The 60,948-nt window shown below is 44.8% G+C and overlaps 3 protein-coding genes across 4 annotated transcripts in view; all 3 read left to right on the top strand.

Moving 5' to 3' along the window:
- The first annotated feature begins 13,533 nt into the window (after positions 1-13,533).
- On the top strand, positions 13,534-21,266 carry LOC311354784 (lysosomal proton-coupled steroid conjugate and bile acid symporter SLC46A3-like). The gene is made up of 6 exons (XM_084474637.1): positions 13,534-13,557; positions 13,706-13,926; positions 16,587-17,481; positions 18,344-18,427; positions 18,826-18,982; positions 20,271-21,266. The coding sequence occupies exons 2-6, from the start codon at positions 13,720-13,722 to the stop codon at positions 20,371-20,373; spliced, it is 1,446 nt and encodes a 481-aa protein (XP_084330763.1). The 5' UTR covers positions 13,534-13,557; positions 13,706-13,719; the 3' UTR covers positions 20,374-21,266.
- A 5,996-nt stretch (positions 21,267-27,262) lies between these two features.
- LOC311354785 (lysosomal proton-coupled steroid conjugate and bile acid symporter SLC46A3-like) lies at positions 27,263-40,777 on the top strand. The gene is made up of 6 exons (XM_084474638.1): positions 27,263-27,364; positions 27,519-27,736; positions 29,293-30,187; positions 36,566-36,649; positions 37,156-37,312; positions 38,380-40,777. Exons 2-6 carry the CDS (start codon positions 27,533-27,535, stop codon positions 38,480-38,482), a joined length of 1,443 nt encoding a protein of 480 aa, XP_084330764.1. The 5' UTR covers positions 27,263-27,364; positions 27,519-27,532; the 3' UTR covers positions 38,483-40,777.
- An 18,243-nt stretch (positions 40,778-59,020) lies between these two features.
- The window catches only part of LOC311354787 (lysosomal proton-coupled steroid conjugate and bile acid symporter SLC46A3-like), a 5,895-nt gene continuing 3,967 nt past the window's right edge, over positions 59,021-60,948 (top strand). For both annotated transcript variants that reach the window (XM_084474639.1, XM_084474640.1), the window contains exons 1-3: positions 59,021-59,111; positions 59,269-59,474; positions 60,238-60,948. The exon at positions 60,238-60,948 is cut by the window's right edge and continues 184 nt beyond it. In XM_084474639.1, the coding sequence (XP_084330765.1) occupies positions 59,283-59,474; positions 60,238-60,948 (903 nt within the window). In that variant the 5' untranslated portion in view covers positions 59,021-59,111; positions 59,269-59,282. The remainder of the gene's footprint in view (positions 59,112-59,268; positions 59,475-60,237) is intronic.

Below are 60,948 nucleotides of genomic sequence, written 5' to 3'. Positions count from 1 at the left end.
CTGTGGTATATCTTGATAGCGATTGGTGGTCGTGGAACATGGAACGTGGAGTCATTTGGCCAAAGATTTTATTATTGTGAAGATAGCAAACTTGTTTCTCGCTCATTATACAGTCGGTTATTATCAGGGGTGCACATAACTTTTTTAGTGAGTTACTCATTTGAGTACCAGGAGATGATGTTCGGTACACACTCCACACGTAGCGTTGTTTTGATAATGATAAAGGCGATTAATTAATTAATTAATGATAAGGGGGGGGGGGGAAGAGTGTTTGGTTGCGGTGTTGACAGTGAGCCGGTGAGTTACACAAAAGCGCTGTAGTGGCACAAGTGACGTTACGCATCGCTGATTATGGGCATGTATGCGTACCAGTTATGTGCACTAGGGCTGGGCGATATGGGGACATGGAGATATGTCCAGTACTGTCATGAACCTTTCGTTTCTCACATTGCGCTGTTTCTGTTATGAAACACACATGCGAGACGAGATGGCGCAGCCAAACGTGATACTGCTACATGATCGGCCATTGGCGTGTCGCGCCATACGTTGCTCTCCACAGGTATCAGAGGACACGTGCCTTTGTTCATGCAACCAACCTTGCTTCGCAACCTCTGGTTCAAAGCGGAGCTAGATTCTTTGCTCCGTTAACTTCCAACAAGGAAAAAAATTATCGAAACCTTCTATCGAACGCATTTTCTGTTGATAGTGATTACGTGTCTATCGCAATACATATCATTATCGTTTTAGCGCCCAGCCCTAATGTGCGCCCCTGGTTATTATACAGTATATGGTTGGTTGATTGGTTGGTCGGTCGGTCAGTCGTCGTTTCTCCCCCCCCCCCCCCCCTAAAAAAAAAAACTCTTCGGATCTACACGATTCACGTAAATGACCTATTTTGAGTTGAAAAGGGCGAATTTCGCTGAAAGGTGACTAGTTTGCAGGTATGAAAGTAGTAACTTCGGGCACATCTGTCAAAATAAAAGTTTTTTTCTCCCGACGTGTCTTGTATAAGCACGCGTGGAGATAGGCTTAGTAAGGCATCCGATAAATGTATTACCTGGAGCGTTCTGACCCCTTGGACTATGTGTTGTGACTTTAGGAATGGGTGGGCGTGGCCTCCGTAATGCACTCTGATTAGCTAAGCATGGTGCTGAGCTCCCGCCTTTTGGATACCCATGTGTGCTCGGTGCTGGTCCCTTGTGGCTATGTGTAGGTATTACAACTTGGTTTCCGGCTTGATCCTGACCTCTCGTGGCTATGTGTAGGCATTACGCTTGTTTTCGTGACCTGGGTTGCTGGGCTTCTCGAGACACCTGGTCTGCTAATGTCACAAGAATTGATACGTGTATGAATGGCTCTACACATGAACGAGTTCTTCCCTAGTCCCCAAGGACATGTCTGGCCTGATGCATGCTAGAATATGCTACAATGCTAAAATACACTACACTACGCTTCGATTTCACCCAAGGCTGAATTAAAAGTACATGTTTTTCTAAACGTTTCTCATCAACGAGGTTGTAATATAACTAAGATCTTACAGCTTTATTCTCTGTGGAGGCTGTTTCAATAAGCTAGCAGGGGGGGGAAAGGGAAGGAGAGGAAGAAGCAGTGACTTTAGAAGATTCTGAACACACGTTTTGTACACAAATCGCCAACCGGCGCATGCGTAGTTATGATAAAGTTATGTTCAGTTTCAGAGCTGCCAACTCTCACGGTTTCACTGTGTGACACACGCTTTTGCCTGTTTACACACGCACACATGCCACACATCCAAATTCTCACGGCCAAACCCCCCCCCCCCCCCCCGTCAACAATCCTGATCGACCGCAATCCAACACTCCCCCCCCCCCCCCCCCCATCTGTACAACACCGCCATGCCATTGAAGAATTATTACATGAAATGCAGGGGCCTACAATGGCTGGCTTTATACTTCCTTTAATGACAATGTTTGTGTGTGTGTGTGTGTGTGTGTGTGTGCGTGCAGAATGCTGGCAGCTGTGTCTACCAATGGCGGCTGGTGGTTTTTAAAGGTCCCATGGCATGAAAATTTCACTTTATGAGGTTTTCTAACATTAAGTTGAGTTCCCCTAGCCGCCCTATGGTCCCCCAGTAGCTAAAAAAATTGCGTTAGGTGTAAACCGAGAAGTAGGTATCTTGCTCCGCCTTTGAAAAAAGGATCGCTGAAACGCTTTGATTTGGGAGCTGGCCCCATATGATGTCATATGGGGCCATGTTACCTCCCCTTTCTCTGCTTGGCCCGCCCAGAGAATTTGGCCCGCCAATGAGACAATGAGCTAGGACCGTGCAAGCGCCACATGTGTGTGTGTGTGTGTGTGAATACACACACTGTAACGCAAGTGTTCTTTGTTATTTGGATAACCGTTCTGCTGTTGGTGTTATGGCGCATAACACGCAACACAATAACGCAAGCTTGCATAAAGCTCCCATTTGGTGAAAAGACTAGACTGCGTCGGGTTGGTTGAGAAGGAATTGGGAACCGCGACATGGAGGAAAAAAGGATTGTTGCCCAGGATTGTCTGTCGGAGCCCCGCTGCCCGCTGAACGCTGGCCGGTGTGGGACAGACTGCTGCCGCAGTAGCGGGCAGCGGGGCTTGCAACAATCCTTTTCTCCTCCATGTCGCGGTTCCCAATTCCTTCTCAACCAACCCAATGCAGACAACCCCGGGCAATAATCGCGGGCAACAATCCCCTTCTCCTCCATTTCGCGGTTCAGTCTGTACTTAATATTGACATGGAAGTGGAAGAACCAGAGGCGTCTGAGAACCCGACGCAGTTGTTTGTTTTTCATAATATCATCCGGAGGCGCAAACAGCTTTTGGTTTTTCAATTTTTTATTCTCAACAATGTTAACATTGTTGAGAATAAAAAATGTAGATTGGAGGATCTTCCTCCCTCTCCTCACTGGAGAAGCCGCCACTGATTTGTGTGTGAGAGTCAAATAGCAATTTCTCCCAGCAGGGAGGGGACAGCCTGCTGGCTACTTCCTTCTCCTCGCTTTGAGCCAGGATCACTTGGCCAACTACAAGAACTCATCCCAACACTGATGAATTGTGATGTTAAAAATACTAGTCGATGTCAGTAATTAGTATTGAGTAGGAGCAGAATACGGTAAAACTGCTACCATTAAGCAGACATGCTACGGTAAAATTGCTACCATTAAAAAGACATGCTACAGAGCATATATGCTAACAAACCCTGCAGAAGCACGCCGAGGGCTTAAGGATCATTCAGTGCTTGGTCATTACCTCATTGTCTTTGGCCTTTACATTTCGACTACCCTTATTGTGTTTTTCGATTGTCACATATTGTTGTGAACCTGGGCCCTGGAGCCACCAGGCCCGGAACTGGAGGCCATCGCCACTCAGGGAGACATCTCCTCGGCTTTCCACTGAGACGTGCGGAAGGGCAGACGACTCAACACGTCAGCAGCATGAGGCCACACCTGGTGGACACATCCATTCCATGGGGATCCATTGGGTTTATTTTAGAAAAGGATGACCCTACTAAATAAGCCTACCTAATGAACACACCAGTTTCATGGGGATTCATTGGGTTTGCTTACAAAGAATATCTCTTTTATAAAGCCTGATGCATTGAATGATGTGATTCTTCCTTATACCCAGGTGTCACACAGACACAAAATGGGGCAATTGCGCATGACGAATCGCCACATCCTTGAGAGACATGAATACATTGCATGTAAGATATACAATCAAATGCAATTGTTCTGTAGGCCTTCTTGTCTAGAAAATGATGACCTGAAAATATCTCAGGGATGAAATGTTTTTTTACCTGGTTGCCCACTGTATACGCTTTGCCAACATTATAATCTGTTAAATAAATAAATTGCTCATCGGCTTAAAGTTGTATGTTTATGTGTTTAGTTATACAAATATGAGCTGAATAACCCTACAAGGAGGCCTCACTGGCGGGATCCATGACACTATATTTAGTTAGACTTTTTGTTGTTTACATATTTCAAGTTTCCTGTAACTGCTGCCCACACACCTGCATTCTCCATAACAGATCTTACCAACCGGTCAAACCAGTCAACCGGTTTGAGAGAACAATGGGAACGGGGGAATTTCCAGTCCAGGAGAATAATTTTCTTTGCAGCAACCATGCCAAGCATTAGTGCTTGTTGTATCTCAGGCGAGTACCTGAGAGCATTCTTTGAGCACCCAAAGAGTGCCAGCTCTGGGTCAGGGGTAATGTCCAACTTATAGACCAGACTAAGCCACTGAAATACATCACACCAGAACTTATGCAGTTGAGGACATAACCAAAAAATATGTGATAACGAACCCTCTGCACCTCCACATCAGTCACACAGTGAAGAAAGTGATGGATAGATTCTATGCAACTTAAGCTTAGAATAATGCAATCGATGAACGACTTTGTATTGAATCAATTTGTATCTAACATTGATAGAGCAGGTATGAATTCTAGTCAAAGCTTCATTCCAGGTATCGTCAGACACCTCAAGCTCCAGCTCGTTAGACCAGGCTTCCTTGAGACGGTGAGTGGATGCGGCGGTGGAGAACAAGGACACAAAGCGAGATATTGGATGCCTGGAGTCAGGAGGAAGCAGCATGAGATCATAGAATGGGCAACTTGTTGGCATGGTTTCAAAGTTTGGAAATACACCTTTAACATAGTGCCTGATTTGAAGATATCCAAAGTGATGAGAATTTGGTAAATTTAACTTTGTTGTCAGCTGACCAAATGAAGCAAAATGTTTGTCTACATATAGGTCTCCAAGGGCAACAAGTCCCCTCTCTCTCCAGTCTACAAACACCCTATCTGCCTGGGGTGGTAAAAATGAATTATTATGGCATTTAGGAGTGTGTACAGAAGTATTCGGCAGCTTGCAAACGCTTCTTATCTGATTCAAGATCCTAAGGGAGTTTCTCAAAATAAAGTTGTTACCAATAAGTTTACAAGGAGACTCTGTCTTGGAAAAAAGTAAGGTGCAAAGGGAAGAGCATTGTACCGCTGTGGCGTCAATGTTTAACCACAGGGGAGAGCTGTTAGGAGCCTCACCGGGCTGACCCTGCCGCCAGTACATCAAGGCCCTAGCATTAGCTGCCCAATAGTAATTCCTGAATACGGGGAGACCAAACCCCCCCTCCTCTGTAGGCTTTTGCAGGTGTGCTTTAGATATGCGATGCGCCTTGTACCCCCAAACAAAAGGAAAGACAATTGAGTCGTTTCTTAAAAAATGCTGAGGTGAGAAAGATTGGCAGATTCTGAACACTTACCCTATTCTTGACAACAAATTCCCCAACAAATCAAATTTCGATCACGGCCATTTTATGAAGTAAATGTTGCTTTACTTCCTGGTCCAACATCCCCCCCTGCGTCCTTAGTCTGGAGGAGCCCAATAAAAGTCCCCTAGGTGGAATGTGGCTTTGCTACAAACATATCAACAGGCTGGCATGCAAGGAAACATGAACATCTATGTGTATATCTGCATATAATGTTGTATTATTATAGCTAATGTTGAATACAGGACATGCATTCAAATAAACAAACACATGTACCAGATACACCAGGGGATTGGATAGGAAGGAAAGAGTCAACTCATTCTTGGTTGAGATTATTTATACGGCCAGGATTCAATGTTCATAAGTGATTAAGATACAACTTTATGCCTCATCCATGAGGGAAATTAGTCAACAGAGAATTTTAGCTGGATTAGCTGCAGGTGATTATTATAAATGGCACTTACTTAATATGATGTGTGCTTCCTCTTGCAGCGAGGTTGTAACACACCCTGCTGGGATTCTTGAAAGGGAATCGACATGCAACAAAGTATTGTTTTTGAGTTAATGAAGAACTTCATTCTTGAGTTGTTTTATTTTTCTCATTCATTTGATTTCAGAGGAAGTAGTAGTAACAAGGTTTCTTACTATCAAGGCCTGCCTATTCCGGGTGGGGGAATCAGGTATCACATGCTGGAACCGAGGGATCATGGGGGTTTAAGACGCACTGGCTATATCTTACCTGCATTTTGAATTAAGTTATGTCAGTCCAAAAATGGTAATAGTTCTGTATGGTACAATTTGACGCCACTATTGAAAGGTCAGGGCGACTATAATTGAATTAGGTTATAGATAGGTTAAAGAACTACAAACATGGCCACTCTGCCATTTCCGCTAAAGCCAAGAGAGACCAAAGGTTTACCTGGGTTAATTAGAACCTGTAGGCGTGGCTTATTTACCATTTTGCCCACTTCCAGTATATATACTGTTTGTTTACATATGTTGGGCGGATGCTCCATGGACCACCTCCAGAATGCAAGCTCATTTACCTTGTGTCTCTGTTAGAATAAAGACCATGTGTTGAACATTTGCCACTCTCCGAGTCATACCTAGCCCGGGACGACCATACCACAAAGGATGGTGTGTCTTGACCGTGCCAACATGGTCCAAAGCACTGTGGAAGCCACAGCCCTTCAACAACCATGTTCTGCCCAAGTAAAGGCCCTCACTGCAGCATGCCACCATGCTAAATGAAAGACTGCTAACATCTACACAGACTATGCCTATGCACATGGCGTGGTCCATATTTTTGGATCAATTTGGAAACAGAGGGTTTAAACAGGCAGATGGCTCACCTGTACAACACCGCCATGCCATCGAAGAATTATTACATGCAATGCAGGGGCCTACCGAGCTCAGACCTCAAATAACCCAACCCAAAATAACCCAAACAATGCGGCTGATGCAGCTGCTAAAACAGCTGCCCTTCCACCTACCATCCAAGGCACCCTGATTGTAGCAGAAGAAAACCGACCCCCACCCCCAGCAACCACTGCAGACCTCGCTCTCATGCAAGCCTGCAAGTTCGGTTCAGCCCGAGACACCTCTTTGTGGCCCCAGTAACCTTGTTCAACACCCTCATTCTGGATGCATAGTCCAGACTATTGTGCAAAGGGGGACATCCTTAAGCGATTTTGAACTATAAAAAGTCGCCGGAGCTGTCTTCATTCCTCACTGGCTAAATTGGCAATGGCTGGGGCAGAATGGTTCTCTGCTTAGTAAGAGCAACCAACCTTTGGAAGCGACCATCAACCGTCCCTTCGAACCATTTCCTTGCCACACCTTAAAAATAACATAGCTGACAGTTATATCACCAGATCTACCAGGCTTTCACAGAGCTGCCAGCTCTCACGGTTTCGCTTTTGCCTGTTTACACACGCACACACGCCACACATCCAAATTCTCACAGCAAATTCCCCCCCCCGGGGGGGACAGGGGGTTTCTGTTTCTACAAAGTATTTCGGTAAACTCCGCAGGTCAGCAGTTCAACAATTTCGCAACTCGATATTTTTCACATAAACTGAGTTGGCAAAATAAACAAATACGAATTGAATCCTATGGTTCCAACTTCCCATGCGTTAGCGGTTGTTTCTACTTGTTTTGGATTGATTGGTTATTGATTGATTGATTTTGATTGTTTTGATTGTTTCTTTGGCACTGAATCCCATCTAGGTGGGCTTCTGTTTTAAGGGGGGGATGTGACGACCCAAGTGGGTCTTTGACCCCGCCCCTGCTGTTTGTATGCCTGTGTTGCTCTCCCTAGTAATTAGGAGATTGTGGGCAGGTGTGGGTTGGACCGGGACCGCAGTATATAGAGCCTGCCCAGACAACAGACCAGTGAGCAGGGCCGGTGCTAGCCATTTGGGTGCCCTAAGCACAAATGCATTGTGGTGCCCCCCCGAAAATCATCAATCAAACATCAATTCAGTAATTGTCAGTACGTTTCTCTTTATTTCCAAAATAACTTCTCAACAGTTTTGCAAAATGTAATGTGCAAATATAGAGAAATTAAAATCTTGATAAAAGACTACACTAATTTTGCATTAACAATAGCAGCAAACATTAACATAAGTCCTGAACTAGTAGTTGATGGTTGTTGGTCAGGGCTGGGTGCTGTTGCAGAGTCTGCAGAGATTGGTGGTTGATGATGTGTGCTTGAACTGCTGGTGGATAGTTGATCATCTAAATCTTCCTCCTGGTCTTGAGGAACTCCTTGCACATATCTAAGCATTGACCCTGCATTCAGAAATACAAGAAAAAATACTCAGGGATTGTACACTAAAATACAGTTTTGCACCTTGATTCAAAAACAATATTACATATTAATTACAGGTTTATGTAAGCCAATGTGTAAATCACTGATGCTTGACCACATTTTAAACTATTTTACCTTTAAGACAATGATTGATGGCTCACAATATTTAAAAAAAATCTACATCATTTGAAAACTATGAATGTGAAGGGAGGGGATCTACATACCTAAGATTTCTTTATTTTCTTCTGAAGATGTTGCCCTGCAGATGCAAGGTTTCTCAGAATTCATGTTACCAGGAGCCATTCTCCATTCATCAACTCATTACTTTAAAGTATCATCTGTAGCATTACTTTTTCCACTACAGTAGGCCTACACAATTGCATACTCGTTGGTTCACAGTACACATGCATAACGTCATAACGTAGGCTACATAACAAACGCCAAATAAACGTCCTGAAATGCAGTAGACCTATATAAGTAAACTTGGCTAATACTTGGCTGACGACTTCTGATGGCTAGAAGAATATAGGAGCTAACGTTAGTTTGTTGACGTTAACGGTAACGTTAACATTACCTGGCATGAGCATAGACATTCATACAAGTACTAAATTACAGAATTAGCCATTTTTTATTTAAAACATTGTCTTACCTGCCATCGACGTGCGTGCATCATCTCGCTGTCTCTTCTTTTTTCTCTTATCCGCCCCCGACTCTTGATGGCTTTTCGAGGCCATGTCCAAACACAGGTGTCTGCCAAACTTGAGGCTGATCTAATCGAACATACCACTGGGATGTGGGGGAGGGGGGCACCAAGGGGAGAGAGAGAGGGCCGCACAGGAGACGCATCTTTTTCTCGAGCAAATGTTACTTTTGTATTGCTATTAACACGTTTTACACATGTTCATTTTAAATATATCGCGTTATTATGATTATTATTATTATGATGATTTTTTACGAGACAGATTTTTTTGGTGCCCCCCCAGACACTTGGTGCCCTACGCGCAGTGCGTGTTCTGCGTGTGCGGAGCGCCGGTGCTGCCAGTGAGGTATACTACGAACCTCGCTGAACATACCCAGGCTTTCTTGGGAAAACCTGGATCGACAGAGACACAACTCGCGATCAGAGTTAAATGGTACAACGCTAATTTAGGATTTGATTAGTCGAGCCAGGTTTTCCGCTTTAGGTTCAACGCGCGTTCACGTGAAAGGGGCGTTTATCGCCTCATTTTACTCACCTTTACAAAATGGATAGAGCAAGAGCAGTCTATTTCACTCAAAAGGAACAGATTGTCATAATTAACACCTAGGAGTTCAAAAATCGGATAACAGCTGGTAACACAATACTGGCTAGGGAGGCGTGCTGGCAAAAAATAGTGTAAATTAGATCGTGTAAATTCGTATAAGTGAAAGGATTCTGCATTTAGTCTATAAAATAACTATGCCAAATGATGAATTGTTTGCCATTAATCCCAATAGAGTGCTGATTTCAAAATGCACGAGCAACGTCAAACCTGCCTTGTTCTATAATTTAGGGAATTCACTTTAAATACACCCTATATAAGAAATGTATCGCATACGTTTTCAACCACTGTGAGGTAGTGGCGGTGGCGTAGTGGATTATTATAAGACCCGAACGCCAGCGACCGGCATTCAAATCTCGCCGGTCCATCATCATGCCCTTTACCCCCATAGCCTAGGCCTACTTGTGGTGCCAGCACGGTCGTGAGAACATGGATTCAAGTTCGAAATAAGTACAAAAATATAATTCCATAACCTTCAGTAAATTAGTATTCCATATGACTTGTGACTTTTTAAGCTTCACACAAATGCGCATCACTTGGGAGATGAACTCCGCACGCAGAAATTCAAGACTGACGCGCTACCTCCACTCAACCACTCTCTCACGGAGACACACTGCGGTCGCGGACAGGATTGTTGAACGGGGGGGGGGGGGGTTGGTTACGCGCGTTCAAGATTGTTGACCGGGGGGGGGGGGGGGGGGGGCTCGAGCGGCTCTAGCACGGTAATGACAAGCATTAGGCTACGTTTTTTAATGAATCATAAATTCAAAATATAATTTAATTTAACTTATTTTACACATTTGAGAAAAAAACATGCCCAAAATAGCATTTATTTGGCTATGATATAAATATTTTAGAGCTCCCCCAAAATTTCACAAACCGTGTTTCCAGGGGAGCTCAAATCACCACTAGGGGAGCTACAGCTCCCCCTGCTCCCCCTTAATTCGCACACTGCATACCTCGCTAACCCACTAATCGAGGTTCGTAGTACAGGGCACTGGCTTCTCCTTCCTCCAGGCATTTGATTTCCTTTGTTCCTTTGTTTGTAACACATGGACTGATCTTCACATTTTAACCACATTTTAACCTTTTTGGTTACTTTCATTTATAGTGACTTGCACCACACTTCTTATATTTATTTCAAAATAAATGATTTATTGTTGTTGAAACAGCGTTGTCTGTCTCCCCAGTTTATGTTGCATGCAGAGCCAGCATGTCACATATGGGATCCTATGAATCCTATGGCATCCTAAGTTTTAAAGCTGTTTATTACCCTCATGGTGAAAATTAAACATGCAAAATTGTTTAAAATGAAAAAGCTGGTTTATTGTCCATTTGTGTAATTGTTAATAGGATTTCCTTTGTAAGAAAAACTCAAAATGGATGTTTTCACACATGAATGATTCAATATAATATTGACTTAGAATTCTTAGTGTGTAGGCCTACAACTCGATTTCTGAATCTTTCATTGTTATGAAAGACAAGTTATTTGGACCAAAAAAACGTAGTTGTCTCAACTTTGAAATTAGCTGGTACAACTATAAGAATTAAGTTGGCACAACTGTGTGATATTTTCTTCAAAACGTAGAAGTTTGAGTTGACATGAAAACCCAAAAATCCTGTGCAGACAGTTGCCTTGAAATTTCAAGTTGAATTCCCTTTTTTTTTTTTACAGTGAAAGTCAGGTTTTTTTCCATGAGCTGGGCTCATGTTGCAATGTTGCATGATTGTTCCTGTTTTCTTCGGAAGCAGTTGGTAAACTTGAAACAGCAGATCAGCAGTATTTTCTTTTTTATATATAATATTTTTAATTTTTGTGTTTCACATCCTTTTTTGCAGGGATTGAGTAAAACCATCCATATACATCCTCTCATAAATAGTAAATCATGCGCATAAATACAAAATATATAATATATATAGGAATAAAAAAGGAACACACTGCAATCTCAGTAGAATTCATGGGTGAAAAATGCAGGAACCCCTTTAATATAAAAATTCACACACACACACACACACACACACATATATATATATATATATACACATAAAAACATGGTAAAAGCATGCAAGAAGTAAACACACAGGGTAAAAATAAGTGCTGGTAGATAAGTGCAAAATAGATCAAATGAATAAATAGATAAATAAATAGGTATATAAATAAAGATAAATAAGGCATAGTAAAAACATTCACACATTCATACCATCCTTTCACATAAAAGAATCCTCCAACGGAATAAATGGGGTAGTAGAAGAGGAGGTGGAAGGCCTCAATAAAATCACGGTGCAAAGGAATCACACAGTAAAGATAAAAACATGCAACATATTAAAACACACAATCGGCCCGACGCCATGCAGGGAACCCCCAAGGAGGAGTGCAGGACCTCCCAGCGCCCACAGCAGCGGCCCAGTACGGCCCCTACTCCCTGATGTTCAGGCCCAAGGGGGTAAGTGTCTCAAGTTTTGCTATCCATCTATGCTCTGCCGCCTTCCTCTGTCTGTCCGACCAGCACGCCTTCATCTCCAGCCCAGTGATGAATAGTGAAGTAATGGGGTGTGTTTAGAAGTGTTGGACGATTTTGGGTGTGTCGGTGGGTTTGAAGAAAAACTTTTGTGTAAAAGACTATGTGTGGTGTGTTTGTGTCTGGGAAAAAACAGTTGTGTCTAGAAAATCTATGTGTTGTGCATGTTGTGTATATTTAACCTTAATAGTAGGGTGATGTGTATTGAATATGTGTATGAATTGCAGAAAGTGATCTATGTGGCCAGACCCCAAATATGTCGTCCAGGAACCGACAGTACACCTGGGGCAGCAATGGGCAAGACTGCAAAGCAGAATGTTCGAACCCAGCCATGTAGATGTTCGCATAGCTGGGCGCGAACTTCTTGCCCATCGCTGTCCCGTGGGTCTGTCTGGAGGTAATGCTTGTTGTTGAAAACAAATTCCTGCGCAGGTTGATGGTAAGTAGTTCCAACACGTGACCGTCGGGCCTGTCGGGGCCTGGGTACCGGAGGAGTGCAGAGCGGACAGCCTGCAGGCCAGAATCGATGTCGATGTTGGTGTAATGAATCTATATCAATTGTAAATAAAAACGCTTGTGTGGAAACCGGTGTCTTGTTTAGTGTTTGGATGAAGTGGTAGGAATCTTTGATGTAGCTTGGGTGTTTCCGGTAGATGGGGTTGAGGTAGTACTCTATAAACTCAGCTGCTGCAGAGGACTCACTACCACAGTCAGAGATGATGGGTGGCACTAAGAAAGGGACCGTCCAGGACTCGGGCGCCTTGTGGATCTTTGGAAGAAGATAAAAAAGGCGTTTGCGTGGAGTGCCTGGACCGTCGAAATATATTTTCTGTCTATGTGTGATGTATTTCCGTTTATGGAGATCAGTGGATATGTTGAGAATTTGCTGTTGTGTGGCCAAATGGAGCGAATCCTGTATGGGTCTGTAATGTAATGTATTCCCTAATTGTCTGTGTGCTTCTAAGAGGTATTGTTGTGTATCTAATGCCCCTTTTCCACCGACAGTACCAGCTCAACTCGCCTCGACTTGCCACCGCCCCCCCCCCCCCCCCCGCGCCAACAACAAGCGGATCTTTCCCGGGAATCAGGACATCATCTCAATCAGATTTCCCGGGAATCCCGTCCCACCCGCCCACGTTGAATAGGTACTTTTTTTAGATGGAAAGGCGACGTGTCTTGAACTAAACCAAGTCGTGCCGCACTAAGTCGTGGCGAGTTTAGCCGGTGGAAAAGTGGCAATTAGATGACTATTTTGGACCCTTTGTCAGCGGGTTTAATAACTATGTGTTTGTAATTACGCAGGTGTCTAAGTGCCATTAAGGTTATCAATGTATGGCCCACGGGCACACAACAATATATATAATATTTAACTACATAAAATATACAAAATATATATTTCACTCATAATATCATCAGTATTTATCTGATAGAGAAAAAAATGTATGGATATCCCTTTCACTTTCCCTTTCATATTTCGCATGAACAGAGCTCTGCGCGTTAGTAAATGGTCCAATCAGGTCACGCAAGGGGTGGAGCCAAACCTGCTTGGAAACATTTAGTAAATAAATAAACACGAAGCACCGTGCATTTTCTGTACGAGTCTTCATGTAACTGTGTCTGAGGAAAAACTCCTTGGGTAAGCCAAAAACTCGAATATATTCGAATATATATAAACTCAAATACAACTTGCTATGCTAACGATATAACGTTATAAGAATACATGTAAAATGTTATAAGCATACGCAAATAATAATTATGCACGTTACACTTTTTATCCCCTCTAGGTACTTCAACAAGAATGAAGGGCTTTCACCTTATCGAGCCGATTATAGCCCTCTATTTCTTTGCTGGCTTTCTGGTCTCCCCTTTGATAGACCAGTACGTGTATAGGCGAATCTGGGAGGATGTGACCAAAACCCCATATCCACATGACGACGACAACAACAACACATCTGGATGTAGTCCTACGCACAATGATACCAGTGACAATTCAACCGACCAGGAGGTAAGTTACATATAGGCGACTCAAACTAAATTGACGCCAGCCAGGCATTCGTAGAAAATCGTCTAAATGTGATCCTTTAAAGACTCATGCCCCCAAAGTTATATGTTTGACCTTGCATACTATTAAACACAGGCAAATGCATTCTTTGTTTATTTAATATGTTTGGGTTTTCCATATTTCCTGATATTCTTGGATTGTCTACAGACTCATTACTCAATTACATGCACATATTAGGCGATACAATAACATATTGTGATAGGGGGCAAGTACCTGGGGGGCCTCCCAAGTACCTGGGGGGGGGAGGGGGGGGGGGGGAATTAAGGTTGATAATTATTACATTACAATTTTCTAAATATATAAATTATATTATGTTATTTTGCATCGGAGGCAGAGCACCTTTTGTCAGCGCAGCACCCCCCGGAAATCCCGTCCACATATTAGGCCAGGGATTCCCAAAGTGTGGTACGCACACCCCCAGGGGTACGCGTTTTCATTTATTTGACCTGTATCGGAGCCTATTCTCTTTAATGTTGTGGATGGTTTGTAACTCCATTGCAATTTAATTCAAGGGTTAGGGTTGGGATAAGGGATTAGGGTTGTGCCGATGCGTGATGGCTGACCGACATCACGATGGAGAGCCACCATCGTGATGCCCCCTTCCCCGGCGCCTCACTTTTCAATTTTCGTTTCCAAATATTTAGGCCTATTTAAAAACGAAAATATCTGTTTTAGTGCGTGTGTGTTAAATTAAATGGTTTTATATCTTAAACAAATTCCGTTGCAAATAGGAGGCGCGCAGCATCAATATCCTAACTAAAAAAAGTAAGTCGGCCAACACCAGTGACGGACTGGACGGTCTGGCATTTGGGCAGATGCCAGAAGGGCCGCGGCTTCTCGTGGGCCGTTTGGCCTCTCGTGGGCCGTTTGGGCCGGCCAATCACGGAGCGGCATGCTTGTTGGTATCGCACGGCCCCGCATTATCTATCTCACCCCCTTCCCCCCCACCCCCGCCCCGCGGAGCCCGTATTCCACCGGGGACGTAAGCGCCGCGGAACGGCTGCGCCGCGGTCACCGCTGCTGATCGCTGCCACTCTAATCAATGAAACCATCCCCACCGGGCGCGCCGCGGCGCGTCTCAGCAGCGTCCCAGGAGCGGCGCACCGCGCCGCAGCGCTATCTTTACGCCTTCATCCCACCGGGGACGTAAGCGCCGCGGAACGGCTGCGCCGCGGAACGGCTGCGTCCTGTGCCCTGCGTCATTCCCCACCGGGCGCGTAACGGCAGCGCGCGCTGCCTTGCGAGCCAGCCGTATTCATGCGAGATCACGAGATCACGCGATAATCCTGAACGTTTTAACTGTGTGGATAAAGGAAATCCTTTCTCACATTGTCTTTATAAAAAGGATGATTGATTTCGTAAATGATTTTATGTTGCTCCACTTCGATAATAAGTCTCTCGTCGTCCATGTTGCCGACCCTCTGAGACCCTTTGATTGATTGACTGCTGACCTGGTGCCACCGGTCATGACATAATGTTGATGTGAAGTTGTATAGGCTACATGAGCGGAGTATTGTGTTTTATTTAGAAAATTGACCGGGTGCTCTATGGCTTTTATTATTTCACTTCCTGCCCGGCTCGATCTGCTCTATGGAAATTGACGCGGTTCAGCAGCGGCTCGCGTCAAAATAGAAGAATCATTTCTATTAACTTCTGCGAGGCGCATAAAGTGGTCATGTAGATCGGTCGTCTGCCCGTCTATTACGCGTATCACACATGAGCAGATCTTGCACACAACGTCAGTCGTGTCCCTTGGCTATCCTATTTGTTGGATATTTGTTGATGTTGTTATTGTCATGCGTGTTCTGGTTATTTGCGCATGATTAAACATGAGTCTTTATATGGCGATAAAACAAAGCTTTGTTGCGTTTTTTTTTCCTTCTTTCTGAAGTGGGGATTGGGGGTGAGCCAACCCGGTTGGGACGTAAGAGGGGGTGCGCAGGGAAAAAAAGTTTGGGAACCGCTGTATTACGCGATACAATAACATATTGTGATACTTTTTACTGTATACTTGTATCTTAACAGACCACGTCGCTGTAGGAAATCATTGGTCAATGTCCAACTTTTATATTGATATCCCCCTTGCCGGCTTATTGCAGTTAATGCGTTGCTTCTTGTTTATTGTGTGTGTCCAGAAAGTTTACAATATTTTCAAAAGAATAATATATCAAAAATGTAATATAATAATATAATATGTAAGTATAACTAACTTATTTCGAGCAAGCATTAAAGAAGCTACTCTTTGTGCTTTAATATTTGACTGGATATTCTGGTGATGTTGTTAGTGTGGAACACTAAACTGTTCACAGTAAAGAGGCAATTATCACCTTTTTAAGAATTAAAGAAGAAGGTTCTGCATGTTTTGTGCCTGGGACACACCTGTTCCGCCTATCAAAGGACTGGTTCCTTTTTCTTGGGGCCACAATTTTTGTTAATATAATTTTCCCTCAAACCTTCTACTTTCGCCATTACAAGTAAAAAATCATCAACCCGCGACAGTTATTGCATATGTCAATAACTGTATGTGACAGCAACCAAAAAAACCAAAAACAAACACAACAAAAAAAAACAAAAGTTTTCTTCTTCTTCTGTTTGGTCTCCAGGAGGTGCAGAGGCAGACTTCTCTCTTCTCCCTCTACGCGGAGCTCTTCACCGTCATACCGTCTCTGGTGGTCACCCTCATCCTGGTGGCCTACAGCGACCAGAGAGGACGCAAGGTCACCATCATCATGCCTCTGATCGGTGATCTCATCTTCAACCTGTCCTTCCTGGCCGTGTCCTACTTTGAGCTCAACATCTACCTGCTGGTGGGGGCCAGCCTCATCTCCTCGCTGTTCGGCAGCACAGGAACCCTATTGGGCGGCTGCTTCGCGTACGTTGCGGACATATGCGACGACGGCAAACGGAAAACAATGCGCATGGCCGGCATAGACCTGGTGATTGGTCTGGTGTCTGCCGTGGCCGCGATCTCCACGGGCTACTTCCTGCGAGCAGCGGGCTTCAACTGGCCCGTCTTCACGGGGGTCCTGTGCCAGGTTTTCACGCTGCTTTACGCCGTCTTCTTCCTGGAGGAAACGGTGAAACGAACGCCGGCCGTTTACGCCCATCCCTCCGACGGTGGCGAAGACCCCCCTCGCCGCTCGGCGATGAAGCAGATGGTCTTGGGGATCTATCACATGTTTGCGGGCCTCAGCCGCAGGAACACCGCTCGCCTGGTGCTGCTCATCCTGACCTTAGCCACCTTCACCATCGCCTACGGCGGGGGGATGTCCTCCATCATCCTCTATGAGCTCAACGAGCCGCTCTGCTGGGACGAGATCCTCATCGGCTACGGCTTCGCCTTGTCAACCACGATGTTCCTGGGGAGCTTCCTGGGCGTGACGGCGTTCACGCGCTTAGGCGTTCCCCAGCCGGTGATCGTGTTGATCGGCCTGCTCTCCGTCATAGTTGGCTTGACCACGTTGTCTTTTGTCAAGACCACTCTGGCCGTGTTTCTCGGTGAGATGAGTACACACATGCCTCATCCATCAAGACTAGCACACACACACACACACACACACACACACACACACACACACACACACACACACACACACACACACACACACACACTAGGGCTGTCGTGATATCACATTTCATTATCAAATATCCAGTGGGAAGTGTGTGACACTCTCTTTGTCCCTAAACTGATCGGACTTGGCCACTAGCACACACGCAGTAAAAATGTAGAAAGTTATATGAACGGTATATGGCATAAGATGAATTCATCTGTGTGTTTATTTCTAACATAGTCTTGTGATAAAGCATCCCAGTCTATACATTTTGCCTTGCATCAATTATGGCCTTTAAAGTCATTTACATTTACATTTAGGGCATTTAGCAAACGCTTTTATCCAAAGCGACGTAAAATAAGTACATTTGTCATTAGAAGTGAAAAATATATCGCTGTTGGTACAGTAAAGATGTTAATAGAACCAAGTGCAAGTAGGCCTACTAACAATCGCTAGGCTAACCCGTTCCCTGTATACAGCAGTGATAGCTAGCGAATGCAGATGCTACACAATTAAGTACTATGAATAAATACAACGTTCATTAAGTGTGTACATTAAGTGCCAGGACGTACAACATACAATAGTGGGCGGCCTGGATGGCTATGTATGCAGAGTCTAGGTGAACTCTGAACAGGTGGGTTTTGAGTGTTTTGCGGAAGCTGGTGAGCGACTCTGCGATCTACTTCTATTTTTTTAAAAATTAGATTTGATCAGCCATTGTTACAGATTGAGATTCCACACATATTTCCTGCACTGTGTTGCTCTGTCTTCCAAATCTACTTTAATGTCTTGTCATTGGCTCTCTGTAGTGAGGATACCTCTGTTCCTATCCATCATGCCTTCCCCTGTCCTGCGTTCCATGATGTCAAATATTGTCTCCACGTCCGAGCAAGGTGAGGTGATTGAGAAACGGCGCCGGTTAAATGAAACCTGTCCACCGCTAGAACCACTTGACTCTTGACTCGCCATGTTTCTGAATCCATCGGTTTGCACAAATACTTTAATGACTAGAATCAGCTGAAAGGAGATGTTTGTTTAGTTTCATTACTTAGATGGTCTTCCAAGAGACATTGAAACCACATCTTAAAATACACATAGGCCTACGTAAAAACATGTTCAGAACCCAAAATATACAAACAACGTAACGTCAAACATGTTCAGACATCCAATCTAAAATCCCATTAACGTTATGTCTACATCAATATAAGCAGAACTGTAGGGCATTTGTTATCCTAGAAAAAATAAAAAGGAGCATCTCTGATGACCTAACAAAGCGTCTGTCGTTGCACAGGATCTCTGTTTGGATGCGTAGCCTTCATGGAGAGTCTGAGTGGCAGCATAGCCTCGACCGTCTTCAGTAGCATCTACGCCGTCACGGTCGGGTGGTGGCCAGGCTTCAGCTTCCTGCTGGGTGCAGTCCTCTGTCTCATCCCCGGTGTCCTACTAGGGTAAGTCATGAAGCTAACACCAGGCACCATCGCTCATCTTATTATCGTGGGATTTCTAGGGCCCAAGGAGATCCAATGCCAAAATTCTGCATCTTTTAGGGTCGATCTTGGGTTTAAAACCACTGGATAAAGGAAGTTAAAAACGTATACTTTGTCGTCTCATGTGTTCACACAAATCACGTTGTTGGACACACACGTTTAGATAGGTACAACATATCTCTTAAAGGTTTAGCCTCTAATTTTAACTATTACCAATAGCGATAGCGAGTAACGATAGTAAAGAAACAGGATTTCTTGTAGGACACCTCATTTTAACCTAAATGTATGTTTAGGGCTGTGGGTATTCAGGCAAGATTGAATTTATATGCATTCTTGGGCATGCATTTCAGTTGAAGTCCTTAAGGTGCCAGAATCCTTTGCCTGCAGTTTTTCATGCGCGACCTCCTGCATTCTCCACACACAAGAGCAATCAGCTCTCACTCCTGCACAACCAGCCAAGTGCTTTACAAAAATCAGACCTTGCGATATCGTTTTACAACGTATATATCCTTACAAATGTTTTCCTTGTGCCGCTTTCATGTGCGCAGAATTGTAGTGTGAGCAATGTTATCATATTAATAAACAGTATACCATTATCTTTACAAAAACATTGTGAAAGCATCTAGTTGGCATGGCTAGTCCAGGAAGTGCTGAGCCATAGCGTGTGAGTGCGTGTGTGTGTGTGTGGCTGTAAGTACTTGCAGTGTTTGTGTTGCTGTGTGAGACATAAATGGGCTCTTTATTAATATTTGGAATGCTGTGTCGTTGTAAGTATTGGTCATTCCAAATAAATGAATTAAATGTGTCAAACGAGAATGATGATTCAGCTCAATGATTAGGTAGGCCTAAGCTGTGTGCAAACTGATGCATTGTTAGATTCCAAAGAACCTCTTTGTGTATGACATTACGTACCTGTTCTCTGATAATTGTGGCAGGCTGTGGATTTGTTTTAACACCTTACTTTCAGTGTACAACTAGTCTTACACATAAGGAGATATTTTCAGTGGGAATCAACAGCTTGTACTGATTAGAAAACATAATATTAAGTTATCTGTTTGGACTAGTTATACTAATTATTAGTTAGTAATTAGTAATAGTAGGTATTAGCTAGAAGCGGTTGCCTATTTTAATTGATAAGGTAATTATGTGTACTTTTTCAGCCATGAACTGCAGAGACTTCAAAGTTTAACGATCACGCCTCATGTTCACTCACTTTGCTGTGTCCTCTCTGACTGTTCTTGGACTCCAGAGTGTCGGTGCTGCTGAAGGACCCGGCTCAGGAGGGCGAGGGGATGGAAGGCTTGGTCTCAGAGGAGGTGGAGCCAGGTGTGGACGGCGCTATACGCTCTTGAGCTGTGCTACGACCCTCGGTAGCACACACACACTGCTGCTTTAAGTCTTCAGGATGTCAGGGTTCTCTGTGCAGGAAAATGGATGATTACAGTAGAGCTTTGACGCAGCCCACACAAAACGTAGCTGGAAAACATTCTTTGGTTTTGTTTTTTCATATTGTGACTTTTGGATATATTAGTTTCAGATCCTTGTTTTGAAAGATGCTGTTTCCGAAGGACCCTCATATGTTAAAGTGCTACAGCTATAAAGCTGCTTGGATGATTGACATTCACCTTCACATATAATAGGTAAGAAAGTTGGTGTATGTTGACGTGTGTATATATATATATATATATATATATATATATATATATATATATATATATATGTGTATGTGTATGTGTGTGTGTGTGTGTGTGTGTGTATGTATGTATGTGTGTGTGTGTGTGTGTGTGTGTGTGTGTGTATACTACTGGTATGCCAGAAAACAGTACAGCAGTATGTAGTAGGCAGGTTTGGATGCAGCCCACATGTCTTGGAGTGTAGGAGGTGTCTGGTGGACTGTACCAACGACTAAACTGGAGTTGATCTGTCATCGTACATCTGAGTGGACACTACCACATGTGATGTTACCAAGGGTTTCGTAATGAGGTAGAACAAATGAATTAATCAATGTTTTAATGAATGACTTAATTACAAAAGTAGTACACTTGATATTGTAAACCAAAACATTAGATTTCCCCTGGGTGTTTTTGTATTCCCATAGTAACATATAAAGGGAAATGAAGACCGATCTCAGGACAGAAGTGGGGTAAAACCCCAGGTTGAAAACTAAAAAAGCAAACCAACATGAGCGTTGTTGTGCACATTTATGTTGGAAAATCGCCTTCTTCTATCACTTCTTGTTACATATGTATGCATTTTATGTAAATCTGTTTTTATGAATCTATCAATGATTATAACATTTTTAATAAAAATGTATGAACTATTATGTTGCAATAACAACTGGAAACCTTTTGATTGAACTATAATTAGACGTTCTTCTGTGCCTGAAAGTTGTTAATTGGTCCGATTTTAAATGTGATCTTTGCACTTGTGTTTACTTTGTTAGACATCGCCTTTTAAGTAAGATCAACATTTAAAGCCACAAGTTTGTCCGGCTGCAGTAATCAACGTGTATTTGCAGTATGTCACTACAATATTTACCGCCAGGTGTCAGTGTTGGTTAAGGCTTTACATTTTCACAACGGCTTTTCTCTTGCGACGTGCCCAAAGTTGCAGCAATACTCCTCCTTGATGACCCAAGGACCATTTCAGCGGGGTCCTAAACACCGGTGATTAACTTGGATTGTAGCACTCTTTGTAGTATAAAAGTTTCAACAACTTGCAAAGAAGATACCCCCCCCCCCCAAAAAAAAAAGTACTGTTTACAGTTATCATAACAATGCGGAAACGACAAATGGACTACAGTGATGATAGTTGCAGGTGTTGTCAACAGGAGGATGCTTTCAATTCTCCTGACTATGAAAAATTCAAAGTCCTTGATAAAGAAACTATTATGTTAGACCATTAAACCAGTCAATACTATGCATGCATCAAGGACCAGTTAAGCAAAGTGTTTGAACTGAAGTGTGCTCCAATCAATCTGTAGTTCCATGGTCTTCTTAGTGTAGGCCTATTCCCACATTTCACCTAAGAATCCACTAGGGTAAACATTTGCATTTGGTGGAGGCAGTGAACATTTAGTAGGCCTACCTCCCAATAACTTGTGTTAACCGCATGTGTTAAGTTGTTTGTCAGGCATTTTGCATTGCTCAATTAATACCCATACCAATGAATGGAATAATAATAACAAGGGACTTAGTTGGCTTGTTTTCATCTTACTAAATGAGTATAGGCTACTTTTCTTAGGGTATTTAGAATATACTCAAGGGTTATTGTTTGTTTTTATTGTTTCACAGTATAAGGAAGTCTAAGGGATTTTCCGAACCAGATCTCAAACACATCCTCCCTGTAATAAAATAATAATTATTATTATTACATTGTTGTGACTGTGGGAAAAAAAGAATGGCAATAAGGGTATTTTAGAAGTGCCCCATTACTTAAATTCAAGTACAAATGATGGTCTGTCACTCATAGTTTCCTTTACATCAGCATATCTACCATGGGTTGGGAACCAAGATGGGTCCGGACCCATTGGTGGACGGTGGCAGCCTGACAATGCCCTGGAGTGTGATGTTCCCACAGACACAATGAAATAGTATTTTGTGTCCATAGACAAAATGAATGGAAGAACCCGCAATTTAAAGGAATGGGTTGCCATTATGGCCGGCTGTTCCATTGCAGTCCGTTTGCTGCTTTTCTTCACTTAACGTTGGCACACTATATGCACTATTCGATTCAGAGTAACCGCGTTGTGTATTGCTACATTACACATTAATTCTCTATAATAAAAGTGTCATGCTTTGTCATTGCACATAATATGTAATAATATGATTAACGTTTACCATTTAGTTTGTAAACTTTTATGTGTGAATTTTAGGTATAAATTAAATAATGGTAAAGGTAGGCTATATCTTCATGAAAGATGCTAAATAAATAACAGCCCACCTGTAGCCTCCTAGATCACTTTTAATGAAAGCGTGTGGTCGATGATTTTATAGTTACTATATAATATGCTGTGTAGTATTTCAAAGGCAAGTTATTTTTCCTTATGTATCACTGTTTACCCATAAAGTTCAAAGCTTGTTTCTCCACATGCCCTTTGCTGAAAGTTCAGAAATCCACAGTATGAAACTAATCACCCTGATTCAATAGTTTTGGAACTAGTTATTTTAGGTATTGAACATTATACTCATTATACCAAGTTATGTTATTTGACAGCCCATTATGTTGATGTGTTATATTAACAATACATATGTTTATAGTGAGAGCTTATGTCCATAAGCAGGTAGTCATGAACTCAATATGTGATTTGGAGTGAGCCCATCCCTACCACCCGCAGGGGGCGTAACGAGTCGCCACCATTGCTTCATTATTTATTTTAGTAGCACCTCCGTCGAGGTTCCAAGCGAGCGGAGCCGGTACTTTTGTATGACGTAAACAGGCTGCTGGCAACTGATTGGCCAGAGGCTGCAAACGGGAATAATAACTCGAAGTTAAGTTTTGTCCGGCGTGGCTGGAGGGACACGGACAGCGCCGGCGCTCCCCATACGCAGAGTACGCAGAGCGCGTAGGGCCCCAAGTACCAGGTTGATAATTATTACATTACAATTTTCAAAATATATAAATTAATTACGAGGTCCACCGTTGTTATCAGGGCCGGCGCTAGCCATTTGGGTGCCCTAAGCACAAATATTGTGGTGCCCCCCCGAAAATCATCAATCAAACATCAATTCAGTAATTGTCAGTACGTTTCTCTTTATTTCCAAAATAACTTCTCAACAGTTTTGCAAAATGTAATGTGCAAATAAAGAGAAATTAAAATCTTGATAAAAGACTACACTAATTTTGCATTAACAATAGCAGCAAACATTAACATAAGTCCTGAACTAGTAGTTGATGGTTGTTGGTCAGGGCTGGGTGCTGTTGCAGAGTCTGCAGAGATTGGTGGTTGATGATGTGTGCTTGAACTGCTGGTGGATAGTTGATCATCTAAATCTTCCTCCTGGTCTTGAGGAACTCCTTGCACATATCTAAGCATTGACCCTGCATTCAGAAATACAAGAAAAAATACTCAGGGATTGTACACTAAAATTCAGTTTTGCACCTTGATTCAAAAACAATATTACATATTAATTACAGGTTTATGTAAGCCAATGTGTAAATCACTGATGCTTGACAACATTTTAAACTATTTTACCTTTAAGACAATGATTGATGGCTCACAATATTTAAAAAAAATCTACATAATTTGAAAACTATGAATGTGAAGGGAGGGGATCTACATAACTAAGATTTCTTTATTTTCTTCTGCAGATGTTGCCCTGCAGATGCAAGGTTTCTCAGAATTCATGTTACCAGGAGCCATTCTCCATTCATCAACTCATTACTTTAAAGTATCATCTGTAGCATTACTTTTTCCACTACAGTACACAATTGCATACTCGTTGGTTCACAGTACACATGCATAACGTCATAACGTAGGCTACATAACAAACGCCAAATAAACGTCCTGAAATGCAGTAGACCTATATAAGTAAACTTGGCTAATACTTGGCTGACGACTTCTGATGGCTAGAAGAATATAGGAGCTAACGTTAGTTTGTTGACGTTAACGGTAACGTTAACATTACCTGGCATGAGCAAGACATTCATACAAGTACTAAATTACAGAATTAGCCATTTTTATTTAAAACATTGTCTTACCTGCCATCGACGTGCGTGCATCATCTCGCTGTCTCTTCTTTTTTCTCTTATCCGCCCCCGACTCTTGATGGCTTTTCGAGGCCATGTCCAAACACAGGTGTCTGCCAAACTTGAGGCTGATCTAATCGAACATACCACTGGGATGTGGGGGAGGGGGGCACCTAGGGGAGAGAGAGAGGGCCGCACAGGAGACGGATCTTTTTCTCGAGCAAATGTTACTTTTGTATTGCTATTAACACGTTTTACACATGTTCATTTTAAATATATCGCGTTATTATGATTATTATTATTATGATGATTTTTTACGAGACAGATTTTTTTGGTGCCCCCTCAGACACTTGGTGCCCTACGCGCAGTGCGTGTTCTGCGTGTGCGGAGCGCCGGTGCTGGTTGTTATTTAGCATCGGAGGCGGAGCACCTTTTATCTGCGCAGCACCCCCCCCCCCCCCCCCCCGGGAATTCCCGGGAATCAGGAAATAGAACAGATTTCCCGGAAATCCCGTCCACATATTAGGCGATACAATAACATATTGTGATACTTTTTACTGTATACTTGTATCTTAACAGCGCTACCACGTCGCTGTATGAAATCTATACATTATTGGTCAATGTCCAACTTTTATATCTATATCCCTCTTGCCGGCTTATTGCAGTTAATGAACCAGCGGACCTTTCCCGGAAATAGTCTCGATCAGATTTCCCGGTTAGATTAGATTCCTTAGCCCCCGCCCGAAGTTTAACTGATCCAGACAGCCAATGTTGTAGTAGGCTATGCGTGATGCAGTCAGGGCAGTTGCAAGGAATTCTGGGCCCCCTGAAAGAATATCGGTGTGGGCCCCTCTCCCCCATTCATTGCCACCTTAAATGTTCTTGTTTTTCAGTGTTCTTGACGGTGCCTGGTGTAATACACCCAATTTGTTTCCTTTTTACATTTAACGACTTAACAAGTCAATTAAAAAGTGCCCTCTGAGTGTTCTTCAACAATCGCGCCCGCAAAAGTGCTCGTCCGCGATCGAACGCCCCACCCACCCCCGTCAACAATAGCGCCCACAATAGCACTCCGCGATCCAACCCGACTGTTATGATTCAGACGGCTCGCATCGAGGAAGCAAGCGTCACGGGTTGGTTTCGAGTGAGTGGTTGAAGTAATATAAAGACCACTTGTCACGTCAATAAAGATGACGGACAGGTGGTTTATCCAATCGGATTTTTGATAAGGCCCAGCCTTCTAAAGCACCTTTTCAATGGAGCGATCCCAGATGGATGAGTGGAGCTAGGCGGAACGAAATTCATCTGGCGAGAGTCAGGTTAACACATTGACGCACCTAGCCCTATATTTCCCGATGGCGATGTTTTTTTTCCTACTATGGCCACGCCAATACCCGCCCTGCTCTGTCTGTGATTGGCCGGGTTGCATGTATGCAACTCAACTGGACGCTACGGTACCCTCGCTGTGAGCATTCGAGAGCATCACAAAAGAGCCCTAACCCTAACCATGACACTTACGGTAAGGGTCATGGGTTAGGGTTAGGGGTTATGGGTAAGGGCCTTACCCATAACCCCTAACCCTAACTTAACCCCCAAACCTAACCCTAACCCCTAAACCTAACCTATTCCCAATCTGAAGCCACCTCAAATAACACCAAGTCTCCTCCGCTGTCCGTCCGGTCCGCGGGCACACCTTCACAGCGCACTTTGCAGTTTATACTCCGTCACTCCGTCCTTATTTCGGCCACGTTAATTCCCCGCACCGTCACTCCCGAGCGCAGACGGCCGAGTGTAACCACCGACCCGAAGCCTCGACCGAGCAAGACGATATTCAAAATCACGAGACATGATCCTACGGGGCATAAAGTTAGGGATTGGACTATTTGTTCCATCAAGCCCGTAGTGATCCTTGGTGACTCGAACCTGAGTCGGATCCCTCCCCACACACACATAGACGTCCAAATTGACAGTTATTCTGGTGCCAAATTCCAACATATCACACAGGTTTTAGATAAAAATCTGCCCAATCCACACACCATTGTGGTGTTCTCTCTGGGCATCAACCATGGACAACCTGTTCGACACGGCAACGGGCTCTCTCCAAGCACTGCACCGCAAAACCGTAGAAAAATACCCGCAGGCCACAATCTATGTCCCCATCATGAATTTCTCACATAATTTAGCTGCACCACAAAAGACCCTATTACGACTTAATGCATTCATCACCACCATAAAAATCCCGCCCGGCGGTCCTGATTGGCTCTACCCTTTTCTGGTAGTCCCCAAATACCTCCCAACGGGAGCGATCCCAGATGGATGAGTGGACCCAGGCGGAACGAAATTCATCTGGCGAGAGTCAGGTTATCAATGTATGGCCCACGGGCACACAACAATATATATAATATTTAACTACATAATATATATAAAATATATATTTCACTCATAATATCATCAGTATTTATATGATAGAGAAAAAAAATGTATGGATATCCCTTTCACTTTCCCTTTCATATTTCGCATGAACAGAGCTGCTGTGGTCACGCAAGGGGTGGAGCCAAACCTGCTTGGAAACATTTAGTAAATGAATAGACACGAAGCACCGTGCATTTTCTGTACGAGTCTTCATGTAACTGTGTCTGAGGAAAAACTCCCTGGGTAAGCCAAAAACTCGAACATTGCTTTCAAAAATACGAATGAATAACAAATACAACTTGCTATGCTAACGATATAACGTTATAAGAATACATGTAAAATGTTATAAGCATACGCAAATAATAATTATCCACGTTACACTTTTTATCCCCTCTAGGTACTTCAACAAGAATGAAGGGCTTTCACCTTATCGAGCCGATTATAGCCCTCTATTTCTTTGCTGGCTTTCTGGTCTCCCCTTTGATAGACCAGTACGTGTATAGGCGAATCTGGGAGGATGTGACTAAAACCCCATATCCACATGACGACGACAACAACACATCTGGATGTAGTCCTACGCACAATGATACCAGTGACAATTCAACCGACCAGGAGGTAAGTTACATAGGCGACTCAAACTAAATTGACGCCAGCCAGGCATTCGTAGAAAATCGTCTAAATGTGATCCTTTAAAGACTCATGCCCCCAAAGTTATATTTTTGACCTTGCATACTATTAAATACGCAGGCAAATGTATGCTTTGTTTATTTAATATGTTTGGGTTTTCCATATTTCCTGATATTCTTGGATTGTCTACAGACTAATTTCTCAATTACATGCACATATTAGGCGATACAATAACATATTGTGATACTTTTTACTGTATACTGAATTACGAACAGGTCCACCTTTTATCAGCGCAGCTGATAAAAAAATACCACCATGATGGAAAGATTAGTTCAACGGGAGCATTTGTGCCAGGCATACACATGGCAAATTTTGTTTATCATCATTTCTATTAACCTTTGCGTGGCGCACACGCAACAGTTGTCATGTAGATTGGTCGTCGGCCCGTCTTTTGCGTGGATCACACATGAGCACCAGATTGTAAATTGACATGAGACATTGTAAACGTTCACAATCCTGCTCTATGCTCTGTGATATTTTGTTCATCATAATTTCTATTAACTTCTGCGAGGCGCATAAAGTGGTCAGATCGGGTCTGCTGGTGGCAAGATCGGTCGTCTGCCCGTCTATTACGCATATCACACATGAGCAGATCTTGCACACAACGTCAGTCGTGTCCCTTGGCTATCCTATTTGTTGGATATTTGTTGATTTTGTTATTGTCATGCGTGTTCTGGTTATTTGCGCATGATTAAACATGAGTCTTTATATGGCGATAAAACAAAGCTTTGTTGCGTTTTTTTCCTTCTTTCTGAAGTGGGGATTGGGGGTGAGCCAACCCGGTTGGGACGTAAGAGGGGGTGCGCAGGAAAAAAAGTTTGGGAACCGCTGTATTACGCGATACAATAACATATTGTGATACTTTTTACTGTATACTTGTATCTTAACAGTGGTACCACATCGCTGTAGGAAATCTATACCTTATTGGTCAATGTCCAAATTTTATATTGATATCCCCCTTGCCGGCTTATTGCAGTTAATGAGTTGCTTCTTGTTTATTGTGTGTGTCCAGAAAGTTTACAATATTTTCAAAAGAATAATCAAAAATTATCAAAAATGTAATAATAATATAATATGTAAGTATAACTAACTTATTTCGAGCAAGCATTAAAGAAGCTACTCTTTGTGCTTTAATATTTGACTGGATATTCTGGTGATGTTGTTAGTGTGGAACACTAAACTGTTCACAGTAAAGAGCCAATTATCACCTTTTTAAGAATTAAAGAAGAAGGTTCTGCATGTTTTGTGCCTGGGACACACCTGTTCCGCCTATCAAAGGACTGGTTCCTTTTTCTTGGGGCCACAATTTTTGTTCATATAATTTTCCCTCAAACCTTCTACTTTCGCCATTACAAGTAAAAAATCATCAACCTGCGACAGTTATTGCATATGTCAATAACTGTATGTGACAGCAACCAAAAAAACAAAAAACAAACACAACAAACAAAACCAAAAGTTTTCTTCTTCTTCTGTTTGGTCTCCAGGAGGTGCAGAGGCAGTCTTCTCTCTTCTCCCTCTACACGGAGCTCTTCACCGTCATACCGTCTCTGGTGGTCACCCTCATCCTGGTGGCCTACAGCGACCAGAGAGGACGCAAGGTCACCATCATCATGCCTCTGATCGGTGATCTCATCTTCAACCTGTCCTTCCTGGCTGTGTCCTACTTTGAGCTCAACATCTACCTGCTGGTGGGGGCCACCCTCCTCTCCTCGCTGTTCGGCAGCACAGGAACCCTATTGGGCGGCTGCTTCGCGTACATTGCGGACATATGCGACGACGGCAAACAGAAAACAATGCGCATGGCCGGCATAGACCTGGTGATTGGTCTGGTGTCTGCCGTGGCCGCGATCTCCACGGGCTACTTCCTGCGAGCGGCGGGCTTCAACTGGCCCGTCTTCACGGGGGTCCTGTGCCAGGGGTTCACGCTGCTTTACGCTGTCTTCTTCCTGGAGGAATCGGTGAAACGAACACCGGCCGTTTACGCCCATCCCTCCGATGGTGGCGAAGACCCCCCTCGCCGCTCGGCGATGAAGCAGATGGTCTTGGGGATCTATCACATGTTTGCGGGCCTCAGCCGCAGGAACACCGCTCGCCTGGTGCTGCTCATCCTGACCTTAGCCACCTTCACCATCGCCTATGGCGGGGGGATGTCCTCCATCATCCTCTATGAGCTCAACGAGCCGCTGTGCTGGGACGAGATCCTCATCGGCTACGGCTTCGCCTTGTCAACCACGATGTTCCTGGGGAGCTTCCTGGGCGTGATGGCGTTGACGCGCTGCGGCGTTCCCCAGCCGGTGATCGTGTTGGTCGGCATGCTCTCCGTCATAGCTGGCTTGACCACGTTGTCTTTTGTCAAGACCACTCTGGCCGTGTTTCTCGGTGAGATGAGTACACACATGCCTCATCCATCAAGGCTAACACACACACATTAGGGCTGTCGTGATATCACATTTCATTATCAAATATCCAGTGGGAAGTGTGTGACACTCTCTTTGTCCCTAAACTGATCGGACTTGGCCACTAGCACACACGCAGTAATCTTATGTAGAAAGTTATATGAAAGGTATATGGCATAAGATGAATTCATCTGTGTGTTTATTTCTAACATAGTCTTGTGATAAAGCATCCTAGTCTATACATTTTGCCTTGCATCAATTATGGCCTTTAAAGTCATTTACATTTACATTTAGGGCATTTAGCAAACGCTTTTATCCAAAGCGACGTAAAATAAGTACATTTGTCATTAGAAGTGAAAAATATATTGCTGTTGGTACTGTAACGCTCACCCCACGGTGGTGCAGCGTTGAATAAACAGGCGATGTCTGGCTTGCAATCCTGCTCTTTATTAGCAAATAAAACGGTTATCCCCGGTCACTGTTGGCCGTGACCACGCCGTCCATCCAGCCGAACACGACTTGACTTACACAACCACGTCCTTCCGGACCCCTCACGTTGTCCTCCTCCCCACCCCCTCTCGCGAGACGATCCCCCATTAACCTCTACCAATAACATTAGTGCATAACCCAAAACATGTGAACATTTGCATAGCTTCTGAACGCATAATAACAACCACATTAACCCAGCTCGTTACACAGCTCCCCCCAACAAAGTCCCTCGTCCCGAGGGACTACACAAAGTCTCTGAAACGGGCCGGCCGACGTCCCTGTCTCCGGGGCCGCGTGGGGGACACAGGCGCTTCTGCCTGGTGGGTGGGGCAACGCCCCTGTGCAGTGGAAGGTGTCTGTGATGGGAAGGGGAAAGGAGGGATGTGAACAGGGGGGTTAGTCACTGTCTCTGGGGAAGTATGTGCAGGGGAAATGGGGCTTCGATAGGGCTTGTGTGCCCCTGTGTAGCCGCGTGCAGAGGTTGCACCGTCACCCCTCCTGGCGGGCGCCCGGGACTCCGGGCTTGGGGAAGGGAGGTAGTCCCCTCTGTACGGGGCCAACCTGTCTCTGTGGAGCGCAACCTTCTTTCTCTTTCCTGGCAGCTGGACCCGGTACACTACTTCACCCAGCCGCTCCACCACCTGACAAGGCCCCTCCCAATGACAGTCCAACTTGGGGCACCGTCCCTTCTTCCTGCGGGGGCGGTACACCCACACCAGCTCTCCAGCTTGGAAGTGTCTTCCCTTCGACTTCATGTCGTAGTTCCTTTTTTGTTTCATGCCCGCTTTCTCCAGCTGGTCTCGGGCAAAGTTATGGGTGGACTCCATCCGATCCTGGAGTCTCCTGGCGTACTCTCTCCCCGGAGGAAGAGCAGGGGTGTCAGGGGGCTTGCCAAAGGCCACCTCCACTGGCGTCCGTAGCTCCCGCCCCAACATGAGGAGGGCAGGCGTGCATGAGGTGGACTCCTGAACAGCAGACCTGTAGGCCATGAGGACGAAGGGCAGGTGCGTGTCCCAGTCCCGTTAATGTTCCGCGGTGAGGATTGCCAGCTGCCAGATGCATGCCTGTGCGCTCACACATGGCAGCAAAGACCCGCGACTCAAAATTCCTCCCTTGGTCACTGTGGATGGTTTCTGCCTCCCCGAACCTGCTGAACATGCCCTCTACCAGAGCGTCAACCACCGTCTCTGCTTCCTGATCTGGTATTGCATATGCCTCAGGCCATTTTGTGAAATAATCCATGGCGACCAAAACGTATCTGTTGCCTGTGTCCGTGCGGGGAAATGGGCCCATGACGTCCACAGCTACTCTTTCCATGGGAGCCCCCACCGCCTGTTGTTGTAGTTGTGCGCGGGACTGTGGGGGGCTGGGGGGCCCTTGTAGGCCGCGCAGAGGTCGCAGCGGCGGCAAAAGTCCTCTACGTCCCTTCGGACCTGCCCCCAGTAAAACCCCTGACGAAGCCGGCGGAGTGTTTTTGCTACTCCAAAGTGCCCCGCTCCTGCGGTCCTATGGGATGCTCTCAGCCCAGCGTCTCTCAGTGAACTGGGAACTACCACCTGCCACCTTTCTTCTCCCGTAGCAGGTTCCTTCCAGGCTCTCTGCTGTACTCCATCCCTTACTCTCAGCACCTCAAACCTAGTCCACATGCCTTTCGTTGCAGTGGAGCTCCCAGTCAACTCCTCCTAGGGTGGTCTCTGACCTGCCTCAACCCACTGTAGCACCGGTTGTATGTCCATGTCCCGCTCCTGTTGTGTCTGCCACTCGGCCGCGTCAACCATCTGCGTTCCGCGGCAGACTGGTCCGGCCCCCTCGTGCATGGGGCATGTCTCCTCCTCGATACGGAGCTCTCTCTCACATGCTTCTCTCCGCTCACGGTACTGGCACCCTCCCAGTGCGCAGGGGCGGCGGGACAAGGCATCGGCGTTGGCGTGGCTGGCTCCGGCCCTGTGTACCACTGTGAAGTCATAGGACTGCAGCGTTTCAATCCAGCGTGCAACTTGGCCCTCTGGTTCCTTGAAGGACATCAGCCACTGCAGTGCCGAATGATCTGTCCTGACAGTGAAGGGCCGGCCACACAGGTAGTACTTGAAGTGCTTTATCGCCGCCACCATGGTGAGGAGCTCTCGGCGCGTGACGCAGTAGCGGCGCTCAGCCTTGTTGAAGGATTTGCTGAAATACGCCACCACTCTCTCCCCCTCTGGCCCCGCCTGAGCCAGCACTGCACCCATGCCCACGTCGCTGGCATCCGTGTCCAGTAAACTGCAACCCGGGGTCCGGGGGGGTGAGGATGGGGGCCTCCGTCAGTGCCTTCTGGAAGGAGTTAAAGGCTTGTTGGCACTGTGGCGTCCAGGTGAATTCCCTGCCCTTCTGCAGCAGGTGGTGCAGGGGGGCGGCTGTGCAGGAGAAACCTCGCACAAACTTCCTGTAATATGAGGTCAGGCCGAGGAAGCTCTTCAGCTGTCGTTGGTCAGTGGGTGTGGGCCAGTCTCTCACTGCATGCACTTTCTCCTCCAGTGTGCTGATGCCTTCTCCCCCCAGTCTGTGACCCAAAAACTCCACCTCCTTCCTCATGAAGTGGCACTTATTCGGGTGTAATTTCAGGCCCGCCACCGCCACTCTCTGCAGCACCAGCCTCAGCGATTCCAGGGCTGTTTGGAACGAGCTCCCATGGGCCAGGATGTCATCCAAATACACCAGACATCTCTGACGGGGGATGCCAGCCAGCACCCTGTCCATGAGTCTTTCAAAGGTGGCTGGGGCATTGCACAGGACGAAACTGAGGACCCGGAACTGCCACAACCCCCTGTCCGTACAGAAGGCAGTCTTTTGTCTTGCTTCAGGGCTGAGGGGCACCTGCCAGTATCCGTTTCGCAGGTCGAGTGAAGAGAACCAGGAGGAGCCAGACACCAAGTCCAGTGACTCATCGATCCTGGGTAATGGATACGAGTCCTTCCTTGTCACACTGTTCAGCGGTCTGTAGTCCACGCAGAATCTCATCTTGGTGCTCCTCTTTTTCGACACCATCACCACTCCCGAGGCCCAGGGGCTGTCTGACGGTTCAATAATGCCATCTCTTTGCATCTCTTCAACTGCTCTGTCTGCAGCCTCACGGTGAGCCATGGGGAGGCGCCGGGGACGCGTCTTGATGGGCCATGCACCCCCAGTGTCTATTTCGTGTTGGACCAGGTGTGTCAGGCCCACTTCATTGTCTGTTAGTGCAAAAATGTCCGTAAAGTCAGATAACACCTTCCACAGCTCCTCCTGCTGCCATTGCTCCAATTGGTTGCAGTTCTGTCTCCATGTCTCTCTCACCGCCGACAACCTGTCCGTCTCCCCCACCGTAGTTGGCTGGGCTGGGGAAGATGAATGGGCGTGTGCAGAGGGGGGCTGACCGTTGCTGGGGGCATGGGGCACCAGTGGCAGGAAGCTGCGAACAGGGGGGGTGATTCTCTCTACTGGGGTTTTTGTGTCATGGCAGTGTGTTTCCATGGCTGTCCTGACCAGGGGGTGTGGCTTTGGGGACTGGGTGGGCGGTATCAGTTTAACAGTGGGGCCCCTGGGAAAGGTCAATGTGTTCTTCCCTAGGTCCAGCAGACAATGCGCAGCCCTCAAAAAGTCCAGCCCCAGTATGCAGGGGTCCTGCACCTGCGCCACCCATACTCTAAAATCCACTGACAGACCTCCCACATTCAACGTCACCCTCCCCTTACCAAGCATAGGGGCCAGCTCACCAGTCACAGTCCTCAGCTGCACCATAGTCTGCTCCAACTGTATCCCCACTGGAACTATATCTGGCCTCATCAGTGTTGCTCTGGAGCCCGTGTCCACAAGGGCCGTTCGTGGGGCCCCGTGTATGGTGACGGGAACATGGCAGAAATTCCCAGAGTCCAACCCACCACCATCGTGGATTCTGTATTGTCTGTTTCAGGGGGGAGTGGAGCCCCTCTCCCCCGTCTGTGCTGTTGGGCTCCTCCATCCTTCGCGGCAACCGCATGGGACATCATGCCCGGGGTCCGTACCGTCCCATCTATATGGGCCCCGGGCCGTTTCCCTGGTCTTTGGAATGCTTGGAGCACTGTCTTAGGAGATGGCCAGGCTGTCCGCATCCCCAGCAGACCAGGGGGCGTTGGCGAGGCTGTGTGGCACTTTGCGGCGAATGCATGGACACAGCCCGTATCAGTTCGGTAATTTCAGCCACCCATGCAGGCTTTACTTGGGCTGTATCAGTGCATGCAGCGGTTCTCACCGTAGGACCACTCTCTTCAGGGCTGTCTTCCATGGTCCCGCCCCCCACAATCTCCCTCTCTAGAGCCAGTTCCAGAGCCTCTTGTATGGAGCGGGGATGAGCGAGCTGGGTCTGAATGCGCAGCCCGCTGGGGGTTATGGCTTGGATGAACTGGTCCCTGGCGAGCTCCGTCTGTATCGCCGGGGGCATGTGGGCATAAGCCCTCCTGGCTAGGGTTTCAATGTCATTAGCTAACACACGGAGGGGGTCTCCAGGCCGCCTGCGTCTGTTGGAAAGTTCAGAGCGTAGGAGACCGGGCTGTTCACAATGTCCAAAACGTCTCTGTAGAGCCCCAACAAGAGCCTCATAATTATTTCGTTCTTCTGGGCTGAGCAGTAACAGGCATGCCAGTGCATCGTCTGTAAGGCATAACGCTAGCTGTAGCGCTTTATCATCCACCGACCAGCCTGCAGCTTGTGACAACAGTTCGTATCGGGCATGAAACGCCTGCCAGTCTGCCTTACCAGAGTACTTTGGTGTTTTACATGGGGCCCGGCAAGTATAGGCACCGCCCCTTTGCCACACAGGCTGCGCATACTTTCTGCTGTCATGCTTTGGAGGAGCCGACGTGCCAACGTCGAAGCTTCCGTCATGTCCTATGCTCTGTCGGAGGTCGGTGGAGCTCATTCCCGCGTCGTTAGCCATGCGCCTCGCCATCTCCTTCAAGCTCAAACTCCGCCGCCAGACTGGCGGACATAACTGTAGCTCCCCGCCTCCTCCTTAACTTTCGGCCGTGCTCCGCTCCCGTGCGCCATGTCCGTTGGCAGTACAAACAGCAGCACGCCGTGGTAGGTCCGCTAGCCGGCTAGACTAATGGCGAACACCGGAGAAAAACCAGTCCGTCGCTTTTACTTCTGACACCAGTGTAACGCTCACCCCACGGTGGTGCAGCATTGAATAAACAGGCGATGTCTGGCTTGCAATCCTGCTCTTTATTAGCAAATAAAACGGTTATCCCCGGTCACTGTTGGCCGTGACCACGCCGTCCATCCAGCTGAACACGACTTGACTTACACAACCACGTCCTTCCGGACCCCTCACGTTGTCCTCCTCCCCACCCCCTCTCGCGAGACGATCCCCCATTAACCTCTACCAATAACATTAGTGCATAACCCAACACATGTTAACATTTGCATAGCTGCTGAACGCATAATAACAGAACCACATTAACCCAGCTTGTTACAGTACAGTAAAGATGTTTATAGAACCAAGTGCAAGTAGCCTACTAACAATCTCTAGGCTAACCCGTTCCCTGTGTACAGCAGTGATAGCTAGCTAATGCAGATGCTACACAATTAAGTACTATGAATAAATACCGTTCATTAAGTGTGTACATTAAGTGCTAGGACGTACAACATACAATAGTGGGCGGCCTGGATGGCTATGCAGAGTCTAGGTGAACTCTGAACAGGTGGGTTTTGAGTCTTTTGCGGAAGCTGGTGAGCGACTCTGCGATCCCGTCCTTCTATTTTTTTTAATTAGAGTTGATCAGCCATTGTTACAGATTGAGATTCCACACATATTTCCTGCACTGTGTTGCTCTGTCTTCCACATCTACTTTAATGTCTTGTCATTGGCTCTCTGTAGTGAGGATACCTCTGTTCCTATCCATCATGCCTTCCCCTGTCCTGCGTTCCATGATGTCAAATATTGTCTCCACGTCCGAGCAAGGTGAGGTGATTGAGAAACGGCGCCGGTTGGCATACTTCGGGCCATGGCTCCAAACTGCAATCAGTAGCCTCTTCACTTTTGTTTGAAAGGATTAGGAATCAAGCAATTAAATGAAACTCATCCACCGCTAGAACCACTTGACCCTTGACTCGCCATGTTTCTGAATCCATCGGTTTACAGCTGGGGTTTGGATAGGTTTCATTATCTTTGCACAAATACTTTAATGACTAGAATCAGCTGAAACAAGCAGTTTGTTTAGTTTCATTATTTAGATGGTCTTCCAAGAGACATTGAAACCACATCTTAAAATACACATAGGCCTACGTAAAAACATGTTCAGAACCCAAAATATACAAACAACGTCAAACATGTTCAGACATCCAATCTAAAATCCCATTAACGTTATGTCTACATCAATATAAGCAGAACTGTAGGACATTTGTTATCCTAGAAAAAATAAAAAGGAGCATCTCTGATTACCTAACAAAGCGTCTGTCGTTGCACAGGATCTCTGTTTGGATGCGTAGCCTTCATGGAGAGTCTGAGTGGCAGCATAGCCTCAGCCGTCTTCAGTAGCGTCTACGCCGTCACGGTCGGGTGGTGGCCAGGCTTCAGCTTCCTGCTGGGTGCAGGCCTCTGTCTCATCCCCGGTGTCCTACTAGGGTAAGTCATGAAGCTAACACCAGGCACCATCGCTCATCTTATTATCGTGGGATTTCTAGGGCCCAAGGAGATCCGATGCCAAAATTCTGCATCTTTTAGGGTCCGATCTTGGGTTTAAAACCACTGGATAAAGGAAGTTAAAAACGAAGACTTTGTCGTCTCATGTGTTCACACAAATCACGTTGTTGGACACACACGTTTAGATAGGTACAACATATCTCTTAAAGGTTTAGCCTCTAATTTTAACTATTACCAATAGTAACGATAGTAAAGAAACAGGATTTCTTGTAGGACACCTCATTTTAACCTAAATGTATGTTTAGGGCTGTGGGTATTCAGGCAAGATTGAATTTATATGCATCCTTGGGCATGCATTTCAGTTGAAGTCCTTAAGTTGCCAGAATCCTTTGCCTGCAGTTTTTCATGCGCGACCTCCTGCATTCGCCACACACAAGAGCAATCAGCTCTCACTCCTGCACAACCAGCCAAGTGCTTTACAAAAATCAGACCAGATCCTTACAAATGTTTTCCTTGTGCCGCTTTCATGTGTGCAGAACTATAGTGAGCAATGTTATCATATTAATAAACAGTATACCATTATCTTTACAAAAACATTGTGAAAGCATCTAGTTGGCATGGCTAGACCAGGAAGTGCTGAGCCATAGTGTGTGAGTGCGTGTGTGTGTGTGCGTGTGTCTGTGTGTGTGTGTGTGTGTGTGTGGCTGTAAGTACTTGCACAGGGTTTGTGTTGCTGTGTGAGACATAAATGGGCTCTTTATTAATATTTGGAATGCTGTGTCGTTGTAAGTATTGGTCATTCCAAATAAATGAATTAAATGTGTCGAACGAGAATGATGATTCAGCTCAATGATTAGGTAAGCTGTGTGCAAACTGATGCATTGTTAGAGTCCAAAGAACCTCTTTGTGTATCACATTACGTACCTGTTTTCTGATAATTGTGGCAGTGTACTTTTTCAGCCATGAACTGCAGAGACTTCAAAGTTTAACGATCACGCCTCATGTTCACTCACTTTGCTGTGTCCTCTCTGACTGTTCTTGGACTCCAGAGTGTCGGTGCTGCTGAAGGACCCGGCCCAGGAGGGCGAGGGGATGGAAGGCTTGGTCTCAGAGGAGGTGGAGCCAGGTGTGGACGGCGCTATACCCTCTTGAGCTGTGCTACGACCCTCGGTAGCACACACACACTGCCGCTTTAAGTCTTCAGGATGTCAGGGTTCTCCGTGCAGGAAAAGGGACGATTACAGTAGAGCTTTGACGCAGCCCACACAAAACGTAGCTGGAAAACATTCTTTGGTTTTGTTTTTTTTATATTGTGATTTTTGGATATATTAGTTTCAGATCCTTGTTTTGAAAGATGCTTTTACCAAAGGACCCTCACGTGTTAAAGTGCCACAGCTATAAAGCTGCTTGGATGATTGCATGCAATTGATAGGTTTGCCAATGCATAACACAGATGGACAGATGCCTTCACATATAATAGGTTAGTAAGAATACAGAATACAAATGGTAGATGATGACTTAAAGGGCCACTTGGTGTATGTTGAAGTGTGTATATATGTGTATATATGTGTATGTGTGTGTGTGTGTGTGTGTGTGTATACTACTGGTATGCCAGAAAACAGTACAGCAGTATGTAGTAGGCAGGTTTGGATGCAGCCCCCATGTCTGGGAGTGTAGGAGGTGTCTGGTGGACTGTACCAACGACTAAACTGGAGTTTATCTGTCCATCGTACATCTGAGTGGACACTACCACATGTGATGTTACCAAGGGTTTTGTAATGAGGTAGAACAAATGAATTAATCAATGTTTTAATTAATTACTTAATTACAAAAGTAGTACACTTGATATTGTAAACCAAAACATTAGATTTCCCCTGGGTGTTTTTGTATTCTGTTGTGCCCCCCAGGAGGCACATGTAAACGCACTCTGCTATCCAGCCCATCAGTCCTCATATGGACATTACTGATTACCCTTGCAGTCCAGTTATGCACACTTATATGGACATTGCGTCCTATCATTTTGCATTAAATTTCAAAAGTGCATTTTCTTAGGCAATATATGCCAGCACATCATTTATTCACGCCTATCATGTATTCATGCTTTAGCTAAAGGACCTATATAACCATTATATTGTCTGTCTGATAGAAATATACTGTCTGATGGAAACTTGTGTGTTGTGTTAAAAAAACTACTGTACAACAGGCCTCTCTTGCAACATGCTCACCTTTTGCAAAGGGGCCCCCTACCTAGAACCAGACATATGAGGCAGGATGTGGTTTGACTTTGGTTTCAGTTTAATCTCTGTAGCAACAAATGTCACCTGTTTGCATGTACCGTTTGGAACCAGCTAGAACTAGAATGTTCGAGAAGAAGAATAAGGAAATAGACCACGCAACATCGTGGGGTCACACTCTGATACAGAGGACTCTTGCTCTTGTTCACCTTGTTGGTCAGACGTAGGAGATAGACTCTAGGGCAGGGTTTTTCAAAGTGGGTGCCGAGGCACCCTGGGGTGCCGTGACACATGCTCAGGGGAATGGTCAAAAAAAAAAAAAAAAAAATCATAATATAAATTTCAAAATTAATTTCTATAATATTAAATTGCTTTGAAGTGAAAACAGTATATTGTGGAAAAGACATAATGAGAAAGACTACATGTCGCCTATGTGACGTCACCCCATAACACGGCGACATGTAGTCTTTCTCGATCATACAATATACTGTCAAACAGTGTTGGGAACGCTACTACTAAAAAAGTAATTAGTTATAGTTACTCACTACTTGTTCCAAAAAGTCCATAACTGAGTTAGTAACTGAATTACTTTATAATAAAAGTAACTATTTGCGTTACTGTAAAAAAAAAAAAAGTTGCTATATGTCAATGAATTTGAAGTAGTGCTTATATCTCCACTTTGAAAATGCCAACTTCTCTCTCTCATCTCTGCTGCTTCTTCGAATCTGTTTGGTGTGTGTGTGTGTGTGTGCGTGTGTGTGTGTGTGTGTGTGAGTGTGTGTGTGTGTGGTGCGCGTGGCCTGGCTTGTGTGTAAAAACACTGGCTCCAATTGGCTACCATGAAACATGACTCTGCCTTAGCCAATCATAATCGCTTATCTCGTTGTTAACCCGTCTCCTCACTCGCGGTTTGTGTGTGGAGCCAGGGGTCCCAGATAGCAAAATGTGATTGAATCAACATTGAGATATTGTCAGGCTGAAGATTGTAATCAACATTGATGTCAGACATTGAAATATACATTGAAAGTGCTCGCTTGATCAACATTGAAATAACGTTGAATTTCCAATCAATTCTGACAATGAATCAACCTTGATTCAATTATGATATGATCAACATTGAAAGAATGTAGAATTTAATCAACATTGATTCAACTATATATATGCATTGCATTATACATTGAAACAAGGTTATTATTAAAGGGCCATTTCAATACTTTTCAACCTTGCTTTGTATGTTTTTATTCTGCCTCATTTAAAACCCCATTACATTGGCTATTTCAATTATTTTTAAGAAACCAAGGTTGAGAACAGCTGCTTTACTGCATGCTCTATGAACAAAAAAAACACCAACAAAACAGACCATTATTCAAAGTTATTTATTTATTCAATTATTAGTTATTATTAATTATTAGTTATTTATTCAATTATAATTATGAATATTACAATAACATTTGTCCTTAAAACTGTCCTTTGCTTTTTCTTGGTACCCCGCCACTCCTCTCAGGTGCGTAACGCAGCCACTTCTGCAGTGCACCCCTGTACTGCAATTCGGTCAACTTGCGGACAAATTGACGAGCAGGCGCTGTAACAAAAAGAAAGAAAAATCTTCATATGGTAAAACAATGGCACAGTTTATGTCTACTCTGTGTCTCAGAGGAGCGCAGTGGTCATTTTCAATGTCCATTAGCTTGAAATTATGTCACTGGTTGGCCGGTTTCAGAACTGTCCCCAGGCACAGAACCCCCCCTGAGACGCAGAGCGAGTAGACAGAAGTGGTGCCATCCTATTGGGAGCATTAGAGCAGTGGTTCTCAACCTGTGGGTCGGGACCCCCACATGAATCTGGGGGCTGTCCCCAGATGACAGGGAAGTGACAATTTAAAGACTTTTAAGAAATTTTTAATACCTCAGAAAAAAAGAAAGAGAAAAAATAATACCATTAATGCATCAAAAGTAATCAACAAATTATACTATAAAACCTGGTCAAACATTGGCCAAATTGTCATATATAGACAAATTCACTGAACACAATCATTCCTGCGGTGTCAATCAGGCCTATGTTCCACTAGCAAATAGACTTCCGGCGTACGATCTCTTCAGAATAAGAGTACCTCTATAGACGTCTATAGAGGTGGAAGAGACAGTCCACCGGATGTCTTATATTTGCAAGATGTACAATGACAATAAACGGCTAATCTATTCTATTCTATATTTGCTAGCGGAACACAGGCCTGATTGACACCGCAGGAATGATTGCACTGAGCGCTGTGCACCGTGGATTCCTCTATAAGAAAGAGGCAACATTTTTGAAAATAGCCGATCTACAAGCTCCCAGCACCTTCACATTGCGAGCTTGTAGTTCGGCTACTTTCACAATATTTATCTGTGTGACCGAGTCAAACTAAATGCAATGCCTCAACACCAACAATTCTAAGTGCTTGTCGGGGTGGGGGGTCCCCAGGTCAAATGTGATTATTTTGGAGGGGTCACGGCCTGGAATGGTTGAGAACAACTGCATTAGAGGACCACTTATATGAAGAACGTTGGAAATGGGTGAAGTGCTTCTTCAAGAGTGGATGCATTTTCTTCCCCACGGAATGAGCCATTTATCTATGGAGGACCAACTCTGCCATAATTAAAAATAAATAAATAAAATGTATGTATTTATTTATGGCATATATTTAGGTATTGAGTGATTTATTAATTCATTTATTTTTAATTATGGCAGGGTTGGTCCTCCATATATATCAGGCTCCCTCCATGGTGAGGAAAATGCATCCATTCTTATTTACTTCAGAAGAAGTTTAAAATACTTATGAATTCAACATCCTTTATCAAAAATGCCAAATCCGTTGTAAAGTAGTAAACCTCGTATTTTGATTTGCAGACTCACCAAACATGCAGTCCTGCATTAACGTGTCCTTGAAGGCCCTCTTCGGTCCCTTTCCCGCCCAGTTGAAAATGCATGCTACACGGTTTGCCATGGTAGCGGATAGCATTCGCCGGATCATATTTTCGGCATTGGTCCCTCCGACTAATGCCAAGCGGGTAATCTTAACAGATTAGAGAGAAAATGGTTAGTTTGCTAAAGTGTACAATGTGCCATGTCAAATGGACAGTATATTGCATTTAAAGGGATAGTTCTGATTTTTTGACACAAGGTTGTATGACATCCTCACCATCAGTGTATCAGCAGTGACTTTTCCCCCACTGCGGCCCGTGAGCGGAGTTCTGGCCCGGTTTCGGTGTTGGCAAACGTGAGAGATTGTGTAGGGTCGTTCCCTATTCACACAGGGGTATAAATTTGCACTTTCATTATGCAAAGTTTCCTCGTATTCCTTAAGGATATCTTTCTCTATGTCCCTTACAGTTCTGATGACCCTACGTCTTTTGGCCCAATAAGAAGCCATCTTAGCTAGAGAGAGAGGTGGTGCTGCTATATTATATTACTTATATATTGCTTGCAGTGAGTCCTCTTGTAAGTTACCACAACCCTGAAAAAAGAGGGAAACAAAGAAAAATAAATAACAATGCATAAACTAACAATACAAATATATATCAGCCAATTTCTTTTTTATTATTCAGGCTATTACAAAATATTTTAAAATATCTTAAGGTCCCATGGCATGTACATTTCACTTTATGAGGTTTGCTAACATTAATATGAGTTCCCCTAGCCTGCCTAGGGTAGCTAGAAATGGCGTTAGGTGTAAAACGAGCAGTAGATATCTTGCTCTGCCTTTGAAAAAATGAAAGCTCAAACGTGCCGTAACGCATGGGGCCGTAACGCAAGTGTTGTACACTTCTTTGCTATTTGGATAATCGTTCTGCTGTTGGTGTTCTGGCGCATAACACGCAACATAATAACGCAAGCTTGCATAAAGCTCCCATTTGGTAAAAAGACTAGACTGCGTCGGGTTCTCTGACGTCTCTGGTATTTCCACAACGAGACTCGTGGCGAGAGTTATCTCGGCCATGGTTGAGAAGGAATTGGGAACGGCGACATGGAGGAGAAAAGGATTGTTGCCCGCGATTGTCGCGATTGTCCAGAGCCCCGCTGCCCAGCGTGCAGCAGGGCTCCGACTGGAGACAATCGCGGGCAACAATCCTTTTCTCCTCCATGTCGCCGTTCAGTCTGTACTCAAGATTGAAGTGGAAGAACCAGAGACGTCGGAGAACTCTCACTCACCGGCGCCCCACAACAACGAACAATCCACCAATCACAGGCCCTGACCATCCTAACTGACTTATGTAGCTATTAAAATGCTTTTATATACACAGATAGATAATACGTTTCAATTAATGGTGGACATAACGTTAGCTAGCATGCTAGCTAATATACTTATATTACATGCATTGCTAATACAAGCAAAAAAAAGATGACACACAGACTGCGGACTAAGTTGCCACGGCACGGAAATAATTCATAAAGTTAACACTTAGTCAAACAATGACAGCCATATGATGGTATCTGAACGGATAATATATTACATTAGGACTTAGGACTAGGGTTGCCAACTCCCAGAGTTTCAAATAAGGGACACCTCTTGGCCGCGTGCCAAACCCCCCATTTTTGGGTCTAACCCCCCAATTTCAGGTTTAAATTTTGTGTCAAACCCCCAAAGTGTGCGGTTATGGTTAGGGTATAGACTACATGAGAAACAGATTATCATTCAATAATTTATTTTTTCAAAATGTGCAAAATAACAGATTCTCAGGTTAGCCTCTGGAGTTGCTTGACGAACAAGGAACTGTGTCAGGGCTCCCTAGCTTCTCCTCTGCTTCTCGTTTTTCTTGTGGTTTTCACCAGCAGCATGTTGCTTAACGTCATTTACTCCTCTGTGACTAATTGAAAATAGTCGGCGGTAGTGGTGGATTTCATGATTCGTTTGTGTGTAAGTTATCTCTCATAAAATAACGGGCAATGTTGCTTCTTGTTGACGCTCTTTATTTCTCCATGCGTGTCACACATCAGCAGTAACTTACAACTCACCGGAACTACTTTCGCTGCCGTTATCAGTACACATGAACTTGGATCACTGTGCGGCTGCGCGTATACACAAAACAGTCCCCTGAATACCACCTCATATGACAGTTTGAATGAATCAGTTCGCGTCTGTCAGTTCGCCAAGAAGAGTCATTCATTCGTTCGTTCGTTCTCATTTCCGGTAGCGGTGAATCATGATTCTCAGTCACTGAGTCGGTCAGACTCGGCTCCTCCCTCGTTCTTGTTCAAACGAATCGCGAATGCACGTTCGTGAATGCCGAGTCGGTCAGACTCGGTTCAGTCCTCGAGTCTTCACCGCTAAACAGTCAGTGAACGAACGGCGACTCGCGAGTCAGCGCGCCTCAGCGCCTAGTGGGTGGAGCTGGGAGTCGAGTCTCGGAGAACGAACGAGACGAACGACGATGAACGAGAGCGGCGAATCAGGTCGGTTCGTTCGTTTTAAAGAGTCGTTCGTTCGAACTGATTCGTTCGCGAACGAGCCACCACTAGTCGGCGGCAGACAGTACAATTTGCCTTGTACACGTCGTCCCTTATGTGTGTGTGTGTGTGTGTGTGTGTGTGTGTGTGTGATTCCTTGACGTGACTGTGGGGGGTTAGGGGGTCGCTTAGGCAGGTGGTGTGGGGTAGCGCAGGAGCCTGACCCAGTCTGAGCTGTTGCCAGTGGAATTACTTATTATAGCCAATAAATATCATTGTTGTATCTTGATGGCGCTGCCTTGGTTGTTTGTCGTATTCCTCCAGCCGCAACAATCTGACCTCGCGTTCTAGGTTTATTACAATACGATACTTCATAGTGATTGGCTCTGCTGCTGCACGCATGAAGAGTACTGACCAATGAGCGAGCCCAGCGCGTTTCCAGACACCAGGTACAGTGTCTTGCGTCTTATTGCTTGTGTGTGTGGCCGTGGGAGGTGCGCACGCAGTCCGCAAGTGAGCGAGTGACTGAGAATCACCATAACGAGCTGTCATTCTTCCACGACCCCAAAATACGGAACAAAGTGCGTCCCGTATCAGTTAATTACAGGACAGGTCTTTTAGTTGCCAAATACGGAACAATCCCATATTTTACGGGACGGTTGGCAACCCTACTTAGGACCTACTAGTTAACTATTATTAGCGAGCATGCTAGCGAATGATAATGATAATGATAAGGCTCGATTGTTAAGGCTTTATCACAGTTCATATCCTACTTTGGAATTCCTCGGGTCATACAGAGTGACCAAGGATCCAACTTTACGTCACGAATGTTTGCAGAGGTTTTGGGCCAGCTGAAGGTCAAGCACAACAAAGCTAGTGCTTACCATGCTCAGAGTCAGGGAGCACTGGAAAGGTTCCACCAAACCCTGAAGTCGCTTATGCGTTCATACTGTACTGAGCTTAAGGGGGATTGGGAGGAAGGGCTGCCTTGGCTTATGTTGTCAGCCAGGGAGGTGGTGCAGGAGAGCACAGGGTTTAGCCCCAGTGAGTTGGTGTTCGCACACAAAGTGAGGGGTCCCCTTTCAGTTTTGCAGGATGGCCTAAAAGTTTTCATCGTAGACTACATCTGGCGGGTAAGATGGCGGGTGATCATCTGACAGCCGTCCAGAGTAAGATGAAGCGGTACTATGACCGCAGAACAGAGCCTTGAGTGTTCTGTCCTGGAGACCAGGTGTTGGCATTGCTGCCTATCCTTGGTTCGCCATTCCAGGCCAAGTTCACTGGACCGTACACCGTGGTCCGACAGGTCATTGAACAGAACTATCTGGTTGATACTCCAGACCGTAAAAAGTCAACAGAACTGTGTCATGTGAACTTGCTGAAAGCTTACTATGCCCGTATATCTGTGCCAGGAGCGGATGTGGTTCAGGAGGTTAAACCTGCTATGTTGACTACCGTAGCTTACATGCTCCCGGCATCTGTTTCAGTAGGGGAAACAGGGGATGAGGAAGAGGGGGATGTGAGAGGGCCTGGGGACGGCGTGCTGCGTCCTCGGCTCAAAAACTCAGAAACGCTTGCAGATTTAAGTGGTCTATTCGGCCACTTGTCAGAAGAACAAGGCAGAGATCTGTCGGGACTGTTGGCTGCTTTCCCTTCCCTGTTTTCTGATACTCCTTCCTGTACCCACTTAGTGCAGCATGACATCGATGTTGGGGATGCAAAGCCAATTCGGCAAAGGTTCTACAGAGTTCCCCTGGAGAAGCGCCGCCGCATGGACGCTGAGGTTCAGTATCTGCTAGATAATGAGCTGGCTGTGCCTTCAAATTCCAGTTGGGCCTCTCCATGCCTACTGGTGGGAAAATCAGACATGACAGACAGGTTTTGCACAGACTACAGAAGGGTAAACGAAGTGACTAAACCTGATTCTTTTCCCTTACCGAGGATGGAGGATTGCGTGGATGCGGTAGGATCTGCCAGATTTGTGAGTAAATTTGATCTATTAAAAGGATACTGGCAGGTCCCGCTGACGCCACGTGCCCAAGAGATCGCTGCCTTCATTACATCATCGGGGCTGTATTCCTACAGGGTCATGAGTTTTGGGCTCCGAAATGCGCCTGCCACTTTTCAGCGTCTGATGAACCAAGTAGTGGCAGGGCTGGAGGGCCTAGCTGTTTATTTAGATGATGTCGTAGTATACAGTGACACTTGGGAACAGCACAGGGATCGAGTCCATGCATTGTTGGTTCGTCTCCAAGGCGCTAACCTGACAGTTAACGTGGCTAAATGTGAGTTTGCCAGGGCCACTGTTGCGTACCTGGGGAAGGTTGTGGGACAAGGACAGGTCAAGCCAGTAAGGGCCAAAGTCCGTGCTATCGACAAGTTTCCACCGCCTGTCTCCAAGACTGAGCTTAGACGATTTTTGGGTATGGTTGGCTACTATAGAAGTTTTTGCCCTAATTTTTCTTCAGTGGTCGCCCCATTGACCGGCCTACTACAGCAGAAGGTCAAGTTTGAATGGTCTCTGGTAACAATTTCCTTGTTAGGGCCTTTTATTTTTAAATAAATATACCAAAAACTTGACACTGCGTGTCTCCCAATTTGTTATGCCATGCTTGAGCCATGTGGTCATAACAACTCATCCCATTTGTTATGACCACATGGCTCAAGCATGGCATAACAAATTGGGAGACACGCATGACAAGTTTTTGGTATATTTATTTAAAAATAAAAGGCCCTAACAAGGAAATTAAGTATCAGTGTAGATGGCAGCTTAACTATGTGTAATGTGTTATGGACTGGTGTAATGAGAATGTACAACAAAACCAAAATAAAGACGATGAGGTTTGGTGGCAGCAGCTTCTGTCACCCAGGCAGCGAGAGACCGACAGGCTGGATGTCTTCCTCCTTTTATAGGCCAATCAGGTCAATCAGTTGCACCTGCTGCAGAAAGGGAAGAGCCAAATCGCCCAAATAGTGAAGCAGCGCCTCCCCCACCACACAGGGGAAGGACACCTTCCCTGACCGCCATGGTATGCGTTACCAGGGGGACGTAACACCCTCCCCCTTAAAACAGAGGCCCAACATACGTATGTGGCCTCTGTAAACAAGGCTGCGGCAACAAAGAAATTAAACAATATTAATGTCAAAGGGAGGAAAGGCAAAATGTTAAATGGGATCGGTCAGGGAAAACGGGAACTGGTTTACTTGAACCCTTCTGGCGCCCGCGACAGCGCATCGGCTATTACGTTGTCCACGCCACGAATGTGTTTGATGCTCAAGTTATAGGGCTGTAAAAAGAGTGTCCACCTCATTAACCGCTGGCTTGGACTCTGCAGAGAGTGGAGGAAGGTTAGAGGGTTATGGTCTGAATACACAACCACCGGATGGACCCCACCTCCCACATACACATCAAAATGCTGCAGAGCCCACACCAACGCCAGCGCCTCCTTCTCTATTGTAGAGTAGTTCAGTTGATGACGGTTGAACTTCTTAGAAAAGAAGCTGACCGGTCTAACCACTCCCTGATCATCACTCTGCATCAGGACACCCCCAGCTCCAACCTGGCAGCGCCTCACCTAGATCAGCCATTCCAGTTGCAGGTAGACGCCAGGACAGGAGCTGTACTCAACAGCATCTTCACTTGGCCAAAAGCCTGCTGACAGGCCAGAGACCATTCAAACTTGACCTTCTGCTGTAGTAGGCCGGTCAATGGGGCGACCACTGAAGAAAAATTAGGGCAAAAACTTCTATAGTAGCCAACCATACCCAAAAATCGTCTAAGCTCAGTCTTGGAGACAGGCGGTGGAAACTTGTCGATAGCACGGACTTTGGCCCTTACTGGCTTGACCTGTCCTTGTCCCACAACCTTCCCCAGGTACGCAACAGTGGCCCTGGCAAACTCACATTTAGCCACGTTAACTGTCAGGTTAGCGTCTTGGAGACGAACCAACAATGCATGGACTCAATCCCCGTGCTGTTCCCAAGTGTCACCGTATACATTCGACATCATCTAGGTAAGCAGCTACGCCCTCCAGCCCTGCCACTACTTTGTTCATCAGGTGCTGAAAAGTGGCAGGCGCATTTCGGAGCCCAAAACTCATGACCTTGTAGGAGTACAGCCCCGATGGTGTATTGAAGGCAGCGATCTCTTGGGCACGTGGCGTCAGCGGGACCTGCCAGTATCCTTTTAATAGATCAAATTTACTCACAAATCTGGCAGATCCTACCGCATCCACGTAATCCTCGGTAAGGGAAAAGAATCAGGTTTAGTCACCTCGTTCGCCCTTCTGTAGTCTGTGCAAAACCTGTCTGTCATGTCTGATTTTCCCACCAGTAGGCATGGAGAGGCCCAACTGGAATTTGAAGGCACAGCCAGCTCATTATCTAACAGATACTGAACCTCAGTGTCCATGCGGCGGTGCTTCTCCAGGGGAACTCTGTAGAACCCCAACACTCCCAAATCACCAAAACATAACGAATTCAAACCAAATAAACTAAATTCAAATCTCACTGGAAGACATTATTCTTAATATAAACCAGACATCCCTACCAACCAACTCATCTCCCTACCAACCAACACCATACATCCCTACCAACCAACTCATTTCCCTACCAACCAACACCATACCAGACATCCCTACCAACCAACTCATTTCCCTACCAACCAACTCATCTCCCTACCAACCAACTCATTTCCCTACCAACCAACTCATCTCCCTACCAACCAACTCATCTCCCTACCAACCAACTCATCTCCCTACCAACCAACTCATCTCCCTACCAACCAACTCATCTCCCTACCAACCAACTCATCTCCCTACCAACCAACTTTACAGGCCACAAACTTCAAAGCAATCAAAATAATCATTTAGAGGCCTATACTGACAATATCCAATAACAGTAACCAATACCCTGTTATCAGCCATAATGCCTCGACTCAGAACGGTGAGTAGCGTGATATATCACCAAAAAGCACAGGAGGGATAATTATCAGAGCTGCCCCGTATCTAACTGGAAGTAGAAGTCCCTATCTAGCTACCAACTAGTCTTCGGTGTGCCCTCATGCAATTTGGTTGCTAGCAACCCCAGCGCGTTCGACACACCCAAAAACAACAAACAAAACAAAACAAAACAAAAACAAAAACAGCGATAAACGCTCTACTCCTACACGGGGGTTCACTTAGCTCATAACTAACCCACTGGCTTCAATGACATTTAAGGTGCAAACAATCCCATACTACTCACCGACCAGCTGAGGATCATAACCGGCAACCAGGTCACCAGAAAGGGAGGGAAAACTGCCACTAATCCCTCTCACAAGCTCTCCCTTGCTGCAAGCTGCAAGCCAAACAAATCAATTAAATCAATCAACAGGCCAACTCAATAACCCATATTCAAACAAACAAAAGATCAAAACTACCAATTAACCAAATATGCAACCAAGCAAAGCAAACAAATAACCAACTACTCAAACACTGCGAGTCTGCCAACAATAACACTCTCAAACTAACTATACAGGCCTTGGAAAGATATAAAAAAAAAACCTTAGCAAAACCTATCTCGGACGAGCCCCCAATTTGTTATGACCACATGGCTCAAGCATGGCATAACAAATTGGGAGACACGCAGTGACAAGTTTTTGGTATATTTATTTAAAAATAAAAGGCCCTAAAGGAAATTAAGTATCAGTGTAGATGGCAGCTTAACTATGTGTAATGTGTTATGGACTGGTGTAATGAGAATGTACAACAAAACCAAAATAAAGACGATGAGGTTTGGCGGCAGCAGCTTCTGTCACCCAGGCAGCGAGAGCCCGACAGGCTGGATGTCTTCCTCCTTTTATAGGCCAATCAGGTCAATCAGTTGCACCTGCTGCAGAAAGGGAAGAGCCAAATCGCCCAAATAGTGAAGCAGCGCCTCCCCCACCACACAGGGGAAGGACACCTTCCCTGACCGCCATAGTATGCGTTACCAGGGGGACGTAACACAAGCTACAGTCCGGAGGTTAAGATTAAGATACACTTTATTGTCCTTGAACTTGTCTTGGACAAAAGGACAATAAAGTGTATCTTAATCTTAACCTCCGGACTTTGGTTTACACGGCACGGCAATAATACACCAAGTTAACAACTGCTAGATTGGTTACTGAAAAAATAATTGGTTACTGAAAAAATAATGGCATTACCTAACGTCATTAAATTGCATAAACATTAACATTAAATTGATAAATTGTCTGTGGAGACAACGAGTAGGCCTATAACTATATTTTTGTGAACTTTATGTTGAAGGTTTGTTTCTGATATTTTTTGTTACTGCCAGCCAATTTCTCAATTATTACCATTGTGGGAGGCCTAAATACGTATTTTGGCTGTGATACAGTTGTGAGAGGGACAGATGTTTTATGCACTTTAGTTGAAGGTCTATTCCTGATATTTATGTTCATATTCTGTTCACTATTTTCTCAAAAGTTCTATTAAATGAGTTGAATTAAAGAGAGTGGTTCATTTGAATAAAACGAAAATTTGATAAACCTCACCTTCTCATAGTAGTGCCTGTAATAAAAGCAGTTATGGCCTGTCCATCATATCACAAAGGTTAAATTAAATGGCATGAAGTACAAATATGGCACAAAGGAGGTTGAGAGTAAAAATAAAAAAAATAGGGGTGCCGTGGATGGAGAGAAATGTTTAGGGGTGCCGTGAGCCAGAAAAGTTTGGGAACCACTGCTCTAGGGACAGCTTTTTTACTTTTTTATTGTTACTTTGTATTACTTTTTTACTTTTCTTATAATAAGCATGAAACGAATTGGATTTATTGGACTAAAACTACCTGACTACGTGGAAATTACAACCCCCGTTTCGGACTCTAGTGTGCTTTAGCGGGTGGCCCAGGAGGGGTAGGCCTACACCCCGCAACCCCGGTCGTCTAAAGGTGAGGAGCGCATAATACAAAGGGTTGGTGTGATTTGTGTTGCAGTGTTGTTGTTGATGCTGCGGGGAGTGGTCCGATAGTTTAAGAGTTGGGTTCACTCGATCTGTTCGTGGTGCGGAGAGGTGCCGGGGCGGCTTGTTTCCCCCGGTGGAGTTGATCGAAGCGTGCCAGCGTAAAATTAGAATATTCCCTTGAGGGGTCGACTGAGAGAAGCGCGCCTGTAGGACTGGGGTCTCGACACGACAGAGCTAGACTAGACCGAGGGCATCCGACGAGGGGAGGACAGGCGTGACTCAGGTCCCGAAACCTATCGGGGGAAGAGGGCGGGGTCGTGCGCCAGGCAACTTCACAACGGTGAAGGGTGATTTCGACCCACCTAGGGCCCGGCTTCCTCGGGGTGGTGCTGCGCGGGGTGCTCGGGGTAGACAAAGGCAAGGGTCTACGCCACGGGGACCGCGACAGGGTGGTCGGCTATAAGGAAGAAGTAGCCGCCACCAGTCTGCTCTTAACAATTCCCATAGTAGGCCTAACAGATAAAGGGAAATGAAGACCGACCTCAGGACAGAAGTGGGGTAAAACCCCAGGTTGAAAACTAAAAAAGCAAACCAACATGAGCGTTGTTGTGCACATTTGTGTTGGAAAATCGCCTTCTTCTATCACCTCTTGTTACATATTTATGCATTTTATGTAAATCTTTTTTTATAAATCTATCAATGATTATAACATTTTTAATAAAAATGTATGAACTATTACGTTGCAATAACAACTGGAAACCTTTTGATTGAACTAGAATTAGACGTTTTTCTGTGCCTGAAAGTTGTTAATTGGTCCGATTTTAAATGTGATCTGTGCACTTGTGTTTACTTTGTTAGACATCGCCTTTTAAGTAAGATCAATATTTAAAGCCACAAGTTTGTCCGGCTGCAGTAATCAACGTGTATTTGCAGTATGTCACTACAATGTTGACCGCCAGGTGTCAGTGTTGGTTAAGGCTTTACATTTTCACAACGGCTTTTTTCTTGCGACGTGCCCAAAGTTGCAGCAATACTCCTCCTTGGTGACCCAAGGACCATTTCAATTGGGTCCTAAACACCGGTGATTAACTTGGATTGTAGCACTCTTTGTAGTATCAAAGTTTCAACAACTTGCAAAGAAGATACCACCCCCCCCCCCCCCCCCCAAAAAAAAAGTACGTTTACAGTTATCATAACAATGCGGAAACGACAAATAGACTACAGTGATGATAGTTGCAGGTGTTGTCAACAGGAGACAGGACAAATAATTATTATTACATTGTTGTGACTGTGGGAAAAAAAATAATGGCAATAAGGGTATTTTAGAAGTAGCCCATTACTTAAATTCAAGTACAAATTATGGTCTGACCTTATAAATTAAATAATGGTAAAGGTAGGCTATATCTTTATGAAAGATGCTAAATAAATAACAGCCCACCTGTAGCCTCCTAGATCACTTTTAATGAAAGCGTGTGGTCGATGATTTTATAGTTACTATATAATATGCTGTGTACTATTTCAAAGGCAAGTTATTTTTCCTTATGTATCACTGTTTACCCATAAAGTTCAAAGCTTGTTTTTCCACATGCCCTTTGCTGAAAGTTCAGAAATCCACAGTATGAAACTAATCACCCTGATTCAATAGTTTTGGAACTAGTTATTTTAGGTATTTAACATTATACTCATTATACCAAGTTCTGTTATTTGACAGCCCATTATGTTGATGTGTTATATTAACAATACATATGTTTATAGTGAGAGCTTATGTCCATAAGCAGGTAGTCATGAACTCAATATGTGATTTGGAGTGAGCCCATCCCTACCACCTGCAGTGAAGAAGTTTTAAACGGGGCGTAACGAGTCGCCATTGCGTCATTACGTTATTTATTTTAGTAGCACCTCCATCGAGGTTCCAAGCGAGCGGAGCAGGTACTTTTGTATGACGTAAACAGGCTGCTGGCAACTGATTGGCCAGCGGCTGCAAACGGGAATAATAACTCGAAGTTAAGTTGTGTCCGGCGTGGCTGGAGGGGGACACGGACAGTGCCGGCGCTCCCCATACGCAGAGTACGCAGAGCGCGTAGGGCCCCATGTACCTGGGGGGGGGCCAAAGTTAAGGTTGATAATTATTACATTACCCCCCCCCCCCCCCGCAGGTAGTAGGTAGCCTACTTTTTTAGATGGAAACGCGACGTGCCTGGAACTAAACCAAGTCGTGCCGCACTAAGTCGTGGCGAGTTTAGCTGGTACTGTCGGTGGAAAAGCGGCAATTAGATGACTATTTTGGACCCTTTGTCAGCGGGTTTAATAACTATGTGTTTGTAATTACGCAGGTGTCTAAGTGCCATATATTCTTGTTCAGTAATGTTGGGTGTTTCCAAAGTGTTGGTTGAGTGGTTATGTATGGCTATGTGTTTATTGTTACGGAGGAGTGTGGTGAGGTTCCCCGACGAGGCGCCCGGCGGTGGTTCCCAGCTGGACGGCCCCTGAAATGGTGGAATGGGCCCACCGGGACGGTCATGGAAATATTCAATGAGTTTGAGTGACCGGTTGTAATGATGTATGGCTCGGGGGGTGGGGATGAAACTGAGGCCCCTCTGCAGCAGCCCGGTTTCCGTTTCTGACAGATGGAAGAGGGTTGATAAGCCCCCGCCCGAAGTTTAACTGATCCAGGCAGCCAATGTTGTAGTAGGCCTATGCGTGATGCAGTGTCTGTTGTCCAATGTATGTCGTCGTGAGTTGTGTGGAATTGGGAGTGGTGTATTTCAAATAGTGCGTTGTGTTTAGTGATGCATTCATGGTGATGAATGCATTAAGTCGTAATAGGGTCTTGTGTGGTGCAGCTAAATTATGTGAGAAATGAATGATGGGGACATAGATTGTGGCCTGCGGGTATTTTTCTACGGTTTCGCGGTGCAGGTTGTCCATATGGTTGATGCCCAGAGAGAGCACCACAATCTTGGTGTGTGGATTGGGGGGATTTTTATCTAAAACCTGTGTGATATGTTGGAATTTGGCACCAGAATAACTGTCGATTTGGACGTCTATGTGTGTGTGGGGAGGGATCCGACTCAGGTTTGAGTCACCAAGGATCACTACGGGCTTGATGGAACAAATAGTCCAATCCCTAACTTTATGCCCCATAGGATCATGTCTCGTGATTTTATCGTCTTGCTCGGTCGAGGCTTCAGGTCGGTGGTTACACTCGGCCGTCTGCGCTCGGGAGTGATGGTGCGGGGAATTAACGTGGCCGAATTAAGGATGTGACGGAGTATAAACTGCAAAGTGCGCTGTGAAGGTGTGCCCGCGGACGGGACGGACAGCGGAGGAGACTTGGTGTTATTTGAGGTGGCTTCAGATTGGGAATAGGTTAGGTTTCGGGGTTAGGGTTAGGTTTGGGGGTTAGGTTAGGGTTAGGGGTTAGGGTAAGGGTCATGGTTAGGGTTAGGGCTCTTTTGTGATGCTCTCGAATGCTCACAGCGAGGGTACCGTAGCATCCAGTTCAGTTGCATGCAACCCGGCCAATCCAACCCGGTCTCCTAGTGGAATTGTCACCGCTGTACAAAATACCACGGCCGGGAATGTACGCCTCCTGCATTCTTTCAGCCAATCAGGGCAAGCGATGTGAAAATATCCTTTCTCACGAGATTTCTCACGAGATTTTCTCTTGCATGTAAAGCAAAACACCTACCGCTCTTAAATAAATAAATAAATACATATATAAATATGTAGGCTATGTCAATGGTCAATGGTCAGATACAGATCTTGTTATAACGATAAACTACATAGCTACATCTTATAATATTATAACTAATGTATATTTATATATATATTTTATATTTTATGTTTTTATTTAATTCATTCAATATTAAACCAATGCATTTCAACCGGGAGATTATTTTCGATAGAATATGGGGCAGGCTGCGCAGGATTCTATGGCGCTATGGTTCCCATCGACCACACCATTATTTGGCCATTATTTTATTTTCTGTTTTATATATCCTGCATTTAATACATGTACACGTTATATGCACAATATTCTGAACAAACCCGAACATATTGATTCTAGGTTCCTGTGATAGGAGGGGGACGCTGTGATGAGGAACATTAATGTACACAATGTATGCACCGTTCACGTTGCAAACGACTTCATGACATAAACATTCATTGTAATATAACATTCATTCATAGCTCTGCTCCGAACCACGTTAACGACGTTAAGTGCGGCAAATGAGCTGCCGTCAATTGTGTTGTTTTTGTCGTAATCTAGGGTCCGCTGGCTAGGAAATAGACAACATAGATATTCTAAGGTGTCCTTCAAAATTCACCTTGGAATATCTTTCTATTTTCCGCAGTTTGGACTTATAATTAATAAGTTACTTTTGTATTGAACTTGACTTTCTGACCTTTTTGTTTAATCCGTGTCTGGTGGCTAGTCACGTCACCCTGAGAGATGCGCATGGACAGATTTTGTTTTGTGACACAGCCTATAACCTATTTGTGAAAGCAAAACATCAAGCTAATTGATTTAACTAGGCATGTTATTTGAAACAATTAATTAAGTTATCATATAAATGAAAGAGGCCATTCAAATATACTAAAGTGATTCATTAGGAGGCCGAAGGCCTGAAGGAAGTGATGCAATAGTTGGCTGAGGCGAGGACATTAATTAGTTGACAAGAGATAGAATCTTATCCATTAGACCTTCAGGGTGCATCGGGATTACTCTGTGAAAATTATGGGTCTCTGGAAAAAAGCCAGCCCTAACCCTAACCCTAACCCAAAACCTCAGACCCCCCCCCTCCCTGCCCTCGGGGTCCGAGAAGGCCAAGTTTCGGTGTGGGGGTCCCAGTTAGGCCCTAGAATAAGTTAGTCAAGTTTAGGGCGGTAGGACCTTCCTATCCCAAAAACTTTCCTTCCACCACATTCTGATCCACTAGGTCTTGCACGTCACACTTCTGAGAGGCTTTGTCCTAACAACTGTCCATTTTAGAAAACTTTTTTTCTGTAAGGGCTAGAACTCCAAATCTCAGATATGTTGTTCTCAGGACCCTGGGAAATGTGTGTGTACATTTTGGAATCTCTAGCGGGAAAAGGGGCGTGACCTCCAACAGTAAATATGAATAAGACAGGTTACTTTCTAGTCCCCATTTTTGGTGGGATGGAGGTGTAAATGTGTGCCTTAAGGTGTGTAGACACAGCTGGCCTGTGGACAAGTTTTTGAAGTCTGGGGTCAAAACGTCAAAAGGAGCCAGCACCACGCCCCTTGTGAGATAACAAAAAGTTCTCTCATAGCTTTTTGTCATTATTAAAGAGAGGCCTGATTCTCAGATATGTATGTTGGATGGCTAGGTTGTAGGTCTTGGAAGAACTTCAGGCCAAAATCTTGCAAGTGAGCCGGTGAGGTGCAACGAGATCAGATGGAGCACTTGCTGAGTAATTTCTTGTAGGGCTGGTGCCCCCAAGTTGATAATCGTATGCGTCCTTTGAGACACCCGTTGATAAAAAAGAGACCCCAGGTCTATAGCTTACTTGTTACTGTCCTTGACTCAGAAGTTACCTATTGCATCACTTCCTTTAGGCCTTCGGCCTCCTAATGAATCACTTTAGTATATTTGAATGGCCTCTTTCATTTATATGATAACTTAATTAATTGTTTCAAATAACATGCCTAGTTAAATCAATGAGCTTGATGTTTTGCTTTCACGAATAGGTTATAGGCTGTCACAAAACAAAATCTGTCCATGCGCATCTCTCAGGGTGACGTGACTAGCCACCAGGGATTAAAAAAAATAAAAGGTCAGAAAGTTCAAAACAAAAGTAACTTATTAATTATGAGTCTAAACTGCGGAAAATATAAATTATATTCCAAGGTGAATTTTGAAGGACACCTTAGAATATTTGTTGTCTATTTCCTAGCCAGCGGACCCTAGATTACGACAAAAACAACACAATTGACGGCAGCTCAGTTGCCGCACTTAACGTCATCAACGTGGTTCGGAGCAGAGCTATGAATGAATGTTATGTTACAATGAATGTTTATGTTTGAACTCATGAAGTTGTTCGCAACGTGAACGGTGCATACATTGTGTACATTAATGTTCCTCATCACAGCGTCCCCCTCCTATCACAGGAACCTAGAATCAACATGTTCGGGGGTTTGTTCAGAATATTGTGCATATAACGTGTACATGTATTAAATGCAGGATATATAAAACAGAAAATCAAATAATGGCCAGGTCGTGTGGTCGATGGGAACCATAGCACCATAGAATCCTGCGCAGCCTGCCCCATATTCTATCGAAAATAATCTCCCGATTGAAATGCATTGGTTTAATATTGAATTAATTAAAAAAAAAAAAAAAATAAAAAAAAAAAAAAATATATATATATATATATATATATATATAAATAAATATACAATTATTTAGTAATAATATTATAAGATGTAGCTATGTAGTTTATCGTTATAACAAGATCTGTATCTGACCATTGACCATTGACATAGCCTACATATTTATATATGTAGGCTATTTGTGTAGGCTATTTGTATGTAGGCTATTTGTAAATATGTAGGCTACATATTTATATATGTAGGCTATTTATTTATTTATTTAAGAGCGGTAGGTGTTTTGCTTTACGTTGCAAGAGAAAATCTCGTGAGAAATCTCGTGAGAAACGATATTTTCACATCGCTTGCCCTGATTGGCTGAAAGAATGCAGGAGGCGTACATTCTCGGCCGTGGTATTTTGTACAGCGGTGACAATTCCACTGGAGACCGGGTTGGCCAATCACAGACAGAGTAGGGCGGGTCTTGGCGAGGCCATAGTAGGAAAAAAAACAACGCCATCGGGAAGCTTAGGACAATATATATAATATTTAACTACATAATATATATAAAATATATATTTCACTCATAATATCATCAGTATTTATATGATAGAGAAAAAAATGTATGGATATCCCTTTGGCATATTTCGCATGTACAGAGCTCTGCGCGTGACTAAATGCTGTGTCCAATCAGGTCACGCAAGGGGTGGAGCCAAACCTGCTTGGAAACATTTAGTAAATAAATAGACACGGAGCACCGTGCATTTTCTGCACGAGTCATATCGATCATGTAACGGTGTCTGAGAAAAAGTGTTTTCATGGTTAACATGAGTCAAACGACTCCTTGGGTAAGCCAAAAACTCGAATATTGCTTTCAAAAATACGAATGAATAACAAATCCAACTTGCTATGCTAACAATATAACGTTATAAGAATACATATGTAAAATGTTATAAGCATACGCAAAGAATAATTATACACGTTACACTTTTTTATCCCCTCTAGGTACTTCAACAAGAATGAAGGGCTTTTACCTTGTCGAGCCGATTGTAGGGCTCTATGCCTTTGCTGCCTTTCTGGTCTACCCTTTGATAGAGCAGTACGTGTATAGGCGACTCTGGCAGGAGCTGACCAACACCACATATCCACATGACCACAACACATCTGGATGTACGCACAATGATACCAGTGACAATTCAACCAACCATGAGGTAAGTTACATAGGCGACTCAAACTAAATTGACGCCAGCCAGGCATTCGTTGAAAATCGTCTAAATGTGATCCTTTAAAGACCCATACCCCCAAAGTTATATTTTTGAGCTTGCATACTATTAAATACAGGCAAATGTATTCTTTGTTTATTTAATATGTTTGGGTTTTCCATATTTCCTGATATTCTTGGATTGTCTACAGACTCATTACTCAATTACATGCACATATTAGGCGATACAATAACATATTGTGATACTTTTTACTGTATACTTGTATCTTAACAGTGCTACCACGTCGCTGTAGGAAATCTATACCTTATTGGTCAATGTCCAACTTTTATATTGATATCCCTCTTGCAGGCTTATTGCAGTTAATGAGTTGCTTCTTGTTTATTGTGTGTCTCCAGAAAGTGATGATGTTGTTTGTGTCGAACACTAAACTGTTCACAGTAAAGAGCCAATTATCACCTTTTTAAGAATTAAAGAAGAAGGTTCTGCATGTTTTGTGCCTGGGACACACCTGTTTCGCCTATGAAAGGACTGGTTCCTTTTTCTTGGGGCCACAATTTTTGTTCATATAATTTTCCCTCAAACCTTTCTACTTTCGTCATTATAAGTAAAAAATCATCAACCCGCAACAGTTTGCATATGACATATTGCATATTGACATTGCATATGTCAATAACTATGTGACAGCAACCAAACAACAAGCAACCAAACAAACAAAACCAAAAGTTTTCTTCTTCTTCTGTTTGGTCTCCAGGAGGTGCAGAGGCAGGCTTCTCTCTTCTCCCTCTACACGCAGCTCTTCTCCGTCATACCGTCTCTGGTGGTCACCCTCATCCTGGTGGCCTACAGCGACCAGAGAGGACGCAAGGTCACCATCATCATGCCTCTCATCGGTGCACTCATCTACAGCCTGTCCTTCCTGACCGTGTCCTACTTTGAGCTCAACATCTACCTGCTGGTGGGGGCCACCCTCCTCTCCTCGCTGTTCGGCAGCACAGGAACCCTATTGGGCGGCTGCTTCGCGTACATTGCGGACATATGCGACGACGGCAAACGGAAAACGCTGCGCATGGCCGGCATAGACCTGGTGATTGGTCTGTTGTCTTGCGTGTCCGCGATCTCCACGGGCTACTTCCTGCGAGCGGCGGGCTTCAACTGGCCCGTCCTCACGGGGGTCGTGTGCCAGGTTTTCACGCTGCTTTACGCCGTCTTCTTCCTGGAGGAATCAGTGAAACGAACGCCGGCCGGTTACGCCCATCCCTCCGACGGTGGCGAAGACCCCCCTCGCCGCTCGGCGATGAAGCAGATGGTCTTGGGGATCTATCAGATGTTTGCGGGCCTCAGCCGCAGGGACAACGCTCGCCTGGTGCTGCTCATCCTGACCTTAGCCACCTTCACCATCGCCTACAACGGGGGGATGTCCTCCATCACCCTCTATGAGCTCAACGAGCCGCTGTGCTGGGAC

This window comes from Micromesistius poutassou (genome assembly GCF_964030765.1).
Source record: "Micromesistius poutassou genome assembly, chromosome: 10".
Classification (NCBI taxonomy): Eukaryota; Metazoa; Chordata; class Actinopteri; order Gadiformes; family Gadidae; genus Micromesistius; species Micromesistius poutassou.
This window is presented reverse-complemented; position numbering and strand designations above follow the sequence as displayed.

Bases quoted from the DNA above. Each gene is read 5' to 3' on its own strand.
- LOC311354785 (XM_084474638.1), top strand. From the start codon at position 27,533: ATGAAGGGCTTTCACCTTATCGAGCCGATTATAGCCCTCTATTTCTTT. The intron at 27,737-29,292 runs GTAAGTTACATA...TTTGGTCTCCAG, and splicing joins ACAATTCAACCGACCAGGAG to GAGGTGCAGAGGCAGTCTTC. The intron at 37,313-38,379 runs GTAAGTCATGAA...CTTGGACTCCAG, and splicing joins ATCCCCGGTGTCCTACTAGG to AGTGTCGGTGCTGCTGAAGG.
- LOC311354784 (XM_084474637.1), top strand. From the start codon at position 13,720: ATGAAGGGCTTTCACCTTATCGAGCCGATTATAGCCCTCTATTTCTTT. The intron at 17,482-18,343 runs GTGAGATGAGTA...GGCTCTCTGTAG, and splicing joins CACTCTGGCCGTGTTTCTCG to TGAGGATACCTCTGTTCCTA. The intron at 18,428-18,825 runs GTGAGGTGATTG...GTCGTTGCACAG, and splicing joins TGTCTCCACGTCCGAGCAAG to GATCTCTGTTTGGATGCGTA.